At 58.3% G+C, this 67,432-nt stretch overlaps 4 protein-coding genes across 7 annotated transcripts; 2 read left to right on the top strand and 2 right to left on the bottom strand.

Moving 5' to 3' along the window:
* Positions 1-8,741: 8,741 nt before the first annotated feature.
* SOX10 (SRY-box transcription factor 10) lies at positions 8,742-18,169 on the top strand. Its single transcript, XM_042993242.1, has 4 exons — positions 8,742-8,796; positions 9,297-9,829; positions 14,461-14,729; positions 17,034-18,169. The coding sequence occupies exons 2-4, from the start codon at positions 9,375-9,377 to the stop codon at positions 17,735-17,737; spliced, it is 1,428 nt and encodes a 475-aa protein (XP_042849176.1). The 5' UTR covers positions 8,742-8,796; positions 9,297-9,374; the 3' UTR covers positions 17,738-18,169.
* Positions 18,170-22,444: 4,275 nt separating this feature from the next.
* On the bottom strand, positions 22,445-32,566 carry POLR2F (RNA polymerase II, I and III subunit F). The gene is made up of 5 exons (XM_042993246.1): positions 32,432-32,566; positions 30,257-30,326; positions 27,203-27,333; positions 23,115-23,186; positions 22,445-22,623 (listed from the first exon to the last, which is right to left on the bottom strand). The coding sequence occupies exons 1-5, from the start codon at positions 32,449-32,451 to the stop codon at positions 22,533-22,535; spliced, it is 384 nt and encodes a 127-aa protein (XP_042849180.1). The 5' UTR covers positions 32,452-32,566; the 3' UTR covers positions 22,445-22,532.
* A 44-nt stretch (positions 32,567-32,610) lies between these two features.
* On the top strand, positions 32,611-40,540 carry CB4H22orf23 (chromosome B4 C22orf23 homolog). Of its 3 annotated transcripts, none has more exons than XM_042993243.1 (7): positions 32,611-32,799; positions 33,129-33,240; positions 34,317-34,379; positions 38,317-38,499; positions 39,134-39,265; positions 39,482-39,582; positions 39,724-40,540. In XM_042993243.1, the coding sequence occupies exons 2-7, from the start codon at positions 33,138-33,140 to the stop codon at positions 39,793-39,795; spliced, it is 654 nt and encodes a 217-aa protein (XP_042849177.1). In that variant the 5' UTR covers positions 32,611-32,799; positions 33,129-33,137; the 3' UTR covers positions 39,796-40,540. The 3 variants fall into 3 exon arrangements, with proteins under 3 accessions (XP_042849177.1, XP_042849179.1, XP_042849178.1); XM_042993245.1 differs by lacking the exon at positions 32,611-32,799 and adding an exon at positions 33,349-33,477 and having other exon boundaries at positions 33,149-33,240; XM_042993244.1 differs by lacking the exon at positions 32,611-32,799 and adding an exon at positions 33,349-33,481 and having other exon boundaries at positions 33,149-33,240.
* Positions 40,541-41,898: 1,358 nt separating this feature from the next.
* MICALL1 (MICAL like 1) lies at positions 41,899-66,892 on the bottom strand. 2 transcript variants are annotated; one of them, XM_042993240.1, is made up of 18 exons: positions 66,594-66,892; positions 62,419-62,467; positions 61,795-61,936; positions 61,526-61,660; positions 57,563-57,651; positions 56,107-56,249; positions 54,130-54,575; positions 53,448-53,505; positions 52,165-52,547; positions 50,339-50,757; positions 48,506-48,640; positions 47,761-47,887; positions 47,531-47,621; positions 47,296-47,369; positions 44,524-44,638; positions 44,277-44,323; positions 43,267-43,325; positions 41,899-42,127 (listed from the first exon to the last, which is right to left on the bottom strand). In XM_042993240.1, the coding sequence occupies exons 1-18, from the start codon at positions 66,737-66,739 to the stop codon at positions 42,122-42,124; spliced, it is 2,664 nt and encodes an 887-aa protein (XP_042849174.1). In that variant the 5' UTR covers positions 66,740-66,892; the 3' UTR covers positions 41,899-42,121. The 2 variants fall into 2 exon arrangements, with proteins under 2 accessions (XP_042849174.1, XP_042849175.1); XM_042993241.1 differs by lacking the exon at positions 61,526-61,660 and having other exon boundaries at positions 41,899-43,325; positions 66,594-66,890.
* Positions 66,893-67,432: the final 540 nt, after the last annotated feature.

The raw sequence follows: 67,432 nt of genomic DNA, 5'->3' as shown, positions 1-67,432 counted from the left end.
ATGAGGGGGACGCTGATGGCCACACAACAATCCCCTACAAGGCCAAGCCTCGCAATGAGGCCCCCCAGGTCCTAGCCCCGGGGGCTGCAGGGTGTGGGTCCCACAAGGTGCCAGGCACGTGGGAAGGGCTTAAGGGGACAGTGCCCCCTTCCTTTCCCTCTGTCCCTCTAGCCTCAAGGCCAGGGCCCAGCTTTTCAGGGGCTGCCAGGTCAGTCGCCATCCTGAGGCCCAGAAAATGAACGGGGAAGAGGAAGGCGTTGGGCCAGAATAGGATTTCTGTCCCCCCTTCCCCCACCCCCGTCCCCCTAGTGCCAAGGCCTGGGGCTGCGAGCTCTAGCCAGAGATGGGGGCGGAGGGCGGGGCAGGAGGGAGGAGGGGAAGACCCCCTTGCTTCCTGCCCCCCCCCACCTCTTTCCCTTGGCCTCCTCGGACTCGGGGCTGGGTCCCCTGGGGCGATGGTGTCTGAAGCTGACAGATCTGCCCCTGTCCTTCCTGCCTGCTGGGGGAAGGGGTGGAGCTGGCTGAGGAGCTGGCTGAGATCCCCCTTCCCTAGGTCCTCAGGGGCTTGGCGACTCACTGAACCCAGCCCGTCCCTCCAGCGGCCCCAGTTGCAGGAGAAGGAAGAACCCGGACTGGGAATCAGGCCACCTGCCTCTCCTGCCTCCATCCCGTGAGAGATCTTGGACCAGTCTCCTCCCTCTAACCCTCAGACCCAGCCTCCTTCCTTGCTCTCTTCACCTCTCCAGGCCTCCCACCCCTTCCTCTACCGGCCCTTTCCCTTCATTCATTCATTCGTTCATTTGCCCATTCGTTCATCGGGCACTCAGCCGATCGCCAGGGATTCCCAGAGGTGACATCCTTGTGGGAAGACCATGAATAACTAATCTCACAATAAACACAACATCGTAAATTGCAGGGAGTGCTATAAAGGAAAAGGCCGGACTGCTGTCTGGGAATAACCGACTCTGGAGAATCAGGAGGTGTCTCTAGATACGGCCTTTAGGCTGAGCCCCCAGGAGGAGCCAAGCGGGGCGACGGTGGACGCGTGTCCACTGGAGGGAGGACATTTGCGGGCGCTCGGCAGCCGCTCTGGCTAGAGTTTCGGGACGAGCGTGGGGCGAGGACACGAGGGCCAGGCTGAAGGTCCGGGATTTGGATCCTAAGAACCGTGAGCAGGAAATACTTACCTGATCCGTCTGTGATCGGAAGTATTATTTCCCTACGTGCACGGGTGTCTGCCCCATCTGTGTGCTTTAGGCCAAATAAGCAAACAGCTGACTGTGGCGTGAACTTGTGGGGCTGATGGGGATGGTGTGACCAGGCCTGGGGAGAGGAGAGTAGCACAGGGCGTCCGGCAGGTTCTCTGCCTGGTCAGGGGGGTTCGACAAGCGCTGATGGGGTGCCGGCTGTACGCACGTCCAGGCCCTGAGCAGCTGCCCCCGGGGAGATAAAACCAGATCGGGGCCTTTTCCTATTGTAGAACGCCCAACCCCCTGCTAGGAAATCTGAAAGAGCCCCCAGGGATCTGAGGCCAGCTCTCTCACTGTGCAGAGGAAGGGACACGCACGCCCAGAGAGGGCCACCGATTGCCCCCAGGTCACACAGCAAGAGTCTGGACCCTCGGCAGGGCTAGGAGCAGCAACTCCCACTGCACCTGCCAAAGCGGAGATTGTTCCACTCCGGGTTCTGGCCCCAAACGGGAGACGTTCAAACTCTCTGACTTCTCAACCTGCCACCCGGTAGGGAGGCAAGACAGACAAAATCCCCACGTCCGGCAGCCTCGCGGATACATTACACTTTCTGCTTGAACCAGAGCTCCTGGACACGTGAGCACACCCCCAGGGTTGTGCCTGAGTCCCTTGCTTTCATCGCGGTTAAGTACGTCTCCTCCCCCTAGAAAGGGAAGAGGTTTCCCTGAGCGTATTATCTCCAAGGCATTATCATACCCAATACGGTAGGCATCTGACCTGAAAAACGCTGGACACCAACCAGCCGATGAAAGAAGGTCATGACCGTGTCTGCCTTTTGTCTCAGGCACCGTGCAAGGTCTTTGCTATTTCTCATTGGGTTATTTTGTTTGTTTTGTTTTCATCTTTGCGACATTCCCAGGAAGCGAGAATCGGTATCCTCCCCCGATGGAGGAAGACATTGGTTACAGAGATGCGTACGTGGCCCAATCCCACAGCAGATTAGTGGGGCACGACTAGATTTGAACCCTGGCCTCTCTGGCTCCAGATCTCAAGTTCATCACTCAGTTCTCTTGTCATTGTAAAGTGACATCCGTGGGGCGCCTGCGACTTCGGCTCAGGTCATGATCTCGCGGTTCGTGAGTTCGAGCCCCGCGTCGGCTCTGTGCTGACAGCTCGGAGCCTGGAACCTGCTTCGGATTCTGTGTCTCCTTTTCTCTCTGGCCCTCCCCTGCTCGCACACTCTCTCTCTCAAAAATAAACACTGAAATAAGTAAATAAAGTGACATCCTCAAGGGGTAAAGTAACCTTGTGGAGAGGCCCCTTTGGGCTCATGCAAACACTGAAATCCCCCTGGATCACCCTGTTTTCACTTTCAGAGGACAGAGGGGAACTTTGCAAGAGCAGAGACGCGCTCACAATACCAAGCTCAAATGGGTGACCGTGCCTTCCTTCACGCCCAGCCCGGTCCCCTGTCCCTCGGTATCCATAGCCCCGGTCCCTGGTAATGCCCTGGATGACGGAGCGAAATGACAGGGGAGCGGGCATGGGCAGACAGTCACCTCCGAAACTGGGCAATCTGGACAAGCCGCTGCCCAAGTGACGGAAGCTCAAAGACCCTCGTTAGCCCACGTGGCCCACCTTGCTCTGACAGTAACAGCCCCCTCCGGGTCAATCCCAGGGTCCCCGCTGAAAAAAAAGCCACACTCGGCCCTCCCCCACCCTTCCTTTCTTTCCTCCACCTTCCCCACTCCGCTCCCGTCATCCTCACTCGTGTCTGTGCCTTGTTGCCCTAATACGGATGGGTGACCCAACTCCCTGCTCATTGACAAGCTCCCCGATGACAAGCTGAGCATTCACAGACAGCAGAGCCTGGCCTAGGGGGTGGGTAGTCGGGAAACCCAGGGCACAAAGTCATGGCAGAGAGGTCATGTTCCAAGACCAAACGGCCATGTGGCCTCAGCCAGTCCCAGCCAATCCCTTCCCTTTCTGCTCTTGCTCAGTGGGATGATGATCCTCCCCGTGTTGCCTCCCGTGGCCAGGGGCTGATGGGAGAATGTCCAGGAACAGCAACAGCACTTGGATGGGAAAAGAAGCAATGACTCCCTATCAAACCCAAGGTCAACGGACAGCCACCCTCCCAGGGCGGGTCCCTGGATGCTGATAACAATACCTGCCATTTACTGAGCCCTGTAACGTGCCAGGCACTACCCTAAATGCTTACATACATCATCCGGTTTAGCCCTCCCCACACCACCGAGACCCAGAGATGTTAAAGTCGTTTGCCACAGACACACAGCTAATCAGCGGGGGTGCGGGGATTCAAACCCGGAGCCCGTCTGACTCAAGAGCACCACGTGTGGCTGCCGGCGTAAGTTCAGCTACCGGGAGTCGTTCATTCATTTGTATCACTGTGGGCCTTCCACGTGCCAGGCGTCGTGGTCCACACCCCAGCAGGGACAGTGTCCTGCTGGAAAGGTGAGAGAGGCCGGGGCCAGGCCAACAGGCAAGGTATCCGGAGCAAAGGCTTGGCCTGCTGGGGCCTGGGCCATGGGGCGGGGGGTGGGGAGAGTGCACATGGCAGAGGGGTCGGGGATAAGTATTTTAAGCAAAGCCCCACTTCTTAACTGCAGAACTTAGAGCTCTTGACCCCCCTACCAGGCCCTGCGTCTCTAAAAAGAGGACGTGGAAATCAGTGCTTGTTTGCACACCAAAAGGTCCTTTCAAGAAACGCCGATCCGGGTCTGAGGCACACCAAGTCGTGGAAACATTGGGTCACGGGTTGGCCTCTTGTTTTGAAATACAATTCATGGGCTATCAAATCTGGAAACGCCCTCCGCGAAAACCTAGCCTGCCCCTCATTTTATGCATGGGGAAACTGAGGCCAGGAGAGGGCAAAGGTGGCCGAAGCAACAAAGGGCCTCCATAGCCCAGGTGGGACTTGAGCCCAGCCCTCGGGGGTCCTCGTCGCCCGCACAGCCGTGGAGGCTCTCGGCTGTGCCAAGGAGCCAGGTTTGCGTGTAGGCCTCTCGCATCAAACTCTGAGCTCCCGTGCCCCCTACAGAGAGTACGTTCCCGAAAGTTCACCTTAGCCTGAGAGATTCAGGGCGGACACCAGGAAGGGCTTTCTAGCAGCTAGCTGGGTCTGGAGGACAGGAACAAGCAGTCCCTTTCTTGGAGGGCTACTGAGAAGAGGGCAGAAGCCAGTCGGTCCCCTCCAGCCTATCTCTTCCTCCTCGGAACCCTGACAGCCACTCAACTCAAGAAAGACTCCCTGAGGTCATGCTGGGCCTTGGGGAAGGGGGCGGGCTGCGAGCAGGAGCAGTGACAGGGAGTGCAGAGAAAGTGCGAAGGCCCTTCGGGTCGGAGGGGGTGGGTGGGAGGAGGCCGGGGAGGGCACAACTGGCCTGTGGCCGCACCTGGGGCCTAGTGGCAGGAGGGCAGAGTGGTCAGAGGCCGGGCTCAGGAGGTAAGCCGCAGGTACCAGCACATTCCCTCCCATCACTAGCTGGGTGAGGTCGGGCCTGTCAATGAACCTCCTGTGCCTCAGTTTCCTTCCCCCAAGGAGAATACCAAAAGCGTCTACTCCCTGGGTTGCCGAGACAACAGAAGCGCTCAGAGCTGGCCTGGCCCCAGGCAGGCCCGGGCAGGGTGGGCACAGGGTAGGGGAGGCCCACCCCCCCCCACCCCCCGTGGAGCTTACCACGCACCCCCCTGGTCTGACGCTGGGGTTCAAAGGGCAGATTATAAACTCCTAAAGGCAAGTAAGTCCACAGGGGCAGCTCAGCGAACATCCGTGCACTTGAACTGACGCGAGCACGGCCCCCTCCTGCCAGCACATAAATCGCTACGGCACACCAAACACAAACACTGAGCTAGGCACGCGCGTGCACGTATGTATCGTTATTCAATTCTCCCATCCTCTTGGGGACGCAGCGACGTATAATATCAGCATTTTGCACAGGCGAAGACCGAGGCCTGAGAAGTCAACTGGCATAAATTGCCCAAGGCCACGTGGATGCTAATGGCAGGACTTCCTGACTCCAAGTCCGGTGCTCCTTCCACGCCACTCCAAACCGAGAACAACACCGCCTGTCCAGAGGTGGTGGGAGCATAAAAAATGCTCGAGGGAGCTCCCATACTCCTCATGCACTCACCCAGACAGAATAAGCTTCTGAACCGACTCGCGGCCATACCCTTGACCCCTGACCTGTGACCCCCTGAGCCCTCCCTCTCCCCAGTGCGTAGCTCCTCCCCTGCCACATCCCCCAACTCCCCACCCAGCCCAGTGGGACTGTACTTCTGGCCTCTAGCTCTGGGGTCCAGAGCCCTGGCTCCCTCCCCTCTCCCTGGAGATTTCAGGCCCTGCAGGGGGTCACGACAGCCTTAGGGTTCCAGAGACCCAGTGAAGGACAGCAAGGGTCAGGGAGTTCGCAAAGCAAACACGTCTGGATTCCCCACCCCTGATTCGGAATTAGCCAGTCTGGGGTGAGATCCAGGCTTCTGTATTATTATTGTTGGGTTTTTTTTTAATTTCACACATGATTCTAAAGTTCAGCGAGAATTAGGACCAATTCTCTAGACAACTGCCTGGGAGCTGGTCAGAAAGGCAGACTCTCAGGTCCCATCCCAGACCTGAAGGATGGGAGCCTCCGGACCAAGCAGGTGCCTAAAGGTGGTAGAGTGCTTTCCCCAGTGTCCCCTCTTCTGGTCCCCAGTCGGGAAGGGTCTCATGCCCACCTGGGGAAACTGAGGCCGGAGCAGAGCCTCGACCTGACTGGCACCACCCCTCGCCCCTGCACAGCCCCTGCCCCACCAAAGGGCAGATCTCGCCTGAATCTCCACCATTACACTCGCAGGGCGGGCCCCTCTCTGTTGGGGACAGAGCGCAGGCCACAGAGCCCACCGGCCACCACACCTCAGTGAGGACGGGCGGGCTCGATGGGGGTGTGGCTGTTCTGCCAGGGGCAGAGGCCAGGGGTCTTCATCCAGGATCCCTACCCCCTCTCCAAACTCCCTGCTCTCCAGGGATGGCTACGGGGCCTTTGCCCTCTGCTGGGAAAGCTGGGCCCCTGGGGCCTTGGAGGGATGGAGGGGGTCCCAGTTGCCAGCACTGGGGTCGTCACAGCAGGGGGGGGTCCCCCCAGGCCCACAGCTCTGGGCACCCTTCCCTGCACCCCTGTAGGCCCACCTGCCTCACCCAGCACCTCTCGGCAGGAAGCCCGAGCACAGCACTGAGGAAACAGGAGGAGAGGGGGAGAGAGACAGAGAGACAGAGGGAGACAGAGGGAGGGGGAGAGAGAGGCCCCCTCTGTCCAGTGTGGCTCCTCAGTAGACCCAGAGCGCCCACTGCTACCCCACCCCCATCCTGGCACAGATGGGCCACGGAGAGTGAGGGAGGAGGCGGGGAGCCGGAGAGGGGCGCTGTGGGACCCCACACCCGGCTTTCTACCCTGGGCCCTCTCCCGCCACAGCCGCCCCTCCCGCCCCAGGGGGTCTCAGGCCAAATGGCAGACGCGGGAAGCAGGGAAGTCCTTCCCTCTTAGAGGAGGAACCGAGGACGGAAGGATGAGTGGGGACCCACCGGGATCGAGAGATGCCGGGCAGGCGGGCAGCGGGCAGCCAGCAGCGAGTGTCGGAGACTGCTGCGGGCAGCTGGACGCGACCGGCTGGATGAGCGTCCCTCCGTCCCTCTGTCCATCCAGGGCGGCTCCTCTCTGGGCGGTTCTGAGGCCGGGCGGGCGCTGTTAAAAAGCTTTTTATGTGTGTGTGTGTTAATCACATGATTGCCGTTCACCTGTATTTCGAACAAAGACAGCTCACTGTTTCAAGGCCCCGAACAAGAGTCTGGGCACAGGGAAGAGAAGGGAGGCGGGGGGAGGAGGGTTGGCAGCGCTGGGGGTGGCGTCGAGGAAAACTGGGGGGAGATTGTCCAAGGCCGGCAAGCGAGAGAAAGAGAAAACCCTTATCAAACTCCTAATTCACTGGGCTCCGAGGCCCCAGACACACTGGCCCGATTGTCTGGCTGGTTGTGTGTGCGAGCATGTGTGTGTGTGTGTGTGTGTGTTCCAATGTCCGCTCCCCCACCCCCAACATGCCTTTGCCTCGTGTGACTACCTCATTGTGTCCCATTACCCACCCCCCCCCACCCCCTTGGCCTTTCCCAAGCATGAGGCCTTGCCTAGACCCCCTTTGCAGCCCCACTCCAGACAAGACTCCCTTGGGGTGGGCCTAGGGCCTGGCCCAGCCACTGAGCTCAGAACTGCACGTGGCCGCCAGCATGGCCCGGGCTCTATCCGCCGCTCCATGTATACCCACACCTCTGCCTCGACACCCACCCTTTGAGAAGAGAGAGGGGCTGTGGCCTTCGGGGGAAGGACCTAGGAAAGAGGAGAGGAACAGGAGCCTTGGGTGATGGGCCGGAAGGAAAGTAAAAGGAGGGAGGTCACCCCACTGGGGAGGTGGCTGGGGACAGAAGTGGACAGAGAGGCGGGAGAGGGAGGCAGGGCACCTCCCCACCCTTCGGGCGTGGGGTGGAGGGGTGGGGGACTAACCGGGGGCCGAGACACCCCCCCCCCAAACACACACCAAGAGAGCATGAACTCCAGCGAGGAGGGAGTTGGGGCCCAGGAAGTGGGGCCCCAGACGCCTTTCAGACCTACTTGGAGTGGACCCCCAGCCCAGCCCCCTGGCCAGCCTCCTGGGAACTTGAGTCCTGCCTCTGTACCTGAGCCAGCCCGGCCCTTACATGTGCTGGGTGTCTGGTGAGAAGGGCCCAGGGGTGGAGCAGGGGCCTCTGCCCTGGGCAGGGGGTGGGGGTGGGGGGCCCAGCTGCCCTACCTCACCAGGTATGGGCCTGCATGCTCTGTCTCTTGCCATATGAGCTGAGGCAGAGGGCAGCCTAGGCGGGGGCGGGAGGCAGGTGAGGCAGGCTGAGAAGCCGCGTCTGGCCGCCGTAGGCACTCTCCGTGTAAGATGTCTTAAAGGAAGCGACACGGGCCAGCCGAGTTCACACGTTGACAGAAAGTTCACCGGCGTTCTCACGCAGCCCCCATCCTTTGCCACCTGCCCATCCCACTGCCTGAGGTGGAGGCTGGGGGTCCCGGTTGGCAGAGGGTAAGGGGTCCTGCAAGCAATCGGTTCTGACCCTGCCCACCTACATCCCTTGGCTTTCCTGGCCTGACCACCCCCCGTTCCTCCATCTCCCTAAGTCCAGGCCCCAAGACGGGCCTGGGACAGCAGCGCCTGGAGCTGGGGTGGGGGGGCCTGGCGGAGGAGCCCTGAGTGTTGGGGATGAAGGACAGCGCTGGAGGCTCCACCTTCTGCCCTTCCCTCCCTCCCCTCCCCCTCCCCCTCTCCCCCTCCTTCCTTCCCAGCCCTCCGCAGCAGCTCAGTGCTCAGTCAGTCTCAGGCTGTCCGGCCAGGGTGGTTGGTGGTGAGGATTGAGGCTCCGTCCTGACGAGGCCGCGGCCTGAGGCTCAGGGCCCCCCAGCCCCTCCCTCCCAGCCCACCAGCGTCACCCCCCAGCCCCGAGCTGGACCGCACACCTTGGGACACGGTTTTCCACTTCCTAAGGACGAGCCCCAGACTGGAGGAGAGGTCCGAGGAGGTGAGTGAGTGCACAGCCCGCTCCTCGGCTCCTGCCTTCCTGGGCCCGGGCCTGGGCCCCTGCGGGGTCGGGCTGGGTGGGGAGTGACTGACATCCGTATCTGCCCCCCACCCGGCTCCTCTAGACTCCATCGGGGGGCAGGCAGAAGGCAAGCCGGAAAGGTGAGAGAAAAGGTGGGAAATTCCAGGAGCCAGGATTAGAGCAGAATAAAGAGTCCGTTTTTCTTCCTTTCCATCAACAAACCTCCACCCAAAAGGAGGTTTAAAAAAACCCAAACCCACCCACACCAAGAGACGGTTGGGACCAGGTGGTGGGAAGGCGAGGAGGGCGGGCGCTAGGAGGCCGAGCCCGGGGCTGGCATGTGCGCGGGCCCCAGGGGCTCCGGCGGGTGCAGGGGGAGCAGGGCGGGCGCCACCTCGGGGCTGTGCCCGCGTCGCGTCTCGGGGCCGCCGTCGGGGCTGCGCGTCCCGCCGCTCCATCGCTCCCTCCTTCCCGTCCAGGTGGGCGTTGGACTCTTCGCCAGGACCCCGGCGGCGGGCCCCGGGGAGTCGGCCGAGGCGGCGGCGGCCGGGGGCGACATGGCGGAGGAGCAGGACCTGTCCGAGGTGGAGCTGAGCCCCGTGGGCTCCGAGGAGCCCCGCTGCCTGTCCCCAGGGAGCGCGCCCTCGCTGGGGCCCGACGGCGGCGGCGGCGGCGGCGGCGGCGGCGGCGGCGGCGGCGGATCGGGCCTGCGAGCCAGCCCGGGGCCCGGCGAGCTGGGCAAGGTCAAGAAGGAGCAGCAGGACGGCGAGGCGGACGATGACAAGTTCCCCGTGTGCATCCGCGAGGCGGTCAGCCAGGTGCTGAGCGGCTACGACTGGACGCTGGTGCCCATGCCCGTGCGCGTCAACGGCGCCAGCAAGAGCAAACCGCACGTCAAGCGGCCCATGAACGCCTTCATGGTGTGGGCGCAGGCGGCGCGCAGGAAGCTGGCCGACCAGTACCCGCACCTGCACAACGCCGAGCTCAGCAAGACGCTGGGCAAGCTGTGGAGGTGAGCGCCCTCGACTCGCCTCCGGGGAGCTCCCGCGGGCCCCCTGGCTGCGGGTGGATTCAGGCTGGACGGGCACTGCCCGGGCCCCGCTCCCGGTGGGGGGGTGGGGGGGTGGGGGGAGCCACCGCTTTGATGGGCCTGGAAGACCAGGTGTGGGCTTCGGGCCCGCCCTTCCCCCACGACTACCCCCTTGGGGTGGCGCTGGCTTAGAACTCTTGCGGCCTAGGCACGGCTCCCCACCTGGGGCAGCGGGCTAGAGGGCGCCCCCTCGTGGCTGGAATTCTGTCGGGTGGCGGGCGCAGCGTCTGCGCTTCTCCCTGGGGGAGTGAAGGCCAGGGGGAGGGAAGGATCCCGAGCGGCCCACACCAAAGGCCTTCACTCATGGCTTTCCCGCAGGCACAGCACACTCAGCGGTGCCACGGCCACCAGTCCCAGTGGTCAGGGGGATGCCCGAGGAATGCTTGGGGAAAGAGCCGAAGGCCTGGCTGGAGAGGCAGGGAAACTGAGGCAGCCAGCTGGAGCATGAGGGGGCAGCTCAAGAAAACAAGGAATTCGGACAGGAGTCTTTGAAAGAGTGAGGGACGAAGAACCACCAAGGATCTGTCACTGCAGGATCCCGTCCCGTCCCAGCTACCTTCACGGTGCCTTCCTAATCCTCTCCTCCTTCAGGCTGGGGAGGGGAGGAGGGGGGGGCTCTTCATTCCCTAGGAAAGGGGACACACAGAAAGAAGTCTCCCCTCCCACCTTGTCCCAGAGCTGCCAGGCCTGCCTCTCCCTCCCTCCCTCCCCCCCTCCCTCTCCCAGTCCGGCCGCCATCTTCTTCTCCAGGGCCCCACCCAGCATTGAGTAACCTCCTACCCCTTCAGCCCCAGAGCTGGCGCTGAGAGCCATACCCAGGAGGAAACCCTGGCCCCTTCCTACCCAGGGTCCCTCAGAGTCCCAGGTTCCCTGGGGCCGAACCTCTGGGGAAGAACATGCCCCCCAAGGAGGAAGTCGGGGCCCCCCTCAGCTCAGGTCTGGGGCTCAGCCCGGCCCCTTGGGATATGTTGAGCAGGGCAGCAACCCCCGACCTCAGGCATCCCCGGCAGCTCAGAAAAAGAACAGGGGCTCCGGGAGGTACGAGCCCGCAGAGGCCACCTGATTCCCCACGAGAGACAGGCCCACAAAGGCAAAGGGATCGCAAAGGCCGCGTCACAGCTGGTGGCAGAGCAGGGCCAAACCCAGGTCCCCTGATTCTTCATCTGGAGGTCTTCCCCCACACTGTCCTTGGTGACAGTGGCGGGTTACCCCTTCACTCTAAGGTGTGGTCAGGAGTGAGGCGGACAGGCAGAGATGGGGAGGGCAGGAGCGAGGCGCACCTGAGTTTCAGAAAGTCCGGGCTTCTCAGGGGAGCCTGCCTCCCTCCTGCTGCTGCCGTCCCCATGCTGGCCCGAGCATCATGGAAGGGCCTAGAAGGCCAAAGGTTGAAGAGGGCCCCCAAGAGACCGAGAGGGATTCACATCCAGTCCCATGGCCCTGTCCTTGGCCACGTGTTTGCTGACGGCCTGGTGGTCCTTCACCTCCCCGTCTCCGCCCTCGGCGCTCTGTTCATCCTGGGCAGGCAGGCCCTGGGCTTAGTGGCCAGCCTGCTGTGTGGACCCAGAGGCTCCAGCTCTGCCCAAGGTCCATCCGCACCCAGGTAGGGCTCAGCCCGGGGCCAGTTTGGTACAGAGAAGAGCAAATGAGAGCCAGAGAGCCAGGAGGGAGACAGGCAGGCAGACGGAGCAGGCCCTGGGGATTGTGAACAGACCACAGCACCGGCCCACTGATAACATCAAAGCAAGGATGGACCCCCACGTCTCCCTCACCCCTTGCGAAGGATTTAAGACTGGACCTTCCATCGTCCCTGTCCCCGTTCCCCCAGACCAGAGCCCTGGGCTCGGGCTCCCTCAGGAAGACTGGTTTCTGGCCATCATCGATTGGCCTCCAGGGCCACGCTAGGGTCGGGCAATCAGGAAAGCAGGCACTGTTTGCCCAGGACCCAGCCCCAGGGGGCAGGAGGGTGGCTGGACGCTGACAAGGATCCAAGGCCATGCCCACGCCCAGCGGGCTACCAGGATCCTGGCTGAGGGGTCCTGAGAGGCATCTAAAGATGGGCTGGGCTGGGCTGGCCAGTCCCTCCAGGGGCTCCTCCTGGAAGCCCTCCCAGGATCATGACTCCCAGGCCATCAGGAAGGGGGATGGTTAGACAGAACTGGGAAACGGGGGCCCTACACCCGAAAACAGCAAGACATGCAGACAGACCGTGTGGGGTGCTGGAAGTAGGTTGGGGTCAGACACACCAGCGTCCAGGTCCTGGCTCCTAAGTGGCGACGTGAGCTCCGACAGTCGAGCTAACCTTCCGTGCGCGCCTGGGAAAGTCTTGTGAGATACCCATCGCGTGGTGGCGGTTGTATATGGGTTGATTTGTCTGGAGAGAATAGAGTCAGGAGACTAGAAAGGGGGTCACAGGCTGGAGCCTCTCCTGACCCCCAAGCCCACAGGCCCCTTCCCTAACAGGAGAGCAGCAGTGAGTGCCCCACTTTGGGAGCCCCCCACCCATTGGCCGGGGTTTCCAGGTTTCCCGGGGTGGGGGAGAACCAGTCTACCCTCCATGTCCTCTATTCCAAACTTTGAACACGTAGAAGACAGAGGCCGGGTGCCAAATGAGGATGGGGTTTGCAGTTAGAGCTGTGGGCACCGCTGGGGACTGGGAGGGGGGCCATGCCCAGTGAGGCTGGTGTTGGGGTCAAGATTAGATTTGAGAGGGTTTACAAGGTGGGGCCGGATGATGGGCCTGGGGTTAGGAGGGAGTGAACAGAATTGAGGTCAGTGTGAGGTTGGGGTTGGAGCCATCTGACAACCGCGTGGGGGTGGGGAGGACTGAAAGTGCGGATTCTGTCAAGGTGAGGGTACTGCTGGGACCCCGCGTGGGAGGCGACCGTGAGCGCGGTACTGGAAGCTTCCCTCTCTTCTGGCCTGTGCCCCCGCTCCGTGCCCCCTGCCATTTTCTTGCTGAGTCACGCCCAGTTGCCAGCTACACAGAGGGCACAAGGAAGAGTTGGGTGGGACAGGAAGCTCAGGGTCCCCAGCCTTTCCGGAGCCTCCGCGCTGGGGTCTTGGGCCTGCTCTGCGCCCTCTAGTACCGCTGTCTCCCCGCCCCCAACACGCACACCCCCTTCGGGCCCGCCCCACCCACTCCGCCGGTCCAGCCTCCCAGGGGCCCCGGCCTGGGGCTGCAGCCCACTCTCTGACCCCTGGGGCGCTGGCCTGGGGTCTCCATCCCATCACTCAGTCGGAGGGACCCTTGGCGAAAGCTGGGCTACGCTAGGCTGGGTGCCGGCAGCCTGGGGGGAGGGGGGCAGCCGGGGAAGCTAAGCCGCACAGGAATGCCGCCACCGGCTAGGAGGTGCCTGGTATGACCACCCCCTCCCATCCTGGGCAGGAGGGCTCGGCTTCTGCTGACTGGGGGAAGAGAGCACCCACTGGGGAGGGGGTGGGCAGCTGGAGAGGCCCTTTGGGCAGAGGGACAGAGCCGCGCCCACAAAGTCCCTCCTGTGTAGGACTCAGGAGTCCGTCCTTTCCCCTCCGCTCCCTCTGCAAGGTACCCTGTCCTGCCCTCCTCACCCTGGGGCATCGGAGCCTTAAACATCACCCCCTCCACCGTCCTCCGGCCCGGGCCCCGAGGCTGGAGCTGGGAGGGCAGGGGCACTGCCTTCAAGGCTTTCCTCCAAGCTTGGTCTCAGACCGGGGAGAGGGTCTGTTTGCCTCTGTCCCAGGGTCTGGGGAGAGAGTCTAGCTTCCTCTACCCTCTGTCACCCCCTGGACAAGGAGATAGGATCTCCCCCAGGATGCAGTGACCCCACAGAGGGAAGGGGGCTCACGTCCTGCCCCTTCAGCCGCACCACACTGGAATTCACAAAATGAGCACTCCAGAGTTGAGAGGGCTTACCCCCAGCATTGGCACGGCACCTGTTCCTCAAGGTGCCCACCCTCCCCGCCCCCAGGCCCAGTGCAGAGTGCTTCACGCACACTACCTTGGCCAATCCCACACCCAGGGAGGTAGGCTTTATCATCCTCATTTGATAGGAAGAAACTGAGACTCAGAGAAGTGACAGGAAGCAACGAAGGCTCAGAGAAGTGATTTGTCCGCGGTCACACGCTAGCAGGTAGCAGAGACTGGGCTCTTCCCCCGCACTCTGCTGCTTCTCGGCTCGCATACCTCCAGCTCCAGGGAGCCCACCCCCTAAGGAGGCAGCCAGTGTTCTACCCGCGGACAGCTTTGATGACGAGAAAGTTTTTCCTTTCCTTGACCTGAGCGAAGCTCTGCGTCCCTCAGATGCTCTATGCCTACCGCTAACTCCATCATCGGGGGGCTGCCAGAAGCAGCAGCCTGATCCCGCTCTCACACCTCTCTCGCACCAAAGCTCCTGAGTTTAGGGACAGAGATCACAGCCTTCTGAGCCTGTGGTTCCTTGGGCCTCACATCTTCCAGACTGTAAATCAAAGAACCGGGCCCTGCCCGCCGGGCTCCCCATCCAGGGACCTCATTTCTTCCAGGGTAGATACTCACTCTGGCCCCTCTGCTGTCTCCCCCAACTGTACTGCCCCAGGCTGCTGAACGAGAGTGACAAGCGCCCCTTCATTGAAGAAGCCGAGCGGCTCCGGATGCAGCACAAAAAGGACCACCCGGACTACAAGTACCAGCCCCGGAGGCGGAAGAATGGGAAGGCGGCCCAGGGGGAGTCAGAGTGTCCCGGCGGCGAGGCCGAGCAGGGTGGGGCCGCCGCCATCCAGGCCCATTACAAGAGCGCCCACCTGGACCACCGGCACCCGGGAGAGGGCTCCCCCATGTCAGACGGGAACCCTGAACACCCCTCAGGTGAGCGCTGGGCTGATGATGAGCTTTGGGTGGGGACAGCCTGGGCGCTGGGGAGGGGCGAAGGCTGGCCGTCGTGAGACTCTGATGACCCACAACCGCCCTGGGCGCTGGGGAGGCTCGCGGCGCTGTGCCGTTCGTTGCCCCAGCTGGGGTGCAGGGGCCCAGAGGGACCTCAGTGGGAGCTGAGGCGCCAGAGGAAGTGGCTGGGCAAGATGGCTCTGGCTGATGGAAGAGGGCGCTGCTGCTGCTGAGCCAAGAGGCCAGTTAAGGAGGCCGGGGAGGCGCGGGGGTGAGTTACAGCAGGGAAAGCAGAGACAGGATGCTTCTGAGAAATGGGAGATCAGATGGAGGCGAGACCCTTGCCTCTTTCCCACCTCTCAGTCTGATGGGGGAGCCACGGCATGGGATGTTGAGATCGCGCCACGGAGGAACAGACATAGGGCCATCTTGTTTCATCTCCATTAGCACAAGTAAGGCTGACATTAACTGAGCACCTGCTCGGGGTGTACCAGGCACCCCGCTAATTGCCATACTGAGTATTAACTCAGTCACTCCAAACTGTGATTAGGGCAGCCGCGCCGCCTGGGCTCAGAAGCCTGCGTGAGCACAGCTCTACCTTCAGAAGACACACCTGGTGTCCCCCTTTGTGCCCGGCCTGGGAGCAGACACCAGGGGCATCAACAAGAGAAGCCACCACGGTCCCTGGCGGTGGGAGTCCCCACAGTCCAGAGGGAGGGGCAGGGATGAAAACTAATGAGTGAAGAAGACACAAGTGTGCGTGAAGCCAGAGCCTCCCAGAAGGAGGCCGCGTCTGAGCCGCTTGCCGTCATCTCTGTTTTATTGCTAAGGCAGTAGGTCAGAGACGGTAGGCATTTCCCCAGAATCGCACAGTGACAGAGCCAGGATGCAAACCCAGGCGGTGTCTCAAAATCCAGAGCGCTTGGCCGGGCCACGACTTGGCATTGCCTCTGGTCTGAAGTGGTGGGAGAGGGGGGGAGAGACACAGAAATGCCCTCAAGGAGCCCCTGGCCTCGTAGACTGTGGACGTGTTCTCTCTCTGAGGGGATCCCCCACACACATATACTTTACTTCAGAGACTCAGGGACACACACACACACACACACACACACACACACACACACCAGAAGACCCCGAACCAGGTACAGAACCACCACCCCAGGCTATAACTGTGGGCATGGGCTTTTTTTTCTCCAAGGCCCAGCTCAGCTACCCCTCCTCCGTGAGACCTTCCCCAAGTCCCCAGGACAGGTGGGGGTGGGGGTGGGGGTGGCACCTTCCTCTAGTCTCCTGAGCCCTCTGCATACCCTGTAACTTCTGATGCTGCCCTCCACTACTGTGCGCGTCTCTGGATCTCCCCCAAGACTCTGAGCTTAGGAAGAGAGGATCCACTTGATTTACGTTTGTATGCCCTGTGCCTGGCACGCTGCCCCACCCCACCCCACCCCCCCCCCCCCCCCCCCCCCCCCGTCCCCCGCCCTAAGCATCGGGTGAATGACAATGTGAGTGAGAAAATAGACATTGGAACAGGGGTGGAGCAAGTCAGCTAGATATCTAAGTGTCCTCCTGATCCAGCAAGAAAAAGCTGCTGGAGGGCTGGGGGCTGCACAGCTGAGCATGGAGTGGGGAGACAGAGCGTGGCTGGTGGGGCAGAGTCGGAGGGAAGGCTTCCTGGAGTGAGGGGCACTTGAGCTGGCTTTGGCAGGAGGGATGGGGCCGGAGGGGACACATGGCTGTTTGGGGGCCAGGGGTGGGGGTGGACGGTGGGGGAGGGGGCCCAGGCAAGCTAGCAAAAGTGAAGCAGTCAAGAGCGATGAGGGCAGGAGAGGTCGGCACCAAGGAGAGCAGCTGGCAGAAGCCAGGCATGCGCAGAAGAGAACAGACAAGTGCAGACCAAGGGCCAGACCCGTCGGGGTCGACAGCGAAGGGGCAGTGGAGCAGGGCGGGGAGCCGACATCAGCCGATATGAGGAAGAACTCCCCAACAGAGAGGGCTTTTCAAAACGCAGCAAGCCTCTCCAGGACATGGGTGACGGAGGGAGCCCCTGCTCTGGGCGGGAGGCAGGACACGCCCCTAAGAATGGGGAATTTCAGACAACTGGAGACCAGCCCTAGACCATTAAATAAGTGAAATGCCAGCTCGGGCTGCCCAAACACGCAGAACCCACGAGGTCACGCAGTGATCGGTCCTCGGCCTCCTGGAGGCAGCTTTTCTGAAGGTGAGCCATCAGGATCCAGAAGACTCTGACCCGGCTTCCCGCTTGCTTTCTGTCTCCCTTCCCCCCAGGCCAGAGCCATGGTCCACCTACCCCTCCGACCACCCCAAAGACAGAGCTGCAGTCGGGCAAGGCAGACCCCAAGCGGGATGGGCGCTCCATGGGGGAGGGCGGGAAGCCTCACATCGACTTCGGCAACGTGGACATCGGTGAGATCAGTCACGAGGTAATGTCCAACATGGAGACCTTTGATGTGGCCGAGTTGGACCAGTACCTGCCACCCAACGGGCACCCGGGCCACGTGGGCGGCTACTCGGCAGCCGGCTACGGGCTGGGCAGCGCCCTGGCTGTGGCCAGTGGACACTCCGCCTGGATCTCCAAGCCACCGGGTGTGGCTCTGCCCACGGTCTCGCCACCCGGTGTGGATGCCAAAGCCCAGGTGAAGACGGAGACCGCGGGGCCCCAGGGCCCCCCGCACTACACCGACCAGCCATCCACCTCGCAGATCGCCTACACCTCCCTCAGCCTGCCCCACTACGGCTCTGCCTTCCCCTCCATCTCCCGCCCCCAGTTTGACTACTCTGACCATCAGCCCTCAGGACCCTATTACGGCCATTCAGGCCAGGCCTCTGGCCTCTATTCGGCCTTCTCTTACATGGGGCCCTCGCAGCGGCCCCTCTACACGGCCATCTCTGACCCCAGCCCCTCAGGGCCCCAGTCCCACAGCCCCACGCACTGGGAGCAGCCAGTATACACGACGCTGTCCCGGCCTTAAAGGGGGCCCTGTCATCACCACCCTGCCCGGCCCCTCTGGGTAGCATGCCCCTTCCCCCAGCCTTTGTGCCCTGTTCCTCGCCCATCTCAGACCTGGTGGTGGGCCGTGGAGGAGGGTGCAGAGGCTGACAGCGGAGAGAAGGCTTTCTGTCTGGCTCACTGCCTTTGATGACCCCACCCCGTCCTATCCAGGCTCCAGCCCAGGCAAAGCCCCGGGCTCCTAGGCTGGGCAGAGAAGGAGGTTGATTGTCGCCCCTAGACTGAACGATGAGGGGCCGCACCTTCCCACCCCCCACCCGCCTCCCCGGAATGACCCTCATCCCAGGACCTGAGAAAGACCCACTCTCACCCTCCTCTGGGGGTGGGGGAGGCAGCCGGGGCTGGGCAGGAACCGGAGGCCTTGCCGTACCTTGTGCCCATGTTCGCGCTCTCGTGGAGAATGAGGGGTCTGACATAGCCCTTGCCACTGTGCCTAAGATCAAAGCCACCCAGAGACCTGCATGATGCCTGCAGTGGGCTATGTCCGCCGCCGCTTTGAAAGCCTGGGAGGGGAGGGGTCTCAGAGGGAGGTCTCCTTATCCCCTCAGCGCCCCCTCCCCTTCCGGACACAGGCAGGAGTTGGTACAGAGGCCTCGAGATGCAATTCTGTGCCCACCAAACCCCCTTCTTCGTCTAACGGAGAAAGAGGCCCCGGTCCTCCTCCTCCTCCTCCGCCACAGCCTCCCAGACCTGGAGGCACAGCCCAGGTGAGGAGGCAGGGCCCCAGGCAAGGGTTCAGAGACAATTCACAGAGCCTTCCTCCCAGGCTCCCCGCCGCCTCGCCCCTCACCAGGCTCTGCGGTCCCTGCTCTGTCAGCCCCAACTCCTCAGGCTTCCCAGAGTGTTGTAGCTGCTCAGGCCCCGACCCTCAGCTCCGGGAGGAGACGCGGGGCCCGGCGCCCAGGTGGCTGGGAGCAGGCCGAGGACACTAAACTCCCGACATGTACATTCTGCCCTGGCCTTTTGCCCTATGCTTCCCAGTGGTATCTGAATAAAGTATGTAGCTCTGTCTGCCCCCATCTTCCTGTTCTGCAGCCCCCACAGTCCACATGTAACTCATGACTGCCCCCTTTTATTTATCTCAGTAGCTCCCTCTCCCCTCGCCCCCGTCCTAGGTACTCCAGCCCCTATTAACTCTGCATTAAGCCTTCCACATAATAAAGTTAAAGGTTCCGGTTACCTGCTTGGTGGGCCTGACCTGGCCTGTCTCTTGGTTTCTTATCCCTCAACTGGGCTCCCTCAAATGCTCTCTGGAAGTGGCCTAGGGGTGGAATTCAAAGGACAGATCATCCAAAGGACTCCTCTCTCCCCTGAGAAGGAAGGCGGAGGCCAGGCAGGGTATGGGGACGGCCGGCATCCCCGTGGGCTCAGCGTTAAGTTCGGGGTTGAGGCCTCCGCCGGGAGCTCTCCCCCAGCCCAGCTGTGCCCACGCTGCAGGTGGCTCATTTGCCGTTCAGCTGGAACTCAGCAAGAGCACCTTCCAAGGAGCCCCTCTTACTTGCCTGGCAGAGGGGGTGGGAATTTGAGAGAGGGGCGGGGGTCAAACCTGACGTCTGGCTGCCTGCAGCCAGCAGGCCTGTCCTTTAGGATGTGTCGATGGGCCTTCGCTCACCGCGCCCCTCTCTGTGCCCCCTCTCCCCTAACACACACACACACACACACACACACACACACACACACACACACCTTGGTCTACTCCAGGATCAAGCCAAGTCTTCGTGGCAGCTGCCTGCGTCTGGGTATAAACCCAGGATGGCAGACACGCAACCTAATCCTCCAGGGCTCATTTCCCAAGAGCTCTCCCCCCGGTGCCATTCCAGACAGTTCTCAGGGACCAGGGAAACCTCTTTACCGCCACGCTCCACCGATGGATGGTTCTGGCGGTTGGAAGTCTTCCTTAGACCCCGCGCGTAGCAACAGCAACAGCTACCATGCACTGAGCGCTCCTTGGCCAAGTGCTCGGCCAAGTGGTTTCTGCCATTCAGGCCTAGGAGTGGACCCGCTCATTCTCCCTATTTTCCTCACGGGCAGCTGCGAAACTTCGAGAAGTGGGTGCTGAGAAGGGCTGGTGCCAGAATCTGAAGCCAGGGGACTCCGGAGCTTGTGCTCTGAACCACCGTCACTTTCACCTGCCCGTGGCTTGCGGGCCACACTTCTGCTTGTAATCTGGTGATATTTCTCTTGCTGCTCCAGACCAGCATCCCCAGCCCCCTCATCTGTTTCTTCGATCTGTGGGCTCCAGCCCAAACTATACAGAAGCTATTCTCTGGGGTCTTTGTTTGTTATGTTGTGGATAAATGCAGGACTTTATGCTGATTTTTAATAGATTTCATCTTGTCGGATCTGACCATTTCCCCACCTCTATTAAGTCTTGGAATTCTGGGTCCAACTTATTAGCGCTCCTTCCGAGCTTTATGGATCTGCAGACTTGAATATCCTAAGTCACTAATTTAAAAAAAAAAAAAGTTGAAATGAACAGGGACGGGCCCGTATACACTACTGAAGATTCTCCATCATCGGTTCTATTATCTGTACTCTTAGGGGAAGACTGCCTGATCAATTTTGAATCTATTTAGAAGTACAAACTTCTCCATTGTGGCTGTATGCAGAGACTGGCCTGATGCCTTGTTAAAATCAAGATTCGCTCTATCCCACCAACCTACCAGACCAGTAACCTTTGAGAAAGGGAAATGTGGCTCATTTGGCGATATTCTTCGAAACCCTGACGGCTCCTGGATCTCCTCTTTATTAGCTATGTGTTTTCAAACATGCAACAACGTGTTCTAGAATTTTGTCAGGGATCAATCAGTACTAACCTTAGGTGCTCGCAGTTTTTACAACCCACCCTTTCCCCTCTATTGAAAAGCAGGTTGTTGGTCCATTTCCAGTCTGTTCACTGCTCCTGCTGTCAGTGGGGTTGTGGACACAGAGCCAGCAAGGCAGAGGGGAGGGGCCTCATCGAGATGAAACCGCCACCACCAGGACCCTGCCTCTCATGAGACAGAGATGGACTGGGAAGTCATTGGGGATACGGGAGGAGGGAAAGTGGCCCCAGAGAGGACAAATGACCCTGGAGAAGTTGGAAGACCTGGCTTGTGCTCACCCCTTAGACCTAAGGTTCTGGATGAGCTTGGGCCTCAGCAGGGCAGTGGCCCCATGTGCATAGAGATGGGGCCACATGTTTCTGGCGAGGACTGAAGAGCCTATGCCCCAGCCTGGTCAGCTGAGCAGCAAGGGACGGACTCCATGAAAGAGGGGAAGGGAGACGGGAGGAAAACCACCCCTTTTTCCATCTCCCTTACACCTTATCCCCTAAGGGTTAACCCCCTACTCCCTCTCCCATCCCCTTCTCTCTTCCCCCGCCCAAACCCCATCTCCCTTTAATCACATCTGATACTGAGCGGCCCAGCAGGAACAAAGAGACCATTTAGAGGATCGGGGCCGAGAAAGTGACCCCGCGCTCTGGGGCGGCCGCCTGGACGCCAGCACAAAGGCGGCATTTCAGAGCTGGAATTTCAGCACCCAACTTGATTAAAGGACTCCACAGGCTTGGAGGAGGGAGGAAGGGGGTGCGAAGTCCACTGCTCCCCGGATTAACCCTTCTTCAGAGTGGCAAGCACCCCTCCCGCCCCCGGGGACGCTCATTACTCCCACTCTGTCCACAGAGCACCCACCCAGGAGGCCCTGCCTCTTGCAGAAGTCAGGCAAGCCTGCCCCTCTTCTTCCTGGAAGGGGAACTGGCAGCAGAATGGAGGGCAAGGCTGGAATATTCAGGGAGCCAACCGTCCCCTCTATCTCTGTTGGTATCAAGATACACCCTCTTCCTGTCCCCACAAGGGAGAGGGGAAGCAACGTGATTGGTCTTACTGCAAGCTGGGTAAGGAGGGTGAAGAGAACAGGAGACCCAGGAGAGCCTAGGGCAGAGGAAGGGGAGCTCCAGTCCCGATTTAATGTCATACCTAGAACCCAGGAGCCCTGCTTCCCTGCCCACCATCATCCCAGTCAAGGTCTGGGAGGAGCACGGGCCCTACACAGAAGGGAAAGGACATCTTCCAGAGGTGGGGAAGGAGAGAGGATGGCGGAGGCGGACCAGAAGGCCACGGAAGGCAGTGTACGGGCGGTGACCTGGGGAGTGGGGACAGGGCTGGGACAGGGGTGGGCAGGTGTTCAGTCCTCGCTCCAGCTGCTGCCTTGCCCAGCAGGGCTCTGCCTGGGGAGGGCGGGAGATCACTGCATCCCCAAGCTTCCTGCTGGGGCACTAGCTCCTGAAAGGGGATCCGAGCCCACGATAAGAGGCTCGAGGCAGGTCCTCAGGAAACAATGGGTGGCTTGATGAGACCTGCTCTGTGATACTCCTGAGAAGGGAGAAGCCCCTGAAGCCAGTCCCCACTGGAAAGGAAATTGGGGGTTTCCGTGGCAACCAGTTCCCTGGGCACAAAGACTCGTCTGTCTGCTGGGAAGGCAGCTGAGGTGTCTCCCTGCAGCAGCCTTTGCGCTGGTGAACAGGGAGATGGAGGGAGGGATGCGGGGGACCCACAAGGAGTAAGGCCCCTGGTGCTTCTTGAGCTGACAGTCACGGGGCCACAGGAATGGGTGCACCCGCCAGGCAGCAGGGTGCTATCAGGGAAGGAGCGAGGGGGCATCACAGAGAGCTGGAGGCAGAGGGGGATGAAAGGTTGAACGGTTTATTATTTACATGTATAAAGAATGTGAAAATAGAAACTAGGATGAGGCACGGTCGGGAAGATGATTCCAGCTCAGTCGGTGATGATGAGCTCGTCTACCCCCCAGTCTTCATAGCTCCCGTCTGGCAGGTAGCGGCGAATGATGATGGGGATCTTTCGGGCCCTGTGGCAGGGAGAAGTCACAAGTATATGAGGGCTGGTGACCCGAGCTCTATAGCAGAAGGGACACACTGTGTGCAGAATGCAAGGGGAGGGAAGTCGTAGCAGCATCCTCTTAGGACTAGATGTGGAAAAGAAATTACAATAAAAAGAGAGTTCCTGCGTCCCGGGGACGGTGGCTCTGGAAAGGCTCTGCCATCCGAGGGCTGAAGAGGGGAGGAGGGGAAGTGTGGAGGGATACAGGTAAGGCCAAGTGCAGCAGGAAGAGGGAGATTCTGACAGACAGGAGAGGACCCTGCCTCACCAAAGCCCTCCCCCTTTGCCTGCCCCCTCCCACCCCCCTGCCTGGCGGGCTGACTCCAGAACAAACTAAGGACCTAGAGGAACAAGAATCTCACCCCCCAGGCAGGGGTGTGGGGCAGAGGTGTGCAGCAGAGAACCTGGGGCATACCTCGCAGGGCTCAGGAGCAGTGAACCACGATCTGGGCGACTTACTTGAGCTCTTTCATGGCGATGAGCAAGGGATCTGTCTCCCCCTCCAGCTCCACCATCACAGGGGCACACATCCTGCAGGTACAGGGACAGGTGTTGGGGGAGAAGGGCCCAGCAGGAAATCAGGGGGCTCACTTCACAGATAGGATCAGATCAGCATCCCAGTCCTCACCTAGAAAGGTCACCTTCCAGGGAGACGGGCGGGCATGGGAGGGTGGGAACGTGTTCAGGGGCACTGCCATAGTGAGTAGAAGCAAGTGGGAACCAGGAGACTGGATTTAAATTCTGCCTCCAAAGACACACTGAATTTCTCTCCAAATCCTCATCTGAAAATGGGAGACAGTCCTGCCTGCTACGACACTAAAACGTTACTAACAAGTAAAGGGTCACTAAGAACCACATGCTGTTCTCAGCTCTTTATGGGGGTGACCCCATTCTGAGGTAAGTACTGCTATTATTTCCATTTTACTGATGAGGAAACTGAGGCACAGAGAGATCAGTAATCTGCCCAAGATCACACAGCCATTTGAATCCCGCATGTTCCTACCCACTGTGCTGTAATGCCTCCCACTAATAAGTTAAAGATCCGTAAGTTAAAGATCCATACACTTAAGAAAGGCAGAGCCGATCACAGACTCCTGGGCCCGGCAACCACGGCAGAGTATTCCAGCACAAAGGAATGGCCAGGCAAAGGCTCGCTCTAACCCAACTCCTCAGGCCTGCCTCAGGGCCCAGCCAGCTCATTTTCCTTCTCTACCTTGGCAACACCCCTCGCCGTCCTACTCTTCCAGCCTCCATACGGGGCCTGCGATCAGGCACGCACCTGCCTACAACCCTCCATGGTGCCCCACGGCCATCAGCCAGAACCCGGTCTAGCTCCTGCTCGTCGTTCTAGGTGCACCTTCTCATGCTACTTGCCTGTACTTATCCCACGTTCCCGCCTTACCACCCCCCCATGGCTCCCTGTACACACCCTGCTGTTTCCCTTCTGCGTCCTCTTGTACGCTCTTCCTCTCCCTACAAGCCTGGGAGGGGCTCACATGTCTCCACTCTGGAAATCGTCCGCCCTGAAAATGCTCAGCGCCCTGACTCATTTGACACAAGCTTCTCGATCTCACTGTACTGTAGCTGCTTATTTGAAGTTTTCTGCATTCGACCAGAGCACCTTGTGACCCAGGGCCACGTGCCCTAACAACAACTGCTCTTCAGAAGAGGCTCTAAAAATGAACAGGAGGAATGCCAATTCTAGGCCTACCTCCTCTAGGATGCCACCATTCACGATTTCAGCACAAGTTTGTACTAACGGGTCCCCAACCTAACAATCACCAGAATTACTAGGAGAGCATGCTAAAAAGACAGGCTCGCAGCTCCTGCTCCAGACCCCTGACTGGAAATTCTAGCGAAGGAGCCTGAGAACCTCCATTTGCAAAGCTTACCAGGCGACTCTGATCATCAGCCGGTCTGAGAGCCACCAGTTTACACGATGTAATTGACTAACCTTATTACTATTTTGATTTCTGTTACTTCCAAAAGCCCTGAAAATTTCGCAGGGGCAGGGACCAAATGTTTAACTTTCCCTATATCCCCTCTCAAGTATGTAAGTCCTTCCCTACATTTAAAGCTTTAAAAAATGTAGCAAACTGTTTTTCCTAATCTGCCCACACCTTATTTCTTTCAAGATAGGAATAGTCCAAGTTCATTCATCCAGCCTTGTGCACACAATGTGCGAATCATGAGTGTGCCCTTAGGTATTATGTCTGCACCAGTGACCCCACAAACTTGGCAACGATCCTTAGGAAGTGGCTGTGTCAAACATCAGCCACCAGGTGGTGCTAAAAAACCAGAGTGAGACTTCATCCAAAAAATCCAAGAACTATTTGTCCAGCACCAACAAGCTGCGGCATCGCACACCTGGTACTAGGGGACGAGATCCAGCCCTTGGCTGTCCGAGGGCTTCCGGCAAGCTGGGAACCACCAGACGGCATCCTAACCCTTAACTGGAAGGGGCACAACAGACCCAACTAAGTTGAACCAAGCTTCTCTCCCAAAGCAAAGCAGGACACGGGTCTTGGTAGTGTGCTGAATGTCCGCCTCCAAACTTTCAAGTGCCCCACCCTGTCCACCAAACGCATGCCGATCCCCTGAACCTGTCGTTCAAGGCACCGGTGACATCTTCTCCAGCCCCTGTGCCCCTAGCTACTTGCCATTCCCCCACCACAATCCACGCTTGCCTGTCTTTCCTCGCACTGTCTCTGGCACCTGGGTCACCCTCAAAACCACCTGCCTTTCCCCATCCCCTCTTGAATTCTAATCCTTTCATGAGGCTCTCCCAGTCACCCCTACAACTACTCCCTTCTCTTTCTCGTGCCTTCTGGAAAGCACTGCTCCCGTCTGCCTTGGGTTCTGGTTATTTGTGAGCCATCTCCCCCAAGGCAGCAAACACCTGGAGAACTGGGGGGGGGGGGGGGGGGGGGGGGGGGGACTGTGACCATCTGGAATCATCTTTGCATCCCCAGCGGGTGCAAGCACACTACCTCAGTCAGCACTGAAAGACTTTAAGCTTGCATATGATCATTCTTTGTTTGAAAGATAATTGAGAAGTTCTTCTTTCTGCTGGATCATTTCTAGCTTAGACAAGCACTGCCCACTGGCATGTTCTGCAATGACGGAAATGTCCTCTGTGATGGAGTCCTAGCCACACGTGGCTACTGAGCACCTGAAATGTGGCTAACGAGACTGAAAACCTGAACTTTTAATTTCACTTCATCTTACTTAACATAAGTGGCCACATGCGCCAGGCGGCTGCCACAACTGATGGTGCAGACCCACAGGATCCTGACCCAGCGACTATCCCAACTGTCATGCTGAGCGCAGCCCTAATTCCGCCCAGACCAGCCAAGAGTACAAGCAGGCTAGGGAGAGGTCTACTGCTTTAGAGAAGGCGAGGAACGGGGTTACCCGCCCATAAAACCCTGTTCGAAGTGCACATGGTGGTCATCTTTACCCCACAGGAGTAAGGGGGATAAAGCCCAGTGCTATTTGAAAACAAATGAGGGAACACACAGATTAGAATCTCCTTTAGCATCAGCACTCCACAGAGTTGACCCCAGCGTTTCTGGCCAATTTTCCACGATTCCCTACCTGATGCACCCATCCGACCAGACACCCATCTCCCATACCAGCTTGTAAGACGTTGGGGTGGGGGTTCATTTCCTCAGCCTTGTCTCTCCCTGGGGAGGACATTCTGTTACAGTATGCAGAGCGCGTGTGCCCTCCCTCTGTTCCCGGACTCACTGCTCCGTAGGAAAGAAGAGTAACTCCCAAGAGGGAGTGTGGGAGGAAAAGCGTCCGTGGCCCAGCGTCGACAGTCCCTGCTTTCTCAAAGCCACCCGCCTTACAGAGAGGGTGCTTTCGGGTCTGTTCGCGCACAGCCTTGGCGGGCAGGCTGGCCGGCCCCTGCAGACACAGGCTCCAGACGCCCACGGTGCCTATGGCCGACAGGGTGAATGTGCAGCCATCGGACATTTTCACGTTCAGATGACAGAATCACCTGTGCACTGGCTAGTTCCTGAACCTTCTCATTCTTCTCCTGGGTTCAAACTTAGGAGAAAGGCAAGGCTGCTCTGTGCTTTCGCTCCTCTAGCCTGGCCTCTACACGGAGGGCCTCCCCACTCCTCTGGGCTGGCCACCGTCCACCTCGGGTCAAGAACCACCTTAAGCCAGACAGGTGCTGCCACAGCAGCCCTGATCCACCAGCCCACGATGGTCTCTAGCTCCCTGAATTCACACTTTTTTTTCCTTTGTTTTGCTTCACTAACCTAATAGGCACCCAAGTTCTGTACTTTCCTTATGTTTCTATTGGACTGTTACTTGGCTCCTCAGATGTTCACGTCCTATTTCTCCTACTGGATCACCAACTCCCTGAGGGCAGGAGTCTAGAACAGTGCCCGGCACACAGAGACAGCACCACCCTTGGCTTAGCATGTGAGAGCAGGGAGAGTGTTTTCAGGTGCCGGCTGGGCCACATCAATAGCTCGGAAGCTTACTGTGGCCTGACCGACAGAAAAGATCACGAAAGGGCATATACTCACGCGATCTGGAGGGCTCGGGTGCCCAGCACACGGGCTCGCTCATACTTGGTCATATACGGTGTGGTGATTCGCTTCTGGTTGGCCTGTGGTCGCTCTCCAGAGGGGAGGATCTCGACGTTCTCCTGGCCCTCCTGGACGCCAAGACAGAAAAGAGGGAAAGTCTCAGGTGTATTTTCTGGGTTGAGGGGAAGGACGATAATGACAATGATTACAATCCCCCCTACCATTACTGCTTATCACGTGCCAGCACGCACACCTGCAGTTAGTGACACCTCCTTTAATTCTCACGATAACCTTACGTGGTGGGCATTATAGTGCCTGGCTCAGAGCGTTAGCTAACTTGGTCAAAGTCTCAGACCTAGTAAAAAAGAAGAACCACGACTGGGATTCCAGAGCCAACTGCCTCATCCGGAAGAGGGAAGCAGATGGCCTGGAGATGGGGTGGCCCCAGAACATTAGCCATATGCCGAGAAGTCCTTCAGCACAGACAAGTCTCTTTAAGTAGGGGGCAAGGAATAAGCACCCCATCTTTCAGACAGGGTAACTGAATCAACAGGTCAAGTGGCTAAAAAGTCAAAGTGAAGGCAAGGATACACAGGCACTCACGTGTATTCAACAATTACTTATGAAGGATCTGTCATGTGCCAAACATCATAATGGATGATAAGACAGCAAGTGAAGCATTTCTGCTGTCAAAGAATTCACAGTCAGGAGAGGAGACAAGAGTAAACAAAACAGCAGGTGCTACAAAGGTCGGCAAGTGGACAATGAAATTCACGAGAAGGTGGGGGGACATCAAACTCATGCTGGGGGTTAGGAAGGCTGTCCAGAGACGAAACAAGCAACTCCAGAAGGAGTAGGAGCTGCCAAGCCAACGATAAAGAGAAGGGCATTCCAGGTAGGCTGAGTTGCAGGCACAAAAGCACAGCGGTGGGAGACAATGTATGAGTTGTGAAGTATGATTAGAGCAAAAGGTGTGCAAAGGGTTGTAGGCAGGAGAATAAATTCTATAATAAATAAAGAATTAGGGGCGCCTGGCTAGTTCAGTGGATACAGCATGTGAGTCTTGATCTCGAGGTTATGAGCTCGAGCCTCGTGTTGGGTGTAGAGATTACTAAAATAAACATAAACAAAGGAATTAAATCAACAAATATTTTTATTGAGTGCTTACTACGTGTCAGTGTTCTAAGTGCCCGAAGTAGAAGAGTGAGACAGATAAAAATTCTTTCCCCTATAGAACCTATATTACAAGCGATAACAAAATTAACAAGTAAACTACGTGGTATAAAAACTAAAGAGGGGCGCCCGGGTGACTCAGCCAGTTAAGCGTCTGACTCTCGATTTCAGTTCAGGTCATGATCTCCCGGTTCAGGGGATCGAGCTTTGTGTGAGCTCTGCACTGACAGCATGGAGCCTGCTTGGGATTCTCTCCCCCGCCCCCCCCCCACCCCACCAAGTAGATAAATACACTTAAAAAAAAAAAAATGTAAAGGTATCCCTACAGATGCTCTGTTGAGCGTATTCTGTAGAGGGTAAGGGCGGAAGCAGACCACAGAGGAAGACGAGCAGTAAGCAATCAGGTAGGCAGGTAAGAGAGACTGTGGCAGCAGAATGGCCAATCCAGCAGAGTGGTGGGAGACTGACGGCAGCAAGAGCAGTAACACATTTCCGCAGCAAAGTGAGTGAAGCGGAATAAAGACCTCAGCCAGCCTGAAGCGCTGAGAATGGAGACGCAGAAACAGGGCCGGACCACGTGTAGGAGGCAAAATCAACCGAACAGGGATGGGAGGGGACCAGGACAGAGGAGGACGTTTCTGACTCAGCGAACAGGTACCCGAGAGTGCCGTGCGGAAGAAAGAGAAAATCCAAAAATGGGGGCTTCAGCTTCCAAGCCTAAAATAATTGAGGGATCACTCCCTTTCCAGGAGCCATAAAGCACTTCCTCCATCAGTCATGGCACAGAAAGCCCAATGTCATTCATGAAATTCGTAACCCATCCACCTGGTGACACAAGTCAGAAACCTGGGGGTCACCCTTGTCACCTCCCACTTTCTTAGTTCCATCTCCAATCCACCAAAAATACCTCTTTTGTCCGTTTTCTTATCACTTACGTTACCAGCACCCAAGTCCAAGCCACGGGTCTCTCGCCTAGATGGAGAGACCCTCAAGGTCTCTGTCTTTAACTCCCGCTCCTCCCCAACTCACTCGTCACTCTGACGCCAGAATGCCCTTTCTAAAGTGTACACGGGATAGTGCCACTCCCCGGCTCAACACTTGTCGGTGGGAGCGCCTGGCTGGCTCAGTCCGTAGAGAGTACAACTCTTGATCTCAAGGTTGTGGGTTTGAGCCCCACAGCCCCACACTGGGTGTAGGGATTACTTTAAAAAAAAATAAATTTAGGGGCGCCTGGGTGGCTTGGTCGGTTGGGCGTCCGACTTCGGCTCAGGTCGTGATCTCGCGGTCTGTGAGTTCGAGCCCCGCATCAGGCTCTGTGCTGACAGCTCAGAGCCTGCAGCCTGTTTCGGATTCTGTGTCTCCCTCTCTCTCTGCCCCTCCCTTGTTCATGCTCTGTCTCTCTCTGTCTCAAAAATAAATAAACGTTAAAAAAAAAAAAAAAATTTAAAAAAAAAATTTAAAAATATTTTTAAAAACCACAACACGTGGTGGCTTCTAAGTGCCTTTAGGCTATAAAATCCTGCCTGATGTGGGCCCTTACCTCTCCAGCTTTATCCCAGATCACTCTCCCCAGGGCTCCTTAAGGAAACCCTGCCCATAGGGCACCTAACACATAACAAACAATCAACACACGCTTGCTGAATGAATGAAGGTGGTATTTCACGCATCAGTAAACCAACTGCCCCAAAGCCACAGGCTATGGCCCACCCTGTAGGACTTTTCCTCCACCCAGGACTGGAACACTGCTCACTCTAACTGGGGGTGCTTGTGGCAGGGGATGTGACCCGCAAGAGGCAGATTCATTCAGGCGATTATCACCGGCCGGGTTATTTGGCAGCTTGGACTGCAGAAAAGGGGAGTCCACAGCTAAATACTGACCTCCTCGGCATTCTCCAAGTCACCTAGCCCTTCATCCTCCTCCACATCATCAAAGTCGTCACCATCAAAACTGTACAAGAAGAAGAGGGCAGTTAGTTGGAGCATCACTTACTAGAATCAAAGGCAGCAGAGGGGCGCCTGGGTGGCTCAGTCGGTTAAGCATCCGACTTCGACTCAGGTCATGATCTCACGGCTTGTGAGGTCAAGCCCTGCATCAGGCTCTGTGATGACAGCTCAGAGCCTGGAGCCTGCTTCAGATCTTGTCTGTCTGTCTGTCTCTCTCTCTCTCTCCCCCTCCCCCGCTCAGACTCTGTCTCTCAAAAATAAATAAATGTTAGGGGCGCCTGGGTGGCGCAGTCGGTTAAGCGTCCGACTTCAGCCAGGTCACGATCTCGCGGTCCGTGAGTTCGAGCCCCGCGTCGGGCTCTGGGCTGATGGCTCGGAGCCTGGAGCCTGTTTCCGATTCTGTGTCTCCCTCTCTCTCTGACCCTCCCCCGTTCATGCTCTGTCTCTCTCTGTCCCAAAAATAAATAAAAAACGTTGAAAAAAAAATTAAAAAAAAAAAAAATAAATAAATGTTAAAAAAAATTTTTTTAAAGACAGCAGATACCCGTATCTCACTCAGTATGTAGAATTGGCTCAATAAATAACTACTTAATGAGTGAATCAAACTTCTCTTCCATTTTACTCCTTCATCCTTACCCCCATCAGCCCCCAAATTTTGCTAGGACTCACTCATCATCACTGTATCTCTACTGGATCATTCCCATCAACATATAAACATGTAGTTATTTTCCCATCTTAAAAAATAAACAAAACTTATTTCTCTTGTACCCCCCACTGAGCCCTCTTGGGGGCTCCCCCCTTCATGCTCCTCTTGGGAGTCAAATTCATGAAAGCTGTCCACCTTCTGTCTCCAGTTGTGTCATAATCTCACGCCAGCAAGGCTTTTACCTCCACAGTTCTAGCAAAACCAGCCTTCTCAAGTTCATTAATGGCTGCCACGTTGCTAAATCCAATGGACAGGTCTTGTTCTCCTTTAGCTGAATCTATCAGTTGACACACCAGACCACCACCACCCCCCCCACACACACACACACACACACTCCCCAGCTCAATACTCTGCCCTCACTTAACTACAAGGCCACCTCTCTCTTGGGGATCCCCCACCTCACTGGCTGTCCCATCTCAGTCTCCTATGCTGGTTTCCCCCTCTCTTCCCTACAGGCACTCAGTGCTGGAATGCGCTAACAGTCCCCAGCCATCTCTTCTTCTCTACCGACACTCCGCTGAGGTTTTCACCTGATTCTTAGTTTTGACTAAAATACAGTATACTCTATTTCATATACACACTGCTGATGACTCCACTATTTTTTTTTAACATTTATTTATTTTTAAGACAGAGAGAGACAGAGCATGAACGGGGGAGGGTCAGAGAGAGAGGGAGGCACAGAATCCGAAACAGGCTCCAGGCTCTGAGCCGTCAGCACAGAGCCCGACGCGGGGCTCGAACTCACATACCGCGAGATCGCGACCTGAGCCGAAGTCGGACGCTTAACCCACTGAGCCACCCAGGCGCCCCTGACTCCACTATTTTTATCTTCATAAGACGCATCTCCTCCGACCCCACGTGTCAGGAAATCTTTGGGCTCCACCTTCAACATCGATCCGGAATTCAAAACCACCTGCCGTCACCACCTCTCCTAGTGCCACCCCAGTCCAAGCCACTACCTTCTCACCGAGATTCCTGCAACCCTTCCAGACCTTTACCACCCCCCGAGTCTCGCCAGACTCTCCCCTGGACTCCTTCTCTACTACGTACGTCTACCACGTACTCTCACACGACCCTGCATTATCTGTTTATGGGCCTGTCCCCTCTTCTAGAAAAGGCGCCCCCGGGGACGAGAGACTATGCCTAGTTCACCTCAATACTCTCATTACAAGACACGGAGCCCGGCTCGCTGGAAGTCGGCCGAAAGACCTTTTTCACTGCTCCTCGAGCCGGGCCTCTGGATGGATCTTTCCTCCCGGCCCCCCGCCCTTCTCCCCCGCAGCTCCGCGGGCCCACTCAGCACCCGCAGTCCCCTCAAGACACTGCCCCTCGAGCCTGGCTCCTCGGCCTCCTTCGACCCAGGCTCCCGCTTCACCCGCCCCTTCCCAAGCTCCCGCACTCACTTGTCCTCGTTATCTGACATGACGCCGGCGCCGCAGCGACCCCACTCCGCGCCAGGGACCCGCGCGGAGACCCGAAAACAGCGCGCCTCCGCCTCGAGCGGCGCCACGCGTGCTCTGCGCCTGCGCCGTGACCCAGAGGCAAGTACTTCCGGTAGGCAGGCCGAAGCCGTATCTGTGCGCACGCGCCGGGAGGCGTGGGCCCGTTCCCATGGTAGCCGGAGCCGCTGGGGGCGGGCTCTAGTCGCTGAGATCGGGAGGGTTTTGCGCGGGGTCCAGGCGCCGCACAACCGTTGCGGGGCCGTGGTTACGGTCTCCCGAGCCCGGCTGCTCCCTGTGGGGAGGAGGCACCAGCGGAGTCTTACTTTAGGGTGAGGTTTCCATTTTGGTTTATCCCCCAACGGGCTCTGTCCGGACCACGGCTTATCCTAACCGCCCCTCTCCGCCAGAGAGGGCTTCCCTGCCACAGGCGTCGGGTCAGGATGAGGTCTCCGTTCATGTGTGAGGATCTGCCTGTGTATCTGTTCGGGGTAGGGGTGGGAGAAAGGGCACTATCGCGATACTGACGGCGACGAGTCACGTTTTTGCTGAGACTCGACCCCCGCTCCCGGACTTTGGGTGGCGTCGAGGAGGTTGGGGGTGCGGGAGCAGAAAGTGGGCCTGGGAGACAGGGGTTGTCATTGCGTTTTTCCCTCCTCAGGGCCCTTCCATGGCTTCCCAGGAAAGGGTGGAGGCAGTGACCAAAGGAACAGGGTTCTGGCGCTGCTCCAAGCCAGCCACTTACACCCCCGGGACCTGCAAGCTGCTCAGAGGTCAGTGTGTTTAAAGGACCGGAGAAGAGTGGTGGTAGCAGGTACCCTCTGACACTCAGTTATCCCTTACATGATCTGTGCTTAGCAGTTGCTATTTTTATTTTACAGATAAGAAGCCTGGGGTTCAGAAAGGTTTGGGGATCCTACAACTTGCAAGTGGCCAAAAGTCAAAGAAATAAGAATTTTGAAGTGATTAACTCCTGCGCATCCCTTAGATCACGCTTTCAACTTCCCCAGGGAAGCCTGATCTCCTCCCCACCCACCACCACAGTGGAACCAACAGTTCTGTGCTTTCACACTACCAAATACCCTTTCCTTCAATGGACAACACAACCTGGAGTCAGATATTTAGTTGTCTCCCACTGGATTAATATTCATCTACCCCTCTAGATCACGAACTCCATTAGGGCAGGGATTGTGCCTGTTTGGGCTCACGATTGTAGCTCCAGCACCTGGCACATGCTTAATAAAATACGGTCCATTGGTTCACTCACTCAACAGCAAAAAAAAATTTTAAACCTGCTTAATGTGCTTTAGACGTTGTTCTAAGTGCCAGAGACACAGCAGTTAAAAAGAAAAGAAAAGAAAAATGGAGCGCTTGGGTGGCTCAGTCGGTTAAGCGTCCGACTTCGGCTCAGGGCATGATCTCACGGTCTGTGAGTTCGAGCCCCGCCTCGGGCTCTGTGCTGACAGCTCGGAGCCTGGACCCTGTTTCAGAATCTGTGTCTCCCTCTCTCTCTCTGACCCTCCCCCATTCATGCTCTGTCTCTCTCTGTCTCAAAAATAAATAAACGTTAAAAAAAATAAATTAATAATAAAAGAAATGAAAAGGAAAAAAACAGCAAAAAAATCTTGCTCTCTCATGAGCTCATATTCTAGTAGGAGTGACAGTAAGTATATAGAATTTCAATGATAGTAAGTGTTACAGAAAAAACAATGAAGCAGGAAAGGGAGGGAAGGGGTACTGAGGTGCGGAGTGGGGTTAGGAGGGGATACAATTTTACACTAGAATAAGGTGAGATGAAGGGCTGTGTCTGCCGTCTGGGAGACCTCATAGCGGTGCTTTATCTTTGCAGTGATGATGAAGGAATCCAAACTGACAAACTTCCAACAGCGACACATCATGGACACCATGAAAAGTAAGAGGCAATCCACAGAGGCTTCCTGGGCGGAGGGACTCTGGACCACACTTTTAATGCTCCTCCATATTCAGGGGTTGGGGATCTCGTTTAAAAGGACCAGGGGCACCTGGGTGGCTCAGTGGGTTGAGCGCCTGACTTCGGCTCAGGTCATGATCTCACGGTTCATGAGTTCAAGCCCCACATCAGACTTACTGCTGTCAGCGCAGAGCCCCCTTCAGAGCCTCTGTCCCTCTCTCTCTGCCCCTTCCCTGCTTGGGCTCTCAGAAAGAAAAAAAATCTCTTAAAGACCACAAAAAGGGTTACCTGGGTGACTAGGTTGGTTAAGCGACTGACTCTTGGTTTCAGCTCAGGTCCATCAGGCACCACGCTGATGGCCTGGAGTCTGCTTGGGATTCTCTCTCTCTCCCTCTCTCTCTCTCTGCCCCTCCCTGGCTTGCTTGCTCACTCTCGCTCTCTCTCTCTCTCTCTCAAAATAAATAAATAAGCTTTTAAAAATTCTATTAAAAAAAAAAAAAGACCAAAACAATTGAATAGTATTTTTGACCCTCGCTCCTGGGGAATTGATCGTTCAGGGCCTTTGTTTCTTTCTGGGACACGGGTCCTAGCACAACAACAAGCCTCTTGCCATCTGTCTCCAGCCATCCTTCCAAGAGATCACAGCCCAGCTGGGACGTCCTGCCCGACCAAAATAGTCTCCACGTGGTCATGTCTGCAGTCTGTTACACACATACCCTATGAGCTCTCCAGAGGAAAGGACTGTGTGTCTTACTCCTACTTTTACTCATTCACAGCTTAGCTAGTGGATGCAAGACAAGTGGCAGGATTCCAACATAGGAGGAGTATGCAAAGGCCTCCCACCGCTCACCTCTGACTACCCATTGTATTAGTTATTTTTAAGGAAAGCAACAAAGTGTAAGTACATGGGCACGGTAGCAAGGTGCGCCCTGAGATCTTGAAAACTACCCTGCCTTCTGAGGTTTCACTGAATCAGCATTTAATGGATCGGAACAGAGACCTGTGAAGTTGCCTCTGAGAGAGAGAACGTCAGAACCTTCTCTACTGAACCTACCAGAAGTGATTGCCTTACGTACGGAAGAGGGTGCCTGTGGGAGGGCGCCTGAGCAGCCATGGAAGCGAAGGGAAGAGAGTGTCAGAGAGGCGAATATTAGCAGTGCCGGTCCAGCAGTGGCCAGGGGACTTATTGGGGACAAGGACAGCCCAGGCTGTCAGAGCCCGGTGCCTTCATACAACTGCATCATGTAACTCTATCTCCGCACTCAGCAATCCACTAATAATCTGGTGGCCCCTCTAGCAGGACTGCAAAGAGAATGTGCTAGAAATTCCAATAAATTCCAGGAAGCGAAGGACTATGTCCGCCTTGTTCACCGCAGGACCCCCAGCACCTAGGTGCTCGATATTTACTGAAGGACTGATTTCATTAGGCAAGTAACTGGTTCGCCTGACAGTTTTACTCTCCTAAGTTTTCTTTTTAAAAACTTGTCTCCAGACATTCATTTGTGTTGGGTCTGCTTTCTTCTGGAATCCCGTCTCTTTTTCTCTCCTCTTAACCAAATCCTACTTGTGTTGAGGCTTCATTCAAATTCTGTTGCTAGCCACAAATTCCTCTCCTTCACCTGACCTCCCAGAATTACTCAGGCCATAATCATCTGCTGAGGGTAGGCCGGGGGATGGGACGGCACACCGCTGGGCAGGCGGAAGGAGGGAGCGGAGGGAGCGGAGGGAGCAGGAGGGACATTCTGGGAAGCACCGCGTCTCTCCAGAGAAGAGCAGGAAGGCCATGGTGTGGCTCTAGGTAGAGGGTGTGAGAAGGGGCTGGTTTGTGGGGAAAAATGGCAACTCCATCTTCCAGGCCTATGGGACAGACACGTCAGAATCATCCCTGACTCCTCGTCTTTCTCCCCGACCCCCCATCCAACCTATCAGCGTGGGTCTGCTTGACCTTCAAACCATATCCTGACTCTGACCACCTCTGCCCCGGGCCCCCCCACACGGTACTTTCAGCAGCAACCAAAGGGTCATGTAACTCCTCTGCTCCAAACCCTCCGATGGTTTCCCACCTCAGAGTAAAAGCCAGTTGATTTTGGCTCAGGTCACGATCTCACGGTTCGTGAGCTCGAGCCCAGAGGCGGGCTCTGCGCGGACAGCACGGAGCCTGCTTGGGATTCTCTCCTGTCTCCCTTCCTCTCTGCCTCTCCCCTGCTCTCATGTGCTCACTCTCTCTCAAAAAGAAGTAAACATTAAAAATAAACAAACATTAAAAAAGAAAAAGTATGGGGCACCTGGGTGGCTCAGTCGGTTGGGCGGCTGACTTCGGCTCAGGTCATGATCTTGCGGTCCGTGAGTTCGAGCCCCGCGTCGGGCTCTGTGCTGACAGCTCAGAGCCTGGAGCCCGTTTCAGATTCTGTGTCTCCCTCTCTCTGTGACCCTCCCCCGTTCATGCTCTGTCTCTGTCTCAAAAATAAATAAACGTTAAAAAAAAAAATTTTTTAAAAGAAAAAGTAAAAGCTGGTCTTTCCGGAAGCCTACAGGTCCCTGAACTTCTCTTGCCCTCCCTGACCTCTGACCTCTGCTCCCACTATATTCCTGCCTTGCTCACTCCATTCCTGCCCCCCTAGCCTCTGGCTGTTGCTCAGACATTCCAGGCGCGTGACCACCTCACGGCCTTTGCTCTAGCTCTTCTTTCTGCACGAAATGCTCTTCCCCAAAATATCTGCACAACAGAGCAACTCACCATTTTGGGGGCTGACCTCATCATGAGGCCTTCCCTGCCTCCCCTCTTTAAAATTGTAAATTCTGCTCTGACATCCTCTGTTCCATCCTTGTACCGTCACTAACCAACTACGTATTTTACTTACTCATCGTCCACACTCCTCCGACCCCAAATGTAAGTGCCGTGAGGGGACTTTGTCTTACCACTTTACCCCCAGTGTCCTAGGCCTGGCACAGAGCAGCTACTCAGTACGTATTTGCTGGTGGGTGATAGAAGGCTGGAAAAGGTGGAAGAGGTAGATGGGGGGCCAGATCAAAACAATGCAGGGGAGGGGCTGCTTCGAGCTGGGCTTTGGGGCAATTGAGAGCAGGGGCCAGTCAACCAGGTAGGAGGTGATACACTTGGCTGGCCTGGAGGGGGATCCCCAGATCCGTGGGTTCCGACCTTAGTTCTTTTGGCCCTTCCCCCTCCCGCCTGTCTGGACAGGACAAACTCAGGGGTTCCCGGGGTTCAAGGTGCCGGGACCCCGGAACAAGCATGCCCAACCAGGAGCTCAGACCACGAGTGGGGTGCCTCGCCTGCCCTAACTAGGCTGAGACAGCAGGGAAGGACAGTCAGGGGGACTGGTGTGTATCACCATCGAAACCATCCCTCCCTGCCTAGAGACCAAGCAGGTTTTAGGAATCCGCCTATAGAAATAAAAGCAGCAGTCTAGAAGCTTGATGCACAAGAATGTTTATTGCAGCATTGTTTGAAGTAGTAGGAAAAAAAAGAAAAGGAAACAGCCTGAGTTTCTGAAATTAAAAGACTAGCTGAATAAATAATGTATCCATTCTACGAACTAGTATATAGCTATAAAAAATAAGTTCTATATAAATGAAGTGATCTGGAAAACTGTCCATGATCAATTGTTAAGAGCCAATTACTGAATATAATACAGTATGATCCAGTGTTTGAAAAACGAAGCTCATATATGCACACATATCTTTGAACATGTTTGTATTAACATCAAAAAGTTTGGAACGAGACCACCAGATTATAAGTTGCTCGTTATGGGGTAGGGGTGGGGGACTGGAGGGGAGAAGGGAAGACTTCTACACTGTTTAACCGCTTGTAACAGGCAGGTATGACTTTTATAAATTAAAAAAAAAAAAAAAAAAAAGCCAGGTGGGTCCCCCTCCACCTCGAACCTTCCTTTCCCAGGAGGAGACACACTGCCCCTCCAGTGCAGCCCAACATCCAGCCAGAAGGTCTTGCCTCCCAAACAGCCGGCCTCGGCCATCTACCTGCCTCCCATCCTGGTGGCCCGGCCCCACCTCCGGCCTGCCAGTGTGTGCCAAGCCGGCGGGGCCTATAGCCGGGAACCATTCAAGCCTCAAGCCACCCGTAAGTGAGAGGGCCTCGAGAGCCCCTCTTCCACCTCCCTCCCTGAGGGGGCCGGGGGCCAAGCGGCCCGTAGGGCAGGGCAAGTGTCTAACCAAATTCTCTCACTGTTTGTACTTGAGCCTGGGCACCTGTTAGCTTGGGGGTGTTCAGGGTGTAGAGGAAACCAGTGAACTGGTCCTTTTTCATTTTTTTAGAATTCTGTAATGATTAACTAGAGTCCACCAGTCCCTGACGAGTGTTTGGCTGTCAGATCTCAGGGCCCCTGCTCTCTTAAGGTCACACGGTCCCACACAGTAGGCACGCCAACCTACTTCCTGGAGCCTTTTGCCTCGCTCCCTACCTGGCATCCGGCGTAGCTCTTGGCCCAGACCTGCTGACAGCTCCACGTGGTCTCTACACGCAGGCCGCCTCCACGGTGACCACAGTTTTCTTAGCCTCGCTCTGCACCAGAGCGTGTGGGTTCAACCCTTAGTTCTTTCGGCCCTTCCCCCTCCCGCCTGTCTGGACAGGACAAACTCAGGGGTTCCCGGGGTTCAAGGCGCCGGGACCCCGGAACAAGCATGCCCAACCAGGAGCTCAGACCACGAGCGGGGTGCCTCGCCTGCCTTAACTAGGCCATTTCTGGGCCCTGTAGGAGATCTGGAGAAAGAGAAGCGAAGACTCCAAAACATTTTTGCCACTGGGAAGGACTCCGAGGAACGGAAAAGGAAGCCCCCTCCGGTGCGACAGGAGGACCCAGCCCCTGAGCTGGACCGGTTTGAAGAATGTAAGCCACCGATGGGCCACCTAGGCCGGGAAGGTGGGCAGAGGGGTCCACGATCAGGGGGGATGGAGAGTAACCCTGAGGGCCAACGAGTGGGGAACACGGACCGCAGAAACGCTTCCTCTCCCCAAGGGAGCAACCCGTTGTCCCCGCCACCCCTCCCGGGAGCCTGGCGGCCCCCGTTGCCCTGTACACTGACGGCCCTTCTCCCCTGTCCAGTGGTAAAGGAAATCCAGGACAGGAAAGAATTCCTGGCTGACATGGAGGCGCTGGGACAGGGCAGACAGTACCGAGGGATCATCCTTGCAGAGATCTCCCAGGTAGAAGCCACAGGGAAGGGGGGAGAGGGTCTGCTGTGCGTGCGCAGCATGAGACGTGAGTGGACAGGGCACCTGTGGCCCAGGTTTGGGGCTCCTCAGGTCCCGGCCCTGAATCCCAGCTTTGCCCGATGCCCTTTGCAGAAACTGCGCGAAATGGAAGACATTGACCACAAGAGGAGTGAGGAACTTAGGAAGGCTCTTGCCACCCCTTGATCTGCCTCCAGAGACAGGAGCAGAGTAGCCCAACGTGGACCACTGGAGCCCCACCCCATCGCCAAGCAGGCTCCCCCCCCCCCCCCCCCCCCCCCCCCGCCATCAGCCCACCTACCCTGGCCTTCAGCCATGTCAAATGGCCACACGGCACTACCTGGCCCGGGGAACCCTGGGCACACACAGCACCCTAGAAAATGGCCCAATCTCCGAGAATGAGCTGATTCTCCTCAAGGCTCTGCCCAGGGAGCCTGGGTCGGCTGAGCCACTGAGACCGACGGTCACAGTCACAGACATGCACGAGTGAAGGCGAGGCCCAATCGCACCCTCTTGGCCACGTGTCAGAGGGCATCCCACGGGCCCCTTCCTCCCCACCCAGCACCCACTGTGTGCCCTACGCATTTGCTTTTCAGAACCCAGGAATGAATGGGAGTCCTTTCGACCTACCTGTCTTAGGACCTACTTATTTGACTTCTTACAACCTCGGGCAAATGTTTAACGACTACCATTAACGGGCCAGTAAGACACCTCTACCCTAGGTCATCACACGCACCGTTTTGTTTTCAGAGGGAAGGCTGATGTGTTCCAGGAGTTGGGACTTTTCAAGCCCGGATGGTTTTTAGCCATTTGCACGTCTCAAGTGGAAATGAGAACCAACCCCTCTTGAACAGCCCATGGCCGGGCACCATGGCAGGTGCTGAATTTCACTTGGTCCGTTTGCTCAATAAAGCCCTGGGACGGTTTGCTACCCACTGTGTGAAATCTGAGGCTCCCCAGGACACCGTAACCAAGGTCATTCAACTCAAGTAGCCCACTAAGGGTTAGAAGTTAGTTCTCGCTCTTTCCGCTAAACCCGCGGCCCACAGAGACACAAGGGTGGGAGACAGCTAGACCAAAAGAGCCCGGCTTTGGAGCTCCGATCCCAGCCTGTGCCCTGCGAGCCTGGGCGGCACCCCAGACTCCGCTCTGACTGCTCGTCGGCGAAGCCCTGCCTCAGAGGGCTACGGAGACCTCCGACCACAAGAACAGCCCCCCAGGCCTGGCACACAGTACATGGACGTCCCCATTTCTTCTCACAGCCACGAGCCCTACATTCTCCGGTATTCTGACACTTTCCTCTCCCTACACGTCAAAATATTTTGGAAATTTAGGCCACTCTTCCTACCCACGGGTCCCGTCCCCGTGCTTTAACAAAATCCCCCTTCTCACCCCCCAAAAATTTTGTTTGGCGATTTCAACCAACACTGCCACCTGGAGGGATGCCTTTCATCCTACAGGCCACATACACGACCCGAGCTTTGGGTTGCAGAACAAACATGGCCCCGTAGCCCCAAACAGGTAAGTGGAAGAGGCCAGATGAAGGGCTGGCTCAGGAACATTTCCATGGGAGGCCTGTGTCCACACACCCTCCAGAACCTGCGGGCAGAGGGTATAATATGACAAGGACGGTTGTCCTCCACCTCAAAGGCCCCCTCACATAGCCCAGAGGCAGCAAACTGGAGAACGCCAGGACAAATTTGGCCACCCGTGACAATACAGCCTACCCTGGATTTAAATTCAGATTCGTTGCCAACGTTTACAAATCACACGCACACGCAATCTGGATTCCTAGCTTCTTTTGAGAAATGGAAGAGTCCGGCAACACTGGGCCCACGTTCCCACAAACTACAGTTGACTTAAGTAACGAAGAACTTCCCCCTTTAGCTGGGGGCATAGACACCCCAGTTCGCCCCAGTCCCCACCACCTGAGTCTCCAGACACCCAGACGGCCTGCCAGAGCCACTCCTCAGGTTATACCCCGCCCGGTCATGCGTGTGACCTGCCTGGCCCCTGAAAGCCTTTGTGGAGTTGGTGACCAGCTCCAGGTCAACAGGCACGTCTGGAAGGAGACCGCCGGGGGCTGTGCAGGTGCGGGAGCCACCTCTCCCAGCCGCAGAAGAGTCCTGCCCACTGGCAGGCACTGAGGACCAAGGCTCCCTGGCAGGGACGGCCCCACAGGTCCCGCCCAGGTGACCAGAGATGTCCGGCCACGGCATGCGGCCGACACAGGGAAGTAGGCAGACCTGGCTAAGGGCAAAGCACCCAAGGCTCCAGGGCACCGGCAGCTGAGGTTGTCTCCGTTTATTGTTGGCGAGGAAAATCCTCGTGAGTTAATACAGTGCGTACTTTCCCCAGAGGTGTGCTGAGGGGGGTGCCCCGGAGCACCCCAGAGATAGCTTATAGCAACAGTGCTTTGACCGAGAGCTGCTGGACACATTCCCTGGGGAAAAGGCCATTGTCCCCATCGGCTCCTCCTCTCCCCTGGCCATCTCAGTGGGGTCAGTGGCCATCAGTCCTTCAGGGGAACGAGTTAGGAGAGAACGGACAACAGGCGAGTGTGAGTAGACAGACTGGTGACGGCCACACGCAGGAACGGGCCCACCATCCCCAGCCCTGGGGGAGGTGGGGGGAGGTCCAAGTGAGGGGTCAGACTACAATGTGTTAAGGAACCAGGATTAGCACCTCTGTGAAACATCCTCCCTCGGCTGATGATCGGGGACCGGAACTGCCACGGGGCCTGCCTCCCAGAGACCCTCATCCACCCGGCGTGGCCGCCCAGCCCCGTGGCTCCGGGGGGTGAGGTTTCCTATGGAACCAGGGGAAATGAGAGAGGCCCCTCCTAGAACTCTGAGGGACAGAGGGAGGGATTTGTCCATCAGGCCCGTTTGTGTCTGAGGACACAGTAATGAGCTCAAACCTAATTAGACTTCATAAATAGAGCTCCTGAGTGAGGAGAAACAGATTCAGGGCCACCTGCACTGGAAAGGAAAACGGGGACGCAGAGCCAGGGCTGGGGCAGGAAGAAGCCAGGGCCACCAAGCCCTGAGTGCTGGCCTGCCAACAGCAGCAGAGGCCTGAAGGCAGGAGACCCCGGCCGGAGGTCCGCCATGGGCGGACCACGCGGGCGGAAGGACCTCCAGGTCAGGACTGTGACAGCTAAGAATCCCAGCTGGACACAGTACAGAAGGGAAGAGGAGGGACCAAGGGGCTGCCCGTCACAGCAGGGGCTGAGTGGTGGGCAAGGCGGGTGTGCTGGGCCGCGGCCCCTCCCTGGATCCTGGACCCAGGACCCTGCTGGCTCCGTGGGTCAGTCCCAGCATCTGGAAGCACCAGAACCAGACTGGGCAGAGCTGAGCCACAGCTGCCTATGGCTCAGAGAAGGGGGAAGAAAACTCTTTGGCCCAGACCAGCAACAGGACCCTGAGGAGGGAGAGGCTGTCACCGAGAGGCCCCCTCCCCTTGCATCATCTTTCCTCAGGACTGATCCTGATGGGAAGCAGGGAGCCCCCCACCCCCCCGCCACCCTCGAGTGGAGCACAGCCCAGGGGCTGAGCCAGGAGGGGTGAAAGTCCCAGCTGGCTGCCCTCGCTGTTAGCTCTTGTCCCCCGGGGACTTGCTCTTGGTATCACGCTTGTTCCCTAGCAGCTTCAGCACCTTCATGGTCTTGAACTTCCCCTTTTTCTTGCCCTCGGGTTCAGCCTCCCTCTGGAACTCTGCAGAAGAGAAAGGGGGAGTACGTCGGGAGAGGCCAGGGGCCGTGACGGAGGCCCAGCTCCGCCCCTCCACCTCGTGTGGAACCTTGGGCAGGTCACTTCACCTTTCTGGGCCTACAGGATGGGGTTTCTGGCAAGGATCCGGAAATAAACGAATGTGAAAACAGTCTGGAACTCTGAAGCGTGGCCAAGATTTATCATGAAAAGGCCCGACCCCTAGGCTGGTGCTCAGCTCTGTGGGTTACAACGCAAACACGGACAGAGCTGGAAGGAACCTCAGAAATCATCTGCCTATAGACAACGAGAATGTGGGCCTTTGAAATGAACTAACACCGACAGAGCTCTTTGTAGTTGCCAGGCCCGGGGCTAAGTGCTTTATTTACATGCATTATCTGAATAGCCCTCCCGTGAAGGGGTGCCCCTATCACCCCCAATCTGCAGACAAGGAGGGGGAGGCCTACAGGGCTGAAACGGCTGGGGCTCCAAGTCACCCAGCTAGTAAGTTCCAGATCTGGGACTGGAACCCAAGCAGCCTGACTAGAGTCCAGACCCAACCACAAAGCCACAGAATGAGTCACTGGTGGAACCAAGATTAAACCCGGGTCTCCTGACTCCGCGGCCAGTGCCCTTTCCACCATTCCGGGCACCGTCTCATCTCTGGTAGGCACTGCTGTGTGAGGCCGCCAACTCCTCCAAGATCAGCTCCAGATGTCAAGGAGGAATGCCTGGCTTCAGGCAGCCACCCTAGGAAAGTGCCCCTTGCCCACCACAGCCCTCCCTGTAGCCCCCCCACTCCCAGCCCAGGCCATAGCCCTTCTCGCCACACACGGCCCTCCCGGCAAGAGAGAGGCTGGGAGTCTGCACACGCCGTCCCTGTAGCATCCGCTCCGACCCTCTGTCCAACCTGCCCGCCAACCGTTCTGGGGAACCAGAGCCCCAGGAGGGCCTCACCTTTCCTCCTGATCATGGCTTCCAACATCTTGTCTTCCTCTTCCTCCCTGAAACGAGAAAGGGAAGCCGAGGGTCGCACAGGAGGAAGGCCCGGATATTCTCAGTCCCTTCCAGCCTCTGAGTCCCTCCGACAGGGTTGAGCAAGGGTGCGCTGGGATCGCTGGCAGTGAGGACAGGGCTGGCCAGGCCTGCTCCGGACCCCTGCGGCAAGGAACCCCAGGGGGTAGCCCTTCCCCAGCCATGTCACCTCTGCCGGTCCTCATCCAGGCAGTTGACGATGGCGTTGCGCTGCTCGATGAGGGTCACGAGCTCCTGCATCAGCACCTTCTCTCGGCCCCGGTCCTCCTCTGTCCAGTCCTTTTCTGCCCAGGGAGAAAGGTCGGGGGCATGAGTGGGGGGAAAACCCGCCTGCCTTCCCAGGAAGCCAGGAACCAATGCCTAAGTGCTGAGGCGGCTGCGGGCTGCCCCCATGCTGGATCCTATGAGGACAGAAAGGAGGGGCCCAGCGGGTGGGGATGACAAGTGCTGGGGGAAACGAAGGTGGTTCTGGCAGAGACAAAGCATACTAGGATGCCTACCAAAAAACCTTTCAAGGGGGCTCCAGGAGGGCAAGTACAACACACGTTCTGAGAACAGAGACCAGCTCTTGCCGAAGCATTCCTGCTTCTGTTCCACAAATGTTCACTAGGTGGTTTCTTAGAAGAGCCAGGATGCAGGCTGGGCCTGCTAAGAGTCTCCAAAGGTGGGCTGGCCAGAGTGGGGCCGGGGGGTGGCGGGGGGGGAGACAACAGGGGACTCCTAGGTCCTTGCACAGTAGAAGCAGTGTGTGGCAGTGTGTGGACCCAAGTGGCACATCGGGACCTTAACACAATGCCATGAAGGAGGGCAGATTAGAGGGGACAGGAACTTAGGGGCGGGGAGCCCAGCCAGGAGGTGTCCCTGAGGTCTCACGTACCTACTGCCCCACCAGCCTCCTCCCAAGAACCCGAGCCATCCCACAGGACCACCCAGGGGCCCACCTGTGCCTTTTTACCTCTCATCCAGCCCATAGCTTCCCAGGGGAAGGGTGCCCACACTTAGCCTTCCCTCCACGACACCTGGCACCACAGGCCTCCCTGTCTCGAAAGAAATATCCTGAGGCCCCCTAGTCCTGTCCCAATGTCCTAACACCTCATCTTGCCAAAGCTCAGGAGCAGGTGGCCCAGCACAGTTCTGGGGACAGCACGGGCTTCTGAGTCACGGCCCAAATCAAATCTTACTCTGACGCTTCCCAAACCTTGGGCCCAGGGAGGTTATGTCCCTAACCTACATGTGGGGAAACTGAGGCTCAGGGAAGTTAAGTCCTTGACCAGTATCACACAGCAAGGGGAGAGCCAGGATTGGAGCCCGGGGAACCTGACACCCCCAAGCCACAGCCCTTTTGGTGTTTTGTGGGTCCCTACCTCATCTGGGGCCTTATAAACCAAAGGCAACATCTCTGCAAAGGCAACATCTGGGACAGGATGACAAGCCCAGGACATGCTGCCATCACACAGAAGGCTGGAGAAGCAACACAATATGCCCAGGCCCAGGTTGGCCTGGGGGTGCAGGTGCTGCGCCCACCCCAGCCACAGAATGTCACTGTGGCTCCCTCTGCATGGTGGGAGGGGGCGGGGATGGGGGCCGTGCCCCAGCCTCCAGGAGATTTGGGAGTGACTCACAGATAGCAGGGGAGTGGCTTCCAGAGACACTCCTGCCTTGGGTCTCACCCAGCCCCCCAAGTTCCTCAGTCAGTGGAGAGGCAGGGCCACTGTCCCAGCAGACAGGAAGGGCTGTGTGTCCAGGAACAGGCCAGGGTCAGAGACCTGGATTAGAAGCCCAGCCCCCCCACCAGTGGGCAAGACTCTCAACCTCCAGCTTTCCATTGCCTCATCTGTGAAATGGGAACAGTGAGGTCCACTGCCTGGACCAAGAAGTGGTCAAGAGCCCTGATACCTCTGATCTCTCTGCCTAGCTGTGGCTCAACTACACGTCATGGCCAAAGACCCCAACTCGGCCACATGTAATAACCATCAACCATCAGCCCCTCAGAGGGCACGGAGTGTTTCCCTACCCACTGTCTCCTGGTCCCAGGAATATCCTACAAGGTGGGTACCTTTATCCTGTCTTACACTTGAAGCTACTAAGACTCAGAGAGACTGAGAAACCTGCCTAAACAGCGCCCCCCCACACACCCCCCATCCTCTGCTTCCAGCATGTTTTTTAAAATTTTTTTAAATGTTTATATTTGAGAGAGAGAGAGAGAAAGCGCACAGGCAGAGGAGGGACAGAGAGTTGGAGGTGGAATCCGAAGCAGGCTCCAAGCTCTGAGCTGTCAGCACAGAGCCCGATACGGGGCTCGAACCCACGAGCCGTGAGATCATGACCTGAGCCCAAGTGGGACTGCTCCCAGCCTGTTAGTGGCAGAACACAGGACCATGTGACTCCACACACACCCGATCCCTCCCGCTGCCCTTCCACCCTTCTAGGCCCTTCCTGCCTCTCCCAGAGCCACTCCCAGGGTCCCGCTGAGCCACACTGTGCAGGGGACCCACCTTCCCTCCCACCGCTGGTGCAATCTTGCCATGCTCTAGCCTGATGGCCAGGCATCTGCTGTCACCCACTCACCTGGGGCAGCCCCGGGCCCTGGAGCCTGAAGGCCCTCCCCAGTGGGTGCCGCTCTACCCACAAGTTCCAGGAGAGGGAGCAGCCCAAACAGGCCAGCCTGCTCCCAGGCCTGGTGCTGCCTGAGAGCCTTGTCACCCCTGATGCCACGAGTCCGCAACCCCACACCGGCCATGCCGTTCCCTGTCCTGCCATCGCTCGAGCCCGTGTACCACCTGTTACGTGACCCAGACGACACCCCCCCGGCGCTCTCCTCCTCTGGCCCTGCTCCCGGCGTCTGCCTATCCCCAGTCTGGAGGGTCAGCACCCAGCCCACTCCTAAATGTCGTCAGGCCCCCCGGGCGGGTGCCAGAGGAGCACGTGTCCCCATACCCACCGGGCTTGTTGAGAAGGCACCGCAGCTCGTACTCCACATCCGCCTGGCGCTGCTCTAGGTTCTGCTGCTTGAAACTAGAAGGCAGGAACAATGACTGTTAACCCTGCCCCTTGCATGGCTGCCCTGCCCTGTGCTGTCAGCGACGAGGGAACATAGGGAAGATTCTCCGTTGTAAACTCTGCGGATTCTGGGGACCGGAGCAGGGGGCCAAGTGGGGGGGAGGGGGGGCACTCACACATAGATGAGCTCAGACTCCCGCCGCACGAGCAGATGTTTCTCATGGATGAGCTTGAACCAGTCCACCAGCATGTCGTCCTCACGGCCCTCTGGAAGCCAGATGCCCACTGAAGCCAGGGCTGGCGGCGCTTCCAGCCCCCGAAGAAGCCATCGGGGCTTGCCCCCAGGGAGAGAGCCTCCCGTCACCCCTAAGTCCCACCCGCCAGGCCCTCCCAGCAGCCCCCGCACCATGTACTCCGCCACGAAGCTTCTCCTCCAGCAGGACCCCACGGTGTTCCAGGGCATCCAGCTGGCGCTCAATAGTGTCCATCTCTCCGTGGATGTCCTCCTCGGGGATGTACTGGTCAGCCTGGACCTGCCCGACAATGCCCCGGTGACCTGAAGGACAGCCCATTCCTCCCACCTGCCCGCTTCCAGGAGCTTTAGCCATTTCTGGCCAGCGTTGGCCACCACAGACCCGGGCCCTAGGCTGTGTCCCACCCCCCAGCGTGGCCAGGTACAGGATCCCAGTGCAGGGAAGGGTGGCTGTGGGGACAGCCACAGCCCCTTGATGCCCCTGGCCCCAGCCAGCGCCAACAGGCACACCCAGAGGGAGGCACAACTTCCTGCCTCTCGTGGCAACCCTCCCCCCGCTTCTCTGCCCCTCCAGAAATGATACCACAGTGTGAGAGAGTGACCCTAGTGGACAAACTCGAGAACGCTCTAATCTGTTTAACTACAAGTATATCATGTGAGTGCTTTGATCCTTGAACTATTATTAGTAACAAGTTAAATGCATCACTCATTGCGCCCGGTTGAGAACAGCTGGTCTGCTCAAAATCCCCCTGGCTGCAAGCTAAACCTCCCGACCAGGCCACCCCCGGGCATCCGAGGGCAGCTGCCCAGACAGGCAGCCTCTGGGAGAGCCCCAGGGGATGCCTGAGGCGGCCAAGGGAGGGGCTCCCCAGGGCTCAGGCAGCCGAGTGGCTGGTACCTTGCGCTTGATGAGTGGGAAGCCGTGTCCTGGGGCAGGTGGCCTGGCTGGCTTGGATCCCTTGGTGGCCTTCTTTGTGGTTGGGGATGCTGTGGGTGATGCCTTCCGGTTAAAGGGATTCTCCTTGCAGGAAGACTAAAGGCAGGGAGAATGGCAGAGGATAAGTCTGGGGAAGAGGCAGTAAGACAAGCCCTGCCCCCCTCTGCCAGACAGCTCATTCAGGCCTCACAACCACCCTTTTCTAACAGGCACTCGGGCTCAGAGAGGTAAACGAAGCTCCTTGCCCAGCACCGCCCGGCCAGGAAGTGTGAAAGCAGAGATCCCACCTTCCATCTGGCCAGTAGATGGAGGAAAAGAGTGGCTTCCTCCCTGTCCAGGAAAGACCCCTACCCTCTCTCTGCTGCACCCCCCTCCACGTATCCACAGCCCTGCATCTGTCTGACCCTCTGTGGAGACCCCTGCCCCCTCCGAGGCCAGCACAGCCAGGCCGCCCCAGCACTGGGACAGGGCCTCGCCTGCCAATACGAGTGACGCCAGCGTCTTCCAACTGCTCTCCCCAGCTCATCGGAAACAGAGGGGTCATCGTGGGCCCCACGGAAAGGTCTCACTTGAGGCCTGCAGTGCTCCCAGGAGTGTTTACCCAACTTTCTCCAAGCAGCTCAGGGAGGCTGGAGGGAGCCCTGCTCCTCTCACTTGTGCCAGCCCAGGGATTCGTTTGGACTGGCAGTTGCCCTGGGATTTCTAAAGCAGGGAAAGTACCAGGGCCTGAGTCCAGGCATGGCAAGGAGACAGGGTTTGGTTCCCACAGGGCAGCGCCCGCAGGGGCCCAGCAGGACCAAACAGCCCGAGGCCCCCAAGCTCCTCAGGGTTCTCAGCCTTTCAGCACCAACTGTCACGCCAACCTTACACACACCCCAGGATGGGAAGAAGACGTTTAAAAGGAGCTGCCTGAAGGGGAAGGTGTCCAAAGTTGACCTCTTCCCCTACCTGCCCCTCCTAAGGAACCCTGGGCCTCCCCAGAGCAGTCCGAGGCCCACAGAAGGGGCAGGGCCTTCTCAAGGTCACACAGCAGGCGGGTGGCGGGGCTGGCTAGGACGCCGTTGCCCAGGCCGGGGCAGGTTAAATTGTCTGGACCGAAAGCTCAGCCCTCTCCCCCGACTTATCCTCTGTCAGGTCCATCAGACCATGACTACGGCCACCACCCCCCACCCCCATGAGCTGTCCTGCCACCCTGCCCCCGGGGGCTGCACGAGCCTTGGGCCCCAGCGGGCTACAGAGAGTGCGCAGATGTGGACCATCAGAACCTGGTGGCCCAAAAGGACTGTGGCTACAAGAGAGGTGCCCTCAGGAACTAGACGCCTAGAGGAAATGTCCTGATCCCTAATGACCCCCGGTCCTTGGCACGGGACTGAGAAACAGTTACACAAACAGGCACGAAGGTCACCTGCAAAACGAGCCCCCTGCCCACTCTACCCCCAAGAGGAGACAGAGCCTGGGGTGAGCCTGGGAGGGGGCCTCTGGCAGAAGCAGGGCCTCAGAGAATGGAGAGGTGGACAGAAGGATGCGAAGACAGACGGTGGCTGGGTGAAGGGGTCCCGATGGGACAAGTACACGGGACAGGCAAGTAGACAGGGGCCCGGACGCATCACTACACGAAGGGCCAGGCATGGGGACAGGGGAACGGATGCACGGGTGGACGGGTGGATGAATCCGTGCCTCCGCAAATACAGTCGTGAATGGGCCGAGGGAAACATCCGGGTCAGTAAATAAGTCAGACCACTGGACAGATCCTTCGGACAGGACAGCAGCTCTTAGCAGGCGGGGAGAACTCACCTTTACCTGGAGCTGCGGGGATGAGGTTCCAGGAGAAGGCACGGGGCTCTTGTCTCCAACCAGTAAGAGAGGCGTGGGGGCAGCGCCACCGCAGGGCTTGGCTGGCTGGGGCCCCGGGCTGCCCCTAGTGTTGGGAGCGAGGCCAGGGCTGGCTTGGGGTATCCGGTCTGTGCTGGGCTGCACCAGCTCCCCAGAGGAGGAGAGGGAGGAGGAGTTGGCGAAGAGGCTGGCAGAGGTCGCGGGGGTGCCAGGGGCGTGGACTGCAGGCTCTGAGGAGCTCTTGGGCACGACCGGTGGCTCCAGAAGCTCCCCAGGCGGGGTCTGGCCGGGGCCCTCGGAGGACAGGCTCTCCACGCTGAGGGCTGGCGACGGGGCAGCCGAGGGAGGCTCCGAGTGTGAGAGGCGGGAGGTGTGGAGAGCTGGGCAAACAAACGAGCACGTGAGCGCCACACGAGGAGGTACAGCCTCACCTCACGCCCCCCACACCCCACAGGGCTGGGGGAGGCCCTGGACGTCCTCCCGCGTCCAGTCGAGGCACTCCCAGCAACGTGCTAGGACCCAGGTCAGGAGGGGCCAAATCATCCGCGTTCATCCCCCACACTCTGGGATGCGCTGTGCCACCTCATGGCACACCTGTCGTCCCGGGTTTCCACATTGTTCCCCGCTTCCTCGTGCACATGGCGGCTGCCTCTACTTCCCCGCCCACGTCCGATCTGACCCAAGGCAAAGCCCAATGGAAGGGGCAGATCTGCCAGAGGAGGGGAGGGCAGACGGAATCAGGGCTGGCCTCTCCTCTGCCCCGACCAGCAGGAGAGGGAAGGAGCCCGCAGCCCTCGCAGCGGCCGGCCCTGGCCAGGCACCGCCCCGTGTCGCGCTAGTCCTCGCGTGGATGATGGACACCGTGCTTCGAAGTACCACCATCTGTGTTTTCCAGATGAGGCCACAGACCCAGAGAGAAGGCACTTGCCCGGGAAGGGCTCGGATTGACACAGCTATGTGGGACTCAGCACTCATCCCGCCCGAAGCATCCGGAAGCTGCCAGCCACCCTTAATTCCAGGGTCCCAGGGCTCCAGCAGGGGCCGGAGCAGGGAACCGAGCACGTGCTCTCAGTCCCACCGTCTAAGGGGCTCCCGCTGAGGTCCTGAGGGCCACCCCCCAGCCGCGGTGGAAGGTGACCAGGCCCAAGGCCTGAGAAAACCCGCAAGACGATGAGCGACAAAAACCATGACGTGCCTGGACGCGAGAGAGCGCAATGGGCGGAGGGGGGAACAGCGCCCTGGGGCCGGCCCGCCACCTCCATCTTCCAGACGGGGAGACTGAAGACGGACACAGGGAAGGAACTGCTCAAGGTCATTACGCATGTGTCACACACAGCCAGGTCAGAGTCCCAGGTGCCCGGCAACTGGAGGGTGGTGACTAGACAGGCGGACTCAAGCCAACCCCTGCCGCACGCTCTCCGCGAGCCGGGCTGCGCTGAACCCCTGGCTGGGGCGCACATATAACCCTCACGACACCTCACCTGCGGGCGCACTACGAAGGGTTAGGAGTACAGAGTCTGGAGCCTCCTGCCTGACACATCCTGTCTCTGCTGCTTACGTGCTATGAGGCCTTGGGTAAATCACTTACCCTCTCTGTGCCCTCACCTGCAGAATGGGAGTGTGACCACCCACCTCACCGGTTTGCTCTCGAATTAAATGAGAGGACACACGTGGCCCCTGGCCCGGCGGGGATCCCACCGCACCACACACCCTTCCCCAGCCCTGGGCTGACCCAGGCAGCCGAGCCCCGAGTTTTGTCCGGGGGGGCTCCCAGAGATGGCACTCACCGAGTGGGGAGGCGCTGGGCGCTCGGGGGGCAGGGCGCTTCTTTGTCTTGGGGCTGCTGGTGGGGGTGATGCCATACCAGGGGTGCAGGGACTTGGGTGTGGACTCCGAGTGGGCCAGGGCGGGGCCTGTGGCCAGGCCGGGTGCATCTGGGGACGCCTCCTGCTCCTCCTCCTCCTCCTCGAAGGGGTTGTAGGGCTTGGGCTCCAGGCCAGCTGTCACCTGACTCTGCTGGGTCACCTCCGCCACGCCTCCGTTCTCCACCCGCCTGCTGTCCCGGCTTGGAGGTCCGGGGCTGCTGCTCGGGGGGAGGGGGGCTGGCTTCTTCTTTGGCTCTGCCTGCACCAGTGTGATCCATGGGGGATCCTTCCTGGGGGCTGGTGTCCTGGACGGAGGTGGGGAAGAGGCAGAAACCATTAGGGGGCGGGGGGACAGCAGCCTCCTCTCTCTTGACAGTTCCTTCCGAGGAGGTAGACGAGAGACCGCACCCTTCTCTCCCAGCCCAGGGGGGGCCAGTCTGGGTCCAAGGCCGAAATGCACTGTTACAGTCACACGTCGGCTGGGCCCCTTAAGGCCCAGAGAGCGTAAACCTTCACATCACACAGCCTCCATGAGCCCAGCCCAGGAAAGGACCCACAGCGGCTCTCTGCATGAGGCTGAGAAAGTCACCCAGCCTCTCTCCACAGTCGCCCACCTATGAAAGGGGGACAACAGTCTTCACTTCACAAGGTTATTATAAGGATCCAATGGGCAGAGTGCCTTGTATACAGCAAGCGCTCACTGGGTGCACTCCCATTTCAGCTGGGGCCCACCCTCTCCCTCACAGAGCACACAGGGGAAGCACAGCTCCAAAGAACAGTTGGAAATAGATGCCCGCACGCAGGACGCAGGGTCCCGGGGTGGAGGGCCTGAGCCAGGGACAGAGCTGAGCTTTTCTGGGTCTTTCTGGACTCAGCTGCCAATTCTCACAACAGCTCTCTGAGTGAGGCCTCACTCTCCCACGTTCACAGGGCAGCAGAGGCTTGGAGAGGTAAAGGGGCCCCGGGGGCACTGTCTCCACCAGACTACTGCCCCAAAGTGGGGACCCCGGGGGGAGCCTCAGGGAAGGAGAGGCGGGCACAGCGCTCCTACCCCACCCAGAGTGAACCTTGCGCGTCCTCGGGAGCGTGTGCTGGTGAGTCATGTGCCCACGGGAGGCCTCGCCCCCCCCCCCCCGGTCCCAGGAACACCCCCATTCCCACCACCAGGGCCTCCGATGCAGGAAAGCCTCTCAGAGCCAGCGTACCTCTCAGACAGCTTGGGGGTCCCTCTCGGCTTGGGGACGGGGGGTTCGTGCAGCCTTCCTAGATGGGAAAGGAGAGTGAGACAGGCCTCCACGGGCGGCTGTGGGCAAGGCGGCAGAGTCGGGCACTGGGGAACCTGGGGCGCCCTCCCTTTCTACCTGGCAGATCCGGGACTCCAGGTAGCCGTGGAGACCTCACCCGCAACCTTGCACCTCCAAGGCCCGGCACTCAGGGACATTAGATAAGCACCAAAGGTGACGGGTAAAGAACGGTCATAGGGGCCAGGCCAGGGCACCCGGAAACCCCATCTGCATTTCAGCTGAGAAGGGGGAACCCGAGTGGCCCGCGGACACGTCCCCAGTGCGGACAGGAAACACTGCCTCAACTCAGGCCCGGCATCACCTTCTCCTCAAAGCTCCCCCTGACCCCCAAGTGGCCTCCAGGCAACCCACAACAGCCCCCCCTCCCCCGTCGTGACAGGCTCCCACATTCTCCGGAAACCCCTCCGTCTGTGCCCGTCTCCCCCTTGACGCTGGCAGTGCCTCGACGGCACAGATCGGCCTCAGCAGGACATCCGGCCCCAGGGCCCAGCTCAGGCCTCCACGAGTGCTCCCAATGCACACGCACAGTCAAACCCCAGACACACCCCTGCAAGCGCCCGGCCCCCCCTGAACCCTCGCTCACCATTTACTAAGCCGCTGCCGCCACCCGGCTCCCCCGGGGTCTCATGCTGCAGACTGGACCGGGGCCGGGGCGTGGGGGGCGTCGGGGCCGTGTTCTCAGACGCCTTCCTCGGGGCGGGCGTGGGGCGGCCGGCCGGAGAGCTGCCCAGCTCCTGCGGTTTGCTTGGAACCCGGGGCTTGGTGGGGATCTGGGGCCGGGCCTCGGGGCCGGCCTTGGGCACATCCACCTCAGCCCCGACAGGTGCACCAGGGCCGGGGCCGCCTCCGTCCACATCCTCGGCTCCTTCTGCAAGTTGCCGCTGCTTCGGCTGCAGAGGCGGCCCGGCCTTGGTCCCCGACCGCCCACCCGGGCCCAGCCTGGCACAGCGCTCCGCACACACGAAGGTGCCTTCCTCGGGTCCACTCCGGTAAGCTCCAGGGAGCAGCGTGCTGGAGCACCGCCGACACCTGCCGGGGAGAAGGTGGGGTGGGCGCGTCGACGTAGCCGGGCACCGGGCCCGGGACCCCGGCCACTCCTCCCCCAGTAGCCAAGGCCGTTCCCTCCCTCCCCTCCTCCCACCCGCCAGGTGGATTCTGTCTCAATACGCTGGGCTTCCAGGCAACGTGGGTTTTGTTGCCGGTGTTGTTTTAGGAAATAGAATGAAATACGACGCATCAGAGTGTATCGCACAAGCGAGACTATATTGTTTTAGGGAACTCTAATGCCAGTTGCGCACCTGTTTACACAGGTTTTTATTCAGGCACGTGTCAGAACTCTCACAGTGTCAAACGTGTTTTCCACTGGAAGACACTGTGAAAAGTCTTTAAAACACCGCGCTCGTGGCCAAAGGTGATTGTGCTGGTGTAACGATGGGCCTGCTTGAGACTTTTCCCTCGTGACACCTCAGTTCTGCCATCAGGCCCCTGGGGTTCCAGGCCCGGCCATCATGCGACCACACACGCGCGCGCGCACACACACACACACACACAGACTCACATAGACACAAACTCACCCAGAGTCAAATGCATGTTGTGTAACTCAGTCACTGGCCTCTCGACTATTTTCTAATTGCTTTTTCGCAACATATAAAATGTTTTCCCGGGGCGACTGGTGGCTCAGTCAGTTAAGTATCTGACTTTGGCTCCGGTCATGATCTCGCGGTTCATGGGTTCGAGCCCCGCACTGGGCTCTGTGCTGACAGCTCGGAGCCTGGCGCCTGCTTCGGATTCTGTGTCTCCCTCTCTCTCTACCCCTCTCACACTCGTACTCTGTCTCTGTCTCTCAAAAGTAAATAAAACACTAAATAAATACAAATTGGGGCACCTGGGTGGCTCAGTCGGTTAAGGCTCAGATCATGATCTCACGGTTTGTGAGCTCAAGCCCCACACTGGGCTCTGTGCTGACAGCTCAGAGCCTGCAGCCTGCTTCGGATTCTGTGTCTCCCTCTCTCTCTCTCTCTCTCTCTCTCTCTCTCTCTGCCCCTCCCCTGTCTACACTCTGTCTCTCTCTCTCTTTCTCTCAAAAAATAAATAAGCATTAAAAAAAATTAAGAATAAATAAACTGTTCTTCTACGTTTTCTAAGTTGTCTGTCTTTTCCTTGTCTCTTATTCCATTTTCTTTACACGTGACTTCCCCTGGGAGCCACACATTGAAAACAAGTCGTGATTTTTTAAAAATCCTTTTTGTTTTTCTCAAGGGCGTTTAAGGCAGCTCCTGAATTGTCAGTAGGTCGTTAGCCTCGGAGAGCGTTGGCGCTGCAGGCAGAACCCCTGAGCTCAGCTCCTTCTCTAACTCCGTGCCGGCGCGAGGCTTTTCCCCTCACTAAGCCTTAGTGTGCTCATCGGTAAAATGGGGATAAGGAAGATGTTCCGGCACGAAGAGCCCCACAACGTGCCTGGCCCCCTGAGGCGCTGAATCCATGGAATCTCCCTCCCTGGAAATGGGGTGCTGGGGGGGGAGTGAAGCCCACTGCCCCCCAGGCTCCCCCCGCCACTCACCGGAAGCAGTGCCTGTGGTATAGTTTGCCTTCGGCCAAGTAACGCTGCACCAAATGCACGTGCTGCTGGCAGGCTGCGCACGTGCTGCTGGGGGTCCGGTGGGCGCCCTGCTCTGACAGACTGCCGGAGGAGAGCTCCTCACCCTGCAGGGACAGGGTGGGCACATGGGGGGGGGGTAGAGGTGTGGTCACCAGCCACCCCGTTAAGAAAAGCCCCCTTCCGGGGCGCCGGGGGGGCTCAGTCGGTTGAGCGTCCACCTTCGGCCCAGGTCATGATCTCACGGTTCGTGGGTTCAAACCCCGCGTCGGGCTCTGGGCTGACAGCTCAGAGCCTGGAGCCTGCTTCGGATTCTGTGTCTCCCTCTCTCTCTCTCTCTCTGCACCTCCCCTGCTCGCACTCTGTCTCTTTCTCTCTCTCAAAAAAAAATTTTTTTAAAGAATAGTCCCCCTCCCCTAAAAAGCCACTGCCCCCCCACGTCCGCATCAGCTTTGCAGTAGTAATGTACTTCATCAGAGCCCCGGAGGAGCAGAGGGAGACAGTCACCACTTTGCAGATGAGGAAACTGAAGCCCCGAGAGGGGGAGAGACTGGCTCAAGGTCACCGGGTCAGAATGGAAACAAAAATCCTGACTTCCGGTTTCTGGGGCCCTCCCGGCCAGAAAGACGGCTCCTGGCTGTATTACCCCTTCCCCTCTCTCATCCCTGCAGGTTGGCCCCTGAAGGGTGACTGTCCTCGTAGGCCCACCTCGTCTGCCTTCTCTGCCTCCCCTCCTGGGGCTGCAGATGTAAATCCCGGTTTCTCCGCTTCCAAGCACTGTGACCTTGAGGTTGCTTCTCATACCCCTCTGTGCCTTGGGTTCCCTCCTGCAGACGGAATCCTAGAACCCCTGACTGTCTCAGCCCCAGCTCACCGGGCTGCACCAGCTCCCCGTCCCTCAGGAGCCCCTCCAGCAAGGGGAAGCTGGGAAGGGGGAAAAGCCCTTTGCACACCGGGAAGTGTTATCCACATTTGAAGTGTGGCTCCTCTAAACATCTGGGAGCAGGGGACCGGCCTTGGACAGGTGATGAAACCTCTCGGAGCCTCAGTTTTCTCGACACATAATACCGACGTCCCAGAGGTGTGGAGAGGATACATGCTGGGAAGCTAAAACCCTGTCTCAACAGGAATCTGGGGAGTATTTGCTCTATGATAACGTGTAAATCCTGCCAGCGCCACGAGGGCAAAGTCAGTGTTGCAGACTGTCCTATGCCCCCTTCCCAGGCCTGGCAGCTCCTGATTCTACCCCAAGCCCTGGAGAAAGAAAAGGAGCTCCCTGCCCACAGAACGGGACTGGAATCTGACCCATGCCCCCTCACCCACCCTGGCCTATGAGGCTCTACGGCCAAAGCCAATGGGACAAGCCCCAAGAATGAACCCCGCAGTGGCCCCAGCCCGCCCACCCCAGGCATCTGCCTACCTGAGCCCTGTCTCCTGGTTGTGCTGGAGTAGGTGTTCCGGATGGCGGGGAGGAGGGTGCCTGGGCCTTTCTAGGTGATGAGACACTAGCTGCCAAGAGACAGGAGGGAGACCCTGAGGCAGGTAGAGACCCTGAAGTCCTAGGAGGCCCCCACCTGGCCTATAACTTGAGCTCCACAGCTATCGCCTTTGGGCAGACCACCCAACACAGCTGGACCAGAGCAGGCCCCGACTTCACACTGGCCAGCGGACACCTCCTCTTCCGAGCCAAGGGCAAGGGCAAGCTAGTTAACCTCCCTGAGCCTCCACTAAGTGGGACAGTGACTCCTCCCGCTCAGGGGCAGCGTAAACGCTAAGGCAACAGTAGGATCACAGATTCAGCAGCGCCCAGTATGCGGCAGGACCAGTGGCTTCCTTCCCACCGGGGGAAGGGGGTTGGAGGGAAGGAAAAGAGAGGAGCCACGTGGCGCTGGTCTGAAGATTCAGGAAAATGGGCTGCTGTGGCCCAGAACCCTGCTTGCACTCCCTCAAGCAAAAAAAAAAAAGACGCCACCATACCCCACCAGCCCCCTCTGAGACTCCGCCCCTTTATGATTTCAGCAAATATCCACTGAGCGCCTACTCTGTACCCCCATGATTCAAATAAAAACCTGGGGCACCCAGGTGGCTCAGTGGGTTAAGCGTCTGACTCTTGATTTCAGCGCAGGTCACGATCTCAGGTTTGTGAGATCGAGCCCCATGTCGGGCTCTGTGCTGACAGCACAGACCCTAGTTGAGATTCTCTCTCTCTTTCCCTCTCTCTCTCTGCCCCTCTCCCTGCTCACGCTGTGCGCAAGCTCTCTCTCTCAAAATAAATAAATAAATAAACATGTAAAAATAAAATAAAATAAAATAAAATAAGATAAAATAAAAATCTAAAATTCAGAAAACCATATACCCCAACAAGTCAATTTTACGGTTTGATAATTTTCAGAATAAAACCCAAGTTCCTTACTGTAGTCTAAAATATCATTTGACAAACTTTATTTTTTTTTAAGAATTATTTTAAGTTTATTTATTTATTTGGAGAGAGACAGAGAGAGGGAATCCCAAGCAGCCTCCACACCATCAACACAGAGCCCGACACGGGGCTCAAACTCACAAACTCTGAGGTCATGACCTGAGCTGAAATCAAGAGCGGCCCCGGCGCCACGGCCGTGGTGGTGTTTTTTAAGTACTCGCCACGTCCATCGTGGGGCTTGAACTGACAACCCTGAGATCCAGAGGCACATGTTCTACCTAATGAGCCAGCCAGGCGCCCCTGCGTGTATCACATGTCATTAAGGGGAAGAATCGTTTCCTGAAACTTGGTTCAGTGACACTCACATGCGTGAACTTGGACTGTGATGGGAACGTGTGTGATGAGTCACCGTCAGAGATTCTGAAAGCGGGGCAGCCTAATCGAGGAGCACCCTCCATCATCCCCCTCTGTCCTCATCCCCTCTGTCCCGCCCACTCCCCGCTGAAGCACACAGGCCCCTGTGCTGCCCCTTGCCTGGAACATTCCTCCCCAGATCTTCAAATGCCCTCCTTCTTCTCTCTGTCCAACGCTCAGCTCAGATGCCAGCTCCTCAGGGAGACCCTCTGTGACCACTCGTCCGGTAGCCTCTTCATCCTCCCACTGGTTTTTACCCCAGTTCCGTGATTTGTCTCCTTCATCAGACTTCTTTGCAGTTAAACTACCTACTGTTAACCTGTGCTCTCTCTCCCTCCCTCCTGTTCTCGGCTCTCTCCCCAGCACCTGGCACACCCCCTAGGGGGCTCGGTAAATATTTGTTAAATGAGGGGCGCCTGGGTGGCTCAGTCGGTTAAGCGTCCGACTTCGGCTCGGGTCACGATCTCGCGGTCCGTGAGTTCGAGCCCCGCGTCGGGCTCTGTGCTGACCGCTCAGAGCCCGGAGCCTGTTTCCGATTCTGTGTCTCCCTCTCTCTGACCCTCCCCCGTTCATGCTCTGTCTCAAAAATAAATAAACGTTAAAAAAAAAAATTTTTTTTTTTAAATATTTGTTAAATGAATGATCAAGTGCCAGGTGTTGGAGCCATAAGAGCACCGGGGGTGGGGGGGGGGGGTGGGGTTGTAAATCAGGGCAGGCTGCTTAGAGGAGGCAAAATGTGAAGATGGGAAGGTGGGTAGGAAAGAACGTCGTGGGTGGGAAAAATGGAACAGAAGATGGCGTGTGGGGCTGGGGGATCACCACGAAGAAAGGCTTAGCAGAGAAGGGATGTGATGGACTCAAAACACAAAACAATTCACTATGACCATGGCTGGGGCAGCGAGCGGCTCAAACTGAGCTACGGGAGAGACCCTCAGGGGCCCCACTAAGAAGGATGACCCTCACCCGTGCCACGCTGGGACTGCCCATTTCGCACAGCCACCGGGCTTCCTTCACTCACACTCTGGTTCCAGACCACGCCGTGGTTGCTGGAGGGCAGGGGTCAGCTGCCGTGCCCAGGGTCACTGGCACCACGGAGCCTGGTGCAGGGGGGAACATTCGGCACGGCGCTGTGGTGTCTTAGCCAGGGCCAGGTTCCAAAGCTACCCAGTCCAGCGAAAGTCAAGTCTAGTCAAAATCGCCCTTGAAATCCTTCCACTTGCCCAGGAAGTACAGTACAGGACCATCTGGGGAAGTCTGACAGCCAGCTTTGCCCCCAGGGTGGGGACACATTGCTGTTGCTTCCGTGGGCTGAACATCAGGTGGGATAAAAATGGTTTGCATTTAGGGGCCAAGTTGTATGAAAAGCACCAACTGTGCCTTTAGCAATAAGAACGGGGGTGATCCCACCCAGAGCGGCGAGGGGAGCTGGGCCCACCAGGGTCGCCCATTGAGGACCCAAGAATACAGAGGGCACGAGCAACAGTATCGTGGAAGGCCCTTCCCCGCCCCTCCCACCTCACAGGGCCTCGGAAGGGTGGCCCTCCAGAAAAGAGCTCAGTTGAAAGAGATGAGGGTTTGGAAACAAGGGACCTTCCAGAAGGTAAGACTGAATTGTAATTCTGGGTAAACAGGCTAAAACTCTAACCAACGAAATAAAGAAGTCACAGTATCAACCTTGAGTCCTAAATAAGGACCAGACAGGTTCACAGGTCCTCGCCCCTCACAGCAATCCTAAGAGACGGGTGCTATTCTTATCCCCATCGCAAAGGAGAAACTGAGGCAGGCAGAGGGCCATGGTGGCCCACTGTCATCCAGAGAGTCAATGGCAAAGCTGAAGTTCTAAGTCCGTGCTCTTAATGCCCACCCTACTGCCTCTCACCAAGGACTCGGTGCTCAGGAAATACTTTCATTTTGATTTCTACCAAAACAAACATAATGGTATCTGTTCAATTATACTATCGATCTCTATGGCTGGGTGGGTAACAGGTTATTTTCATCTTTATGCTCTTCTCTACGTTCTCCCTTTTCTATAGGAAGTATGTTTTACTCTTAGCAAGAAAAAAAAATCTGTCTTTATAGAACACTTTTTTTTTTTAAAGAGGTTGTCTGGGATGGTCCACATGGAGAGCGGAGGCAAGGCCCCCGGGGACCCAGCACAGGCGTCAGGACAGCTGGATTCTTGTCCAGCCATTCAGCTTTCCTGTTACGTGACTTTGAGCTCCTCGGTTCCCCTCTGGGCCCCCCCTGGGCGCATTTCTTCTCAGCAGAAGGAGAGGCCCAGCTGTCCTCAAGGGCCGTTTCTGCAGGAGGATGCCCCGGGGCAGGGGGCTCAGCAGCCAGTAACCTCAGGGCAGAGAAGTACCCTGTAGCTCCCCCAAGTTCCCCAGCCCCACCCCCAGTTCCCCAGCCTCTCAGCGTTCAGACCTTGAAGGTCTCGCTGGCTGGGGAGGAAAAACCCCAGGGAAGTTTCAGCAAACAGGAAGTGAGGGCGAGTGCCGGAGAGGTGAACTCACAGGCAGCGAATGAACTCGCCCTGCTTTGTCTCTCTACCTTCATTTTGTTCCGCGATTGGTTTGGGTGTTTTTTGCCCAGGAGACTTGTGAGCTGCACGAGGGCAGTGATCGTGAACGGCTGCACCCCCGGGGCCCAGCGCGGTGCTGTTGTGCTCGGTCCATATGTCAGTGCCTGAATGAATCATCTGGTGAATAAATGATGTGCTGCCTCCCCGGCTGCCCCTTTGAACGCTCAGAAAAACAGTCCTGCACATCCCCGGCCCCACCCCCAGGACCAGCCTCCCTGTAGGGCTGGTCCCCTCTCACCTTGGCCCGGGCTGGAGAAGTGGTTGTAATACTGGGACACGTAGGTCATGATGCTGAGGCAGTCAGGGACACTCATGGAGACCATGTCATTGGGGTCCAGGAGAGCAGGGATCCCCAGCTCCTTCTCGGCCACTTCAAAGGCCTGGGGTGAGGGCAGGTGTGGAGTGGGGGGTAGAGGGGAGGGTGTAAGGGTAGGAGTGGGGGCGGGGGTGGGGGAAGGCGGAGTGGTAGAGGCAGTGGGGGGAGCGGGGGCAGGTGCACGAGTGGGTATGAAAGCAGCCACAACAGGAAGAAGAGGAGGAGGCAGGGTTAGTGGGTGGCCCTCAGCCTAGGCCCAGCTCCCCTCAGCGGGATGAAGGGTCTGAGACCATAGGCTCCCCTCTGGTCCCACATGATGGTCTGGAGGAGGACCGGCTGGTAATCCAGACACAGGGGGGCCAGAAGGAAGAAGGGGGTGGGGAGAGGAGCAGGCAGGGCCCCAGTGCAAAGCAGCTTCTCAGGGAGCTGGTCCAGGATCCCCTTGCCTCAGTTCCTGCCCTGCAACACCCCTGCCCACTCCCACCCCGCTCCACACGCCCACAGCCTCCACAAGCCCACAGAGCTCCCACCCGCTTGGGGACTCACCAAACGGTTGTTCTCGAAGACATTGTCCTTGGAAAGCGCATCAAAATCTCTGCAAAAGGTAAAGGGGAGGAGGAGCGTTGAGGAGGTGACTGGGGCAGGGGTATGGAGTCTGGAAGGAACAGTGGCCCCGACCTCATCCCACCCAGTGGGGGCCTCAGCAGGGTTGGGGGAGGGGTCTGTGGACAGTCAAGGAGGAAACCAAGGCAACGAGCACATGCTCACAAAGCCAGGTCTGCCAGGAGGGGGCAGAGGATGAGCTCATGGCCCCCTCCGGCATCCAAGCAGAGGCTGGAAATCACTCTGAAGGGGCGGGGCCCAAGTCCAAGCTTTCAAGTTTAAGATCCCTCCTCTCACTGTACCAGAAAGCCGAGTCCTGAGTCAGTGGCAAAGACAAAACTAAGGGGCGCCTGGGTGGCTCAGTCTGTTAAGCGTCTGACTCTTGATCTCCACTCAGGTCATGATCTCATGGCTCGTGAGATCGAGCCCCGAGTTGGGCTGTGGACTGACAGTGCTGTGCCTGCTTGAGATTCTCTCTCTCTCTCTCTCTCTCTCTCTCTCTCTCTCCCCCCCCCCTTTCTCAAAACAAATAAGCTTTAAAAAAAAAAAAAAAAAAAAAGACAACACTAAGACCAGGACTAATGTTTGTAACGACAGGAACAGCCACAGATGGCTGACCTGTGCCGAGTTCCTGTCTGGAATTTATTTTTGTAGCAACTCTATTTGGCAGGTATTTATCCCATTTTACGGATGAGGACCCTGAGACCCAGAGAGGGGAAGCCACTCGGCCTCGAGAAGCCACATTTCTGGACTTTTCCTCTGCATATCACAAACCCAGAGAGGCCACACCAACTCGCACAGCCTTCCTGCGCGTCAGCCTCCCGGGTGCCCCCGCCAAAAGCCTTGCCCTTCTATGGATGAAAAGTGCCGCCTTGACTCTCCCAGACGGTGAGCCCAGAGGCCAGAGCAGGCAGCACCTCCTCCAAGGTCAGGGTCCCAGGCTCTGCTCTTCCGGGCCTGGCTGTGTGGCCTTGGGCAGGTCACCAGTCGTCTCGGCCTCCCTTTTCCCATCTGTATGTTGGGGGAGCTCTAAGACCACCTCCCAGGTTGGTGGGGAGGGTTAGGGTTGAGTCTGGGCGGGGTGAAGGGCGGGCCTCGGTGATACAAGGGAGCGGGAAGGCATGCCTTTCTCCTTCTGCCCCAGACAATGAACCGTGGGCAGAGGCAGGAAAGGAGAGCCTGAGAACCCCAGAGGGAGGTGCCCCAAGGCTGGGTGGACTAGGACAGGGGAGCTGACTACGTATGAGCCTCAGCCCTTTTGCCACATCTGGCCGGGTCGCTTCCCTCTCCCCCGACCCCAAAGCCGGGTCCCTAGGTCCTCTTGCTTTGCCACTGCCTGAGAGTCTGGCCATAAGCAAGCTATTTCACATCCCTAGACCTCAGCCTCCTGCTCTGTGAATAGGTGAGCAGTCGCCAGCCCAGCCCCAGCAAAGGCTTGTTCAGAGACCCAATGAGACAAAGGCAACTAGTCTTGGCAGTTTATTTCAGCCTCCCTGGCAGTGTTCCTAGAAGGCTGGGGTCACATTTTGTTCACCCTGTGCCCTCCATGCCCTGTGTCATTCCCGGTACTTCATAAGTGCTCGATAAATGTTCGCTGAATGAATAAATTCCGGAAACAGTGTGAAAACTATAAGGGCCCCTGAGATACTAATTTTTCCTCCAGCTTCTTCCCCCACCCCCATCTCTGTCCCTCATCAACATCTGGACTTTAGTAACACAGATATTCTCTAAGAGTTTTCAAAAACCCTGGGAAGTTCTATTTGGCTCTGGGGGAGACGAAGGACCGAAAAATGAAACCCACATGGTCTCTGTCCTCAAGGGAGGGGGGCAGGGGTGGGGAACAATGAACCAGCCCCTTCAGGAGGGCAAACCCCACCCCCTAGCGGAGGCAGGGCCCACAGCTCCAAGAGCTTGAACCTTTCAGATGATTCTTGCCCTCGGCCCTTACCCTGCCCCTACTCTCATGGGGATCCTCCTTACGCCTCATGTGGCAGCTGGGCCTCAGTTTCTCTGCTGCGCAATGGGCTGGTAGCCCGGGCACTGGCCTGCTCTACAAATGAATGTTTAGACAGGATTCCGGATCTCTTCGCAGAAGGGGAGCTGCCCTCCCCTGCTTAAAACCCACAAAGCCCCCCGTGGCTCCATCCACCCTCCTGAGCCAGCAAGCCTGGTGCTCCGGGCCAGCTGTACCTCCGGGTCCCCCCTGCCACGCGTTACAGGTCCCAGCAGTGCTCCCTCCCCTGGTCTCTGCTCAGGTGGCCCCCTCCGGCTGGCACCTGCCATCACCTGGCTCCTGCCATCTCCGTCACCAGGCAGGGCCCAGCACAGAGTGGTGACTCTGTAACACTTGTTGAGTAAAGGAAGGAATAACACACACTCATCATACTCGACTCTCTAATCACACAACTTACAATAACTACTGTTAATTGCACGCTCGTTGCCTCAAACCAATCCTGTGACGTCGGTCCTATTATCAACCCCACTTTACAGACGAGGGAACTGATGCCCGGAGCGGGGGGGGTCTAGTGATTTACCCAAGGTCACCCACTTAGAACACGTGGGAGCTGAACAAAACCCAACAGCCTGCACTTTGATACTGGTAAGCTCAGGCCCAACAAGCTTAGCTTGACTCTCAGGTCCCTTCACACACTGGCCCTGTCCCCTGCCTCCCGCCTCGAGGCCCGCCCCCAGCCCAAACAGAAGATCCCGTGAGCCCTCTTTTCCAACACACGGGTCCAATGTGGGTGCCCCTCTCCTCCCTCCTTCCAAGCCCCACTCCTGAGCTCACCCACCCTGTGTCTGTGTTACTGCAGCTGTCACATGTCCCACGGCAGGCAGAAGCCCGTGTGCGTCTCCACCTCAACTGCTTCGCTTCCGCGTCCACGTCCCCCCAAACCCTCCGCTCCAGGGTCCAACACAGGGCCCCACGGCACGCAGATGTTGTACCCCCCACCGGTACAGAGTGAACCAAGCACATCTGCACCATGGAATCCTTGTGGCGATCCTCTCCTCCCTTCTCTCCCTCATCAGAGCCCCCCCAGATGCTCCCAGGGCGAGCACAGGTCTGCCGTGGAACAGACACGGAAAGACTGCAGAGCCTGCCTGGCTCGGGGAGCCCTGTCGGGGGCGCCGTCCACAAGAGAGGCAAGGACCTCTTGGTCTCAAGCTGCAGATGAGACAGGAAGCCCCAGAAGTGGCGGGCCCCAGCTTAATTTTCACTTGGTGTCTTATGAATGAGTGAATGAATGAATGGAAGAGGTTCCAGGGCCCAAGGCAGGACCAGCTGAGGTCAAAGCCCCAAGTTGCCAACTGCTCCGGGGGAGGGGGGTGGGGGTGGGGGTCGGAATAAATTTTTCCATGAGAACCCCACTGGGCAGCTGGGGGTAAGAAGGGGCCGTTTCCCACCCTGGAGCAGCCCCGTGGTGGCTGTCAGACAGACCTTATGAGCCTTCACTCAGCCACCCTGCCCCACTGAGGACAGCAGGGCTGTGGGGCACACACTTGGGAGGCAGATGTGTGTCCTAACTGCGGTGGGAGGTAGGGGGTGTATATCCATCCGTCCAACCACTCTTAACGGGGGTCTCCTCTGTGCCCGGCTGGAGACAAGACGGCATGGGGGAACCACAGAAGTGAGCAAGGGGAACCGCTCACAGAGGGGACGGGCCTCAATGCCTCCCTCTCCGGGAGGGAGGTGCTCAGTGCGCCTGTTTGAGAGCACTGTGGTGCGGGGAAAGGCCCAGGGTCCCCAAGGAGAGCTCGATTCCCCTTCAGAGAGAGTCAAGGCCTACGGGGGCTCAGCGTCCCTTTGGCGGAAATCAGTGCCCTATGGGCGGGGTCGGTGCCCCTAGGCCACGGACCAGTATGGGGGACAGGTTCGGTGTCCCAGTGGGCGGGGCGGGGCCTCGTGGGGAAGGGGGGGGGGGGTGCCCCCTGGGTGGCGGGTGCTCAGTGCCTCCAAAGTCTTTCGGGGCCGTCGGCAGGGTCGGCGTCTCGGTCTCCGGGGGGCGGCGCCTGCCACCGCCCGGGCTCCGCGTCACTGAGGGGGGCGGGGGTCCCCAGCTCGGGCCCGCGCCGCCCTACTCCCCGGCCCGCCCGCCTCCCCCCACCCCGGCACTCACAGCAGGTCGGGCCGGTGCCGGTGCAGGATGGCGCAGAAGGCCAGGCCGTCCCGGAAGGAGCTGCTCAGGTCGCGGATGTCCACGCCGCGGTAGCCCTCGCACTGGCGGCGGCACCAGGCCAGCAGCGCGCCCCGCGGCCCCGCCATGAGCTCCGGGCGCCGCCGGGATCAGGCTTCACCCCCGGGCCCCGCTCGGGCCGGTTTCCGGCGGCGGCTCCAGCTCCGGCGCCGCTCCGAGCTGCGGGCGCCGACCCGCGGGCGGCGGGCGCAGGGCGGGGAGGAGGCGGGGCCGCGGCCTGGGTGTCCGCGCTCCGGCTCCGGCTCCGGCGCGGGGTCCCGGCTCGGCTCGCTGCTCCCTGCCCGGCCCTGCCCGGACCTGCCCGAGCAGCCGCCGCCCGCGTGGCCCGGCCCGGCCGGCCGCCGCCTACTCACCGCCGCCCGCCCCCCTCGCTGTGGGCCGGGCGCGGGCGCGGGCGTCCCGCTGGCCTCGGTCCCCGCCCGCGGCCGCCGGGAGCGGGGGGCCTGGCGCCCCACCCAGCGGCGGCTCCGCCCCCAGACGCGCCCCCGCCCGCCCGAGGGCCCGACTGCCCACAGCCCCCCCTCGGCTGCGCGGTCCCGGTCACCGCTTCCCCTCGGGAAGCCCTCAAGACAACTCCGGGACAGCCCCGTCACCTCCTGGAGACTCGCCCGGCCCACAATGACTTCTTCCATCCCACTACCTCCGCCACGATGCCCCCCTGGAATTCTCCTTTCTGCTCTCTTCCCACGCTCTGGCCTAAGGACCTGCAGATCCCCTACACTGATTTCCCTCAACCCGCTCAGCTCTCCTGGCCCGAAACT

Source organism: Panthera tigris, chromosome B4 (assembly GCF_018350195.1).
Source record: "Panthera tigris isolate Pti1 chromosome B4, P.tigris_Pti1_mat1.1, whole genome shotgun sequence".
NCBI classification, from domain to species: Eukaryota; Metazoa; Chordata; class Mammalia; order Carnivora; family Felidae; genus Panthera; species Panthera tigris.
Note: the sequence above shows the minus strand (reverse complement) of the source record. Positions and strands in the feature narration are given on the sequence as shown.

What these genes read in the sequence shown, in the direction of transcription:
- SOX10 (XM_042993242.1), top strand. Translation starts at nt 9,375, where the DNA reads ATGGCGGAGGAGCAGGACCTGTCCGAGGTGGAGCTGAGCCCCGTGGGC. An exon ending in ACGCTGGGCAAGCTGTGGAG is followed by an intron (nt 9,830 to 14,460) that starts GTGAGCGCCCTC and finishes GTACTGCCCCAG; the next exon opens with GCTGCTGAACGAGAGTGACA. An exon ending in GAACCCTGAACACCCCTCAG is followed by an intron (nt 14,730 to 17,033) that starts GTGAGCGCTGGG and finishes CCTTCCCCCCAG; the next exon opens with GCCAGAGCCATGGTCCACCT.
- MICALL1 (XM_042993240.1), bottom strand. Translation starts at nt 66,739, where the DNA reads ATGGCGGGGCCGCGGGGCGCGCTGCTGGCCTGGTGCCGCCGCCAGTGC. An exon ending in CGGCAGCGGCTTAGTAAATG is followed by an intron (nt 53,506 to 54,129) that starts GTGAGCGAGGGT and finishes TTTCCCATCTAG; the next exon opens with GAAGGCTGCACGAACCCCCC. An exon ending in CTGGATGAGGACCGGCAGAG is followed by an intron (nt 44,324 to 44,523) that starts GTGACATGGCTG and finishes TTCTCGTTTCAG; the next exon opens with GGAGGAAGAGGAAGACAAGA.
- CB4H22orf23 (XM_042993243.1), top strand. Translation starts at nt 33,138, where the DNA reads ATGGCTTCCCAGGAAAGGGTGGAGGCAGTGACCAAAGGAACAGGGTTC. An exon ending in ATTCAAGCCTCAAGCCACCC is followed by an intron (nt 38,500 to 39,133) that starts GTAAGTGAGAGG and finishes TGGGCCCTGTAG; the next exon opens with GAGATCTGGAGAAAGAGAAG. An exon ending in GCTGGACCGGTTTGAAGAAT is followed by an intron (nt 39,266 to 39,481) that starts GTAAGCCACCGA and finishes TCCCCTGTCCAG; the next exon opens with TGGTAAAGGAAATCCAGGAC.
- POLR2F (XM_042993246.1), bottom strand. Translation starts at nt 32,451, where the DNA reads ATGTCAGATAACGAGGACAA. An exon ending in ACCCGAGCCCTCCAGATCGC is followed by an intron (nt 23,187 to 27,202) that starts GTGAGTATATGC and finishes CTGTACCTGCAG; the next exon opens with GATGTGTGCCCCTGTGATGG. An exon ending in ATCGCCATGAAAGAGCTCAA is followed by an intron (nt 22,624 to 23,114) that starts GTAAGTCGCCCA and finishes TCCCTGCCACAG; the next exon opens with GGCCCGAAAGATCCCCATCA.